We start from the raw sequence: 72,089 nt of genomic DNA, 5'->3' as shown, positions 1-72,089 counted from the left end.
TTTCCCAGTGAGTACCCGGATGTATAGCAGAAATCTAGACTAGTTCGCGACCTCTGCTGCGCCATTCGTAAGCGCATTAGTCACTTTTATGGATACCGGTAGTAATAAGGGCGTATGGTACATTGATCAACAAAATGAAATACAGTTTTCGAGATAATAAGGAAATGTAGGTATCTTTGTGGGTAGCATCGGTAATGGTAACGAAGTTTTGATAAGTCACTTGCTTGGTAATTTTGCGATTTTCGTTTACACTATTTTTACTTGCAACATAAAGTAAAGTATTTCACCTGAGCATTGCTTTTTTTATAGTGTGTATATTATTTTACTGTCAAAATGTGTAACATATTTATTAAACGTCTAAATATTCAGTTATTTTACAAATTGACTGGAAAACATTTCCATCTGTATTATTATGATAACGAATTCCAAACATTTTGATGTTTAATGTCATCACCAAGCGACTGAAAATGTTACGTTGAAAAGTACATTTCTATGTTGTTTGGCTTCTAATCCTACATAATAATATAATCTGTTGTGATGTTTGTAGGCCCTTTTGATAGTCTTAATCAATCGGGACAGATTTTTTAGTCAAAATGACTGACTGACTGATATAGAAGATTTAACGTGCGCTTTCCGACTGTAGCGTATTTCGCACACGGCCCTGGACGGACCATGTAGTGTATTCCGAAAAGGGTGAAAGTGGTGTGTGTGCAACCCGAGAGGGGGCTTTTAGGGGTTGCTTGTATTGAATTTTTGGAATTTTTAAATTTGGAATAAAGGACTGAAATATTTACACATTTTATAAATTGCCTGAGAGAATCACATTTTACAAATTGACGGTAATATATACACGCTTACAAAGGAAAAGACCTGTGAAAACAACGTCTATCCCGCATTGAAGAATTTCCCAACCAAGACGTAGAGCAACAAGAACGAATTATCGGTTCAAATGAAGGAAAACAAAATGCAAATACCATAATTACAACCTACCAAATTTATTTGTATAAATTTTAGGCAGCTTCCTTGTTCGAGGAATGTATCCGTGAATATCCACACAAAGGAACAATATCCCACTCGTCTGCAGCTGTACAAAGAAACTTATTCGATGTCACGTGCCTCTGTAACAATCAAATATTTTAAAAGATATATATCGTTTAGGGATATTATAACCCGTGTTCGTTTCTCAACTGATCACTTGAATTGTTTCAGGTGTTTCACATAGGTGTCAAGTCTCAAGGGTCGGCTGAGAAAGCCCACGTGACAACTATTTTCACAACGTCCACGGTTCCTAAAACATCCATTGAGTGATAGATAACAATGATCAATCAATCAACGTATTATCAGTTAACCCTTTGAACAAAGTATGTTGTTTTTACATGGGCACTTCACGCCATGATATGAGTGTATTCCCTTTGTTTTAGTAAACCTAGACATGTAAACACTCACTTTTGACATATCCACTGTGCAAGATAACAGTGATTAATCAATCAACGTATTTTCTGTTAATCCTTTGATGACTAGGAACGATCCGTTGATATACAAAAAAAAGTAAATCAACTGATCATTCATCTCTTGCTGGGCTGCCACGTGCATATTACATAACACACATTTCACCTCACTTCAAACCTGGATTTAGATTGAATAATTACCCTAGACACAATAAATGCCAAATGGGAACCTTTGTCAGGTAATCTAAGTGATGCTACCACTAATTGTACCTTTAAAAAATTCATTAACTGAGCATCAAGTGAATGACGACAAATACACTAGTGTAGGGGTTATACGAGAAAACGTGGATGACAAGGGAGTAGTAATCGTATTATCGACGCAATCCGAAATCCGAAAATGCATGGATACTTTTTTTAGTATAAACTATAACCATCTGGGGTATTTCCAAATGACGACATCCGATGAGCTCCGCCGTTCTTTTTGTCTGTTTGTTTGGGCTGAAGAAATTATTTAACATGCGCCCTTTGTCGAAATCTTTATAGATCACAGTTAACAAATCAGTGTTTATGCAAAAATGCGTAAAACAAATATTGCCTCCAGCCTCCAAGTTTATTTAACTGTCCTTGCAGACGGTAGCCCAGTCTCTGGTCACGCTCAGTTGCGTTGCGTATCATCCGGGTACTCACGGGGGAAAAAACAATAACAAAGGCAACAACCAGTCCGGGGAATTGCGTTAGATCAGTGCCCCTTTAACACTTTATAATGATTACCGGTACCGTAGCCATGATTAATAGCACGAAAAATGATAACACCTTTTTCACGAGAAATGAACCTGTAATGACCCTGTAATGACCATATATGCACCCTGTAACTGTTCACAGACACGTTGAACTTATACCAGTTGGTGAGGTGAAATTGGGTTTAACGTCGTGTCCAAGATTATTGTACTTGTAAAGTGACGTGCATGCATATATAAACTATATACTTGGTTTATAGTGCCAGCCCACTGAGACACCATACCGCAGTTAAACATTAATACTCCACTTAGACACAGTATACTGACTCTAAGCCGACAAGTCCTTGTTTTAGCCCCTTAATGCCAAGCGTGGGACATGGCAACAAGAGATACCATATTTTATGGTCTTACAGTGTGACACGGCCGGGCATCGAACTAACGATCTTCCGCACTCCGGGCAAATGCTCTAGCCATTCGATCACAGAGGCGGAAACTTAAAATCGACAATGATACAGACGACATTTGTACGTGCGAAGTCCGTTTGTTGGGAATGATCCTCTTCAGTGATGATTGAACTGTTGCTCTTGACGGATCTAAATGCGTCGAGCCAATCGCTTTGAGGTGGTAGTGTTAAGATCTAGGGTGAAATAGGGCCACAAAAAAATCACATTACTGTAATATGTACGATTCTGACCACTTCATACGCTTGTGTTTATGAATCGGTATCAGTGTTGATAACAGGTCTTCACAAAACGTTGAGCGTATCCTGGCTCACCGGTGACACCCGTCACAAGCACAAAACTTCAAGTCCCGACCATTTGATATGCTGGTCTGAATGATCAGCTACAGCTACAGAACCAGATATTTTTATATTTATAACTTTGAACCTGAAATTGTTTTTTAGAAAATACACCTTACGACAATGTTATTTTTGTGGAAGGCAATTTGTTTCACCGTCTGAAGCATGATTATATTTAACATCCAAAACTGGCCACCACAGGAGATATTGCATGGGTGAGATATAGAGAATACTACACTCATTCTCGTTAGGTACAATAGAAAGTTCACGAGTTTCGTAAAAATGGTATCTGACGAGAATAAGTGTGGTATTATATTTATTACACATGTCAAAATATGTATTTAAGTGTAAATACCTAAAAACATTCTTTCGTTGACAGATGAAACTGAAACCGGTTGCAAATCTGGTTGCAAATGAATATTGATATTTGCCCAAATTTGGGCATTGTTGACATTTCTATGCATACGAATTAACAACATGTCCCTGCTGTTGTGTGTGCAAACATGACGGCATCAACGCTCAATATATTTTAAAGATTTTATTCAACTTATGGCAATTCAAGCGCATTGTTGGTAGTACGCACGACACCTATCAGAAAATCTAAAGAGTCAATTAGCGCCGCGCTTTGAATATCGGGCAAACAGTTCGTCAATGGTACTGTCGGAGTTCCAGGCTGTGCAATCAAAATTTTGCGGTTTCCTTGATCTATCAGCTGAATTTATATCCTGTCCGTACCATTTTGGGAGAGAGAAATCAGAGTGCTCGCCGAAGACATTCGTGTTAACTGTACGACCCGATACTGAAGACGTTAAAATCAACAAACAAATAGGTATCCTCGATCTATCGATCGGTAGCTGTATACATTGCAAGCCCCATGCATTTCACTACCCAAGAATGGGTATAAAAACATGTGCGTTAACTTGATTCCATATGCATTGTTTAGCATCGTGCTGACAACAACCACTCAGAAAAACAACAAAATTACGAAAATATTTATCATTACGAAATGCCACGCCTGTCCGAAAATGAGTGTCTGCGAGCTATTGGTATGCTTGAAGCAGGATCGAATCAACGTGATGTTGCAAGACAATTTAACGTCCACAGAAACACCATTTGGTGTTTATGGCAACGTTGGAAACAAACGAATACAGCCAGAGACTTTCCTCGGAGTGGCAGGCCACGCGTAACCAATAATCGACAAGACAACTGGATTCGAACAACACACCTACGAAATCGATTCCAGCCAGAAACAGTGACTGCAAGAAGCCTTCGACGAATATCTTCACAAACCGTACGTCGTCGGCTCAGATGTGCAGGGATTGTCGCCAGAAGACCCGCCAGACGTCCCATTTTGACAGGAGACCATCGCCAAGCACGTCTACAGTGGTGCAGACAGCGTCTACGCTGGACGGCCATGCAGTGGGGACAAGTTCTATTCACTGACGAGTCTCGTTTTCACCTCAGCCACAGCGATGGACGGATTCGAGTGTACCGACGTCGATGTGAACGTTACGTCAATCATTGTGTCATGGAAGAAGATCGGTGGGGGGCGGCAGCGTTATGGTAAGGGGTGGGATTACAGCAAGACAGAGGACCTGTTTGATAGTGGTAAAGGGAAATATCAATGGACAGCGCTACCGCAACGAAATCATCGGCCCTGTTGTTCTACCGTTTTTGCGTCGTCATGGCCAAGGTATTACCTTTCAACATGACACCGCCCGGCCTCCTATTACTGGACTTGTTCAGGATTCTCTTCAACAATACAACGTGAATGTCATCCCCTGGCCGGTTCGCTCCCCTGATCTCCACCAATCGAGCTCATGTGGGATGAGATGGATCGGCGCCTTCGACGTAAACCACGTGTTCCACAGACACTCCAGGAACTTCGAAACATGCTCGACCATGAGACGAAGATGTGTTGCTTGCATCGCAACCAGAGGTGGACACACACGCTATTGATTTGTAAGTTGACATTTTGGCATGGTCATGTTTTTTTTATGAAATCACGTGTCAGTATGGTAAATTAAACCATTTGAACACTTACGGGAATCTTTTATCTGTTGCAAACCGAAATTGTTTCAGATTTGATAAAAAACATATCTTTGCATTAAATCTTATTCAATGTCACGGGAACTTTTGTTGTTCAGTATATGATATCGTGATCGCATGCATTCCATTTATAAGATGATTGTGTTTGTTGTTTTACGCCGCAATCAGCAATATTCCTGCTATATGACGGCGGTCTGTAAATAATCTAGTCTGGGCCCGACAATCCAGTGACTGACATAATGAGCATCGATCCACGCAATTGGGACCGATGACATGCATCAACCAAGTCAGCGAGCCTGACCACCCGATCCCGTTAGTCGCCATTTACGACAAGCATAGTCGCCTTTTACGGGAAGCATGGGTTGCTGAAGAAGGGGGAAACCTTATTTCGCGTGGTGTCAAGACATTCTGCCCAAAGAATTATAACATAGCCATTAAACTCGGTGCAAACCAAGGCATCGAGGCTGGCAGCAGTACAGTATGAAGAATTCTATTCACTCTGTCTTCAACATCTTATTGACGTCGCACCATCATCAGAACAAGGAATCGTGTACATTATGTCAGATATATGTGTTTGCTTTTGTAACCTACAATGTGCATATAAAGCGACAAGACCCTTTCCATATTCACAAGAAATCTGTGCCCAAAACAACGAATCCGTGTTGACCCTATCAGAACACGCCAGTTCAATTACAAGATATGGTAATCTCAAGGTATTTGGTATCTGTGGTAACCGTATCTCTGTGTAGCTCTCTATGAAAGGTTTGGACATTGCTACACAGAGCTACGGACCCACAGTGTTTTCCTGCGAGATCCCTGATCCAAATCTCCATCGCATTTTATAAACTTCAGCAAAGCGAATGCGTCGTGATCTAGCGTCACATGCAACAGATTCATTTCCAAAAACACTTGCCTTCACATACGATTACTTATATGTTAGATTTTTAGATTAATGCAACAGTATACTTATCGTGTTTGAAACGGACAGGTAAATATTTTTTATCCGCCATTGCGCTTGTCGATGGCTGCCATACATCCGTACCCTCTCGATGATTCTAACCTGACAAGTACACAGAATCATTGACAATATAAGTACACATATTTAAAGGCAACTGTTGTAGGAAGCGAATCGTGTTGCATGGAATGGATTTATCAACAATGTACCCATATTGAGAATTGAATTGAATTCAACAACTCAACCTCATAGCCCAACTGTACTCCCTCAACTGTATAATTGTTAATTACATGTCATTGAACTCCTGTAAACTGGATCAGTGCCGAAACTATCAATCTGAAAATCTTTCCTTTTGCTCCACTTCAATTCATTTATGAAATAATAATTGCTTCTCACTTTTCAATGGATAATAAAATGATGGTACCTTTTTTTAAACTTCAGCAACTATGGTCAGCAGCTACTTCTTCGCTGTCGATGGTTCTGTTGCAAAACAGGGACGATAACTGGTCTTCTGGGTCGGATTCCAGCCTTGCGAAGATGCTTCCTGACAGTCTGGTCCGATATTCTCCTCAAACCAGGGATGCGTCCTGCAGTTCCGGTAGCTGTGGCATTGCGATGACAGGTGGAGCAGTCGAATGTAGCGATCCTGTGCAGGGGTGGTAACTCTTGGTCGGACGGTCTGCAGTGGAATTGAACTATGTGTACGTTGAAGTGGCGTGCAACAGAAGACTGCGATTCCCCTCTTTGGATACGTCCTATTGCGAGGTTCCGATCGGCAGCGCTGAGTCTCGGCATTCCGAACTTGAAACATGTTGACAACTGAATGACAAATTATTGGCTTATGCTTGCCTTTTTATACCCTCTACCACGAGTTACGAATGACATGAATTACTTGCAGGTACATTTTGCTTTACTGTTTTCCTCCATGACATTTTTGAACAAGTGTGACAACAATGCCGTTTAAGACATTGCAAATCGACAATGGCTGTGTTTTGAAGCACCGTTTGTCGAATATCAGGCCACTAACATTTCCCAGTAATATATATCCAATTTATATCCCGAATTTTTTGTGAAGTCAGGTTGAATGAACTGCATACCACCTGTGCGTTTCTCTTTTTGAAGAGTGTTTATGTACACGTTAGAAGAGCAAGAGTAATACGATAACGAAAGGTGGAAACTTAACAAAGGAAGCCAACAGACAATTGGCACTGATAGGCGATTAGCAATAGACAACACTGTACAGTAATTAGCGATGATAGTTATGGACAACAGGACTTAATTATCACTGATAGGTTAATGGCTATGGACAATGGGCAAACGACCGCGTCCTACCAAAAGACGTTGTGACCCTGACTGGCGCTCGTCATTAGGGGGCTTAAACAAGGACTGGTCGATCTGTACGGAGTCAGAATGCTGTGTCTGAGTGGGATATTGATGTTCAACTGCGGAATGGCATCTCAGTGGGATAGCATGATAAAAAATGACATTGGTCTGGAATGACACACACACACACACACACACACACACACACACACACACACACCTTATCTCACATCTAGCCCTAAAATACAGGTCGCCCACACACTTTAATATCGCAGCAGGCAGCGGACTTGCCTGGATGAACCGACTGTATGACTTCACTTTTCCAACAGACAACTTCCCCTTAACGTCGAGCAATATTAGAGCAGCTCCAGCCTTTGGTGTCTACTTTTACGCAACTTTAGAGGTACATTCGAGCATACATTTTCCGAGAGGATTCCAAATAAGGCATGCCACACTTGCTCAGAAGTTGTTCGATCAGGGTTACAACAATCAAGGCCTTCGTAATTATTTCAAAACATGCCTACGTCAAAAGTAGACATGGAGGTCATTAAACAAATTGACGCATCAGTGATAAAAATCATGACATATGTAAATCCCTATTTGCATCGTGTTATATTTCACCGTGTCTTTTCGGCTGAACTAGTGACTTGCCGATCGAGTTTCTGCCTCAACAAAATTCCATAGGGCTTAAAACGCAAGGTAGCGGTAACAAACACATGAATGGATCACTGAAAATCAGTGATGACAGTGGGTTTAACATGTAACATGCTTATGATATAGGCAGAATCGAACAATGGACTCCACTTTTGGGGCATTCGTGACCAACTCGTGTTATTCCGGGACAAGCCGAATAGAGACTCGTGCCCTTCTCATTTGCGACCAGGATCCTTCTTAGCGCAAACGCAAACTGAAAATATAAATTTCAGACAAAGTATAAATTTTTTTTCGATGAAGTCTATCTAAAACACATAACCGAAATACAATAGTGTATGTAGAAAATGTTAATCGTCTGTTTCATGTTTGCGAGATAACACGTGAAAAAGTGAAAAACACGTGCACCACGGACAACTGCAAATTCACGTGCGCGTAAGGGTATAAAACGATTGCAACGGCAAGTCAGACATCCACAGTGATAAAAAAACACAAAAGAAATGCCACGACTCACAGTCGAACACCGTAAACGAGCCTTGGGTATGGTACAGATGGGAGCCACTCACGCCCATATTGCACGAACCTTCGGTTGCTCCCGTGTTGCCGTCACCAACTTGATGCAACGTTACAGACAGACAGGGCGGACCGCTGACAGGCCAAGAACAGGCAGACCCAGGGTGACCGTGCCCCATGATGACCGGTACTTGCGTACCTTGCACCTCCGAAATCGCTTCCTGACAGTGACGTCATCGGCGACAAATGCCTTAGGTCACAGGGTTAGTCGACAGACACTGGCCAGGAGACTCAGAGCTCATTGAATCAGGGCTTTTAGACCATACAGAGGACACTTATTGACAGCGCAACATCGTCGTCTGCGATTGAGATGGGCCCGGACTGTACGACGTTGGCAACGACGTGACTGGCAGAGGGTTGTCTTCACTGACGAAAGTCGATTCTGTATGTTTAGGGCTGATGGAAGACAACGTGTTTACCGCCGAAGGGCCGAACGGCGGCGTGTTGCGTGCAGGGAGTGTCATGGTGTGGGGAGGGATCTGTGGGCAGGAGAGGACACCGCTGGTCATCGTTGACGGAAACTTGACAGCTCAGCGTTACATGGATAACATTCTTCGTCCAGTTGTCCTACAATTTCTCCAACAGCAGCCACGTGGTGTCATTTATCAGCAGGACAACGCTAGAGCCCATACAGCCAGAATTGTCACTAACTTCCTCGCAGCCAACAACGTCAACGCCCTGTCGTGGCCTGCACGCTCACCCGACATGTCCCCCATAGAACACCTCTGGGATTTGATGGATCTTCGTGTTCGACAACGACCACACTCTCCAGCAAACCAGCAAGAACTGATCTTGGCCCTCCAAGAAGAATGGCGTCAAATCTTACGTGACCTCATCAGACGACTGACTTTTTCTGTGGGTCGAAGAGTTTTTGCTTGTATTGAGGCATTTGGTGGTCACCCACGCTACTAATGAGTTGTTATTGAACGTGAGCGATTGTTTATGTACTCTGCCTATTGTCCATGATTCTGAAAGCTCGAGTTTTGTACCACACCCAACTTTGGGGGGGCTCTGACGTCATTCTCGGTCGCGGTATGATTGTCATTTTCCGTGTTAATTATATTGATATATTGATTTTCTCAATATACTTTACTTCATGCATGTATGTTTTGTTGTTTTTTTACAAAGAGTGATTTCAAACTCTGGTAAAGTTTCTTTTGGACGTCAGTTTATATTTCAGATGCAAGTTAAAGCACATCGGGACATGCGGAATTATACAGTATGATTGAACACATTTAATTGTGTCTTGGGTATATTTTTAGATGCAAGACATATATAAAATAAAAAAAACTATTTCTGAGGGATTCTTTGACGAAGAACTTGAACTCATACACGAATTATGATTGGTTTGTCGTATTTTCGCACATAACATTCATCGAGAGGGGGAAGAGTCTTCTTGCGGGTTACGGAAAGGGGCGAGTGGTGGCAAATGCTTTTGGGGGAGATGTCTAATGAACATGGAAAGGGTTTTGTCGCATTTATTTTCATTTTGATTTTTTTGTCACTTATAATCATCTTGAGATGTAGACAGCAAACTCTTTAATTTATATATATTTATCCAGGGGTTTGCAAAAATATCCATGGAAAGTGTACGTATATCCAACCCTCCTCGTTGTCTCTTCTTATATCGTATATATGGTGACAAACACCTTTTAACTCCAGGGTAATTCTCATATCTAATACTCAATAAATATTTTGGTTTGGTGGGGCATTTTCTAAACAAAGATATATTCTCAAAAAAGGACAGTGATCATCATCTTACTCATCATATTACCTCTCTTATTGTTTGAAGGTATTTCATTTGTCAAACTAAAAGTTTACTTTAAGGCTAAAAATACAGTTAAAAAACTCCCTTGAAATTTCTGTGCTCTTTACATTAATTATTGTGTGTGTTTTAGTCAGACAAAATTCTTGGTCAAGGTGTTGTCGCAAAAGAATAAGTATCCTAACCTGTGGAGCTGCTATAAAAACTGCTTTGGCGTGTCTGGTGTTTGTGTTGACTTTGTTAGAGATTGCCACAGTCTAATTCCAATCTGAGCGTTATCTGCATTCTTCTTTCGAGTTTTATTGTTGACTCTGCCAACATTTCGTGCAGCTATCATTAAAACTTAATTTTGTTTAAGTGAATGCGAAATGGAAGAGCTACTGATGCCAAATAATAATCACAATAGCGCAATATACGTTTTGTTTATAGTGTATAATGTAATGTTAAATTTGGGAACTTCAGACTCTTGACGGTTACCGAAAATATTTGTTCAAGAATGGTTTCTTTCTTTGCTGACAATATGTTTATTATCATCATAAACTTTTTTTTTACTGTGGAAAACAATATCATGGCGGAACAAAGTGTGTTTTGTATGGAAAGACAATGCTGTAATTCCGGGAGGAAGGGGGTTTGTTGTTATTTGTTTGTTTTTCCTTTGTTTTTTATTGTTGTTTTTTATTTTTTTTCCGGGGGGGGGGGGGTTTCATGAAGTTGCCGTTCATGTGTAATCAGTATCGCATTTATAGAATATGGCATCTTGATATTAGGTTTGATCGACCTGTGGATTGCTTAGAAGACGCCATAACGTTTGCGGTATTTCCTCTCTATGCCAAGGATATGACATTCGGCTTCCTGTCTGACTTCGGGCGTAAATCAGGCAAATGTTATGAAGTGGTGGCACGTGGTCATGTATACAACGCACGTGTCACAAATCTGACGTTTAGCATCGAGACATGCTGTGGTGTCACATCATCAACATTGGCCCTGTGTCTCAGGGTCCAACTCCAAGATAGATCCGAAACTGATTTTGTCTGAAGTCTACTGTCCTGTCAGCCTCCTATTTCCCTGTCCGGTGAGGATCAAGAACTGTTCCAAATATCTGTGATATCCAGACTATATGATATTTGCAACTTCTAAAGTGACCCTTTATCCACGTAAAATCTCTCCTTTTCCCTGTTAACTTATAACATGTTTTGTACTCTCCTTTCGTCACAAAAAGGAACTCTTTGCTAGTCACGGATCTGCCAGCTTTGCAATGCCCTTGACAAGTGCCGTCTTCAACTTTGTTAAGGGTCAAGGCCAATCTACTGAAGGGGCGGTAGGGTTGAATACCTGCTACACGAAGACGTATCACAGTGCGTCGATTGATGTGGTGTCGTGAAGCTGTTTTGTGTCATTTCCGTCCCTGTGCACAAGCTTGGATCGTCCTGTGGCGTCGTTATCCTCTTGCGTCGATATTTGAACCTTATCAATGAAATAAATGTGCGTAGTATTCTTGTCAAATAAATATGTAAATGTTTACTGAAACGACAGTGCGACGGCAGATATGGCATTCAATTGAAACATGTTTATGAATTTGTCCAACTGTGTTTGTTTGTTTGTTGTTTAACGACGCACTCGGCAATATTCCAGCTATATGACGGCGGTCTGTAAATAATCTGGACCAGGCAATCCAGTGATCGATATTATAAGCATCAATCCCCTCAAATGAGATATGATGACATGCATGAAGCAAGTCAGTGAGCCTGTTCACCCTGCAGAGGGAACATTGAAGCCAGCTAGGTAGGTAGCTTGACGAACCAGCCCACCATTCCAACCCCTATGATGGTACCGAAAAGTAGGCGACACATTCACCACCATAGTCCACCAGAACGACCCCAAAGAGCTCCCTAAACATCTCAACGCCCAGAATCAGAGAATCCAGTTCACCATGGAGACCGAAACTAATTAACACCTTCCTTTCCTTGACGTGTCCATCCAAACCACAGATGATGGACTAAGAACATCAGTGTACCGCAAGCCTCCACACACAGACCAGAACATCCTCTACAACTCCTGCCACCATCCCCAGATAAAACAAGCCCTCATCGCCACCCTCACCCAACGTGCCAAATCAATTTGCCATCCTGATACCCTGTGCAGTGAACTGGACCATCTCAAGGAACACTTCACTTCCCTCAACAGCTATCCTGCCCACCTTGTCTCAAAACCCACCCGCAAGACCCTCAAGAACTCCGACTCCAGGCCCAAACCAGAACCATTCCCTACCAAGGCCCCGTCACTCATCAGATTTCCCGCCTTATCATGAACAAACCCAACATAGATGTCTCCTTCACTATAGCGGCAAGTTCATCAAGACCCATCTACAAGCAAATGGCAGAGGCACAAGCAGCCCAAGTCCCAACCCCCGAGGATGTATATACCAGATACCCTGCAACTGAGGCCACCAGTTCATTGGAGAAACCCTTAGACCCCTCAACACAAGTCTCAAAGAACATCGGACCAAGAACGAACTCGACCTGAAAATCCGCTATTTCCGAACACATCCTGAAGAACGAAAACAATAACATCATGTCCATTCTTTTACCTATCAGTGCTAATTACCTTGTATGCCCAGTGTCCATTACCAGTTACTTAGCTATGATAACTTAAGTGTTGTCTTCCATTGTCTATTGCTAGTCACCTATCAGCGCCAATCATCTGTTGGCTTCCTTTGTTAGCTTCACTCTTTGTTATTTTCCACCTTTTGTTATCTTTTAATTGTGTTGTCGTTTTATATATATATATATATATATATAATAAAATAATAAAGTCCACGTTAGTCCATCTTCTTTATATCAGTTTCATACATAGTACTTTCGCTGTCTCATGACAGCTCTTCAGTGTACACTGAGTGACATTTTGTATATATATATATGTTCTCTGCCTCATGGCATTCATTCACCTGATGAAGGAGTAAGCATATACTCCGAAACGTTGTGTTCCTAATAATAAAGAAGTTGACATCCATATATTCTCTTCCTTATGTGTATCACTTCTAAATGCCTTTCAAAGACCCTGTGGAGAGAGGTTTGAATTTGTGGGCATATATCTAAAGAAACGAATTTAAAACGTGCTATACCACATGCATTAAACAAAGATATCACTCTGTAAATACCAAATCACTGCGAGTGTGGTGTCACAGGACCCTAGTGGGTATAGCCAGGTTCGATATCTGGATCAATTCCCGCCTCCTAGTACTTGTCATCTCGTTTTGACAGAAGCGCTTAAATAAACCTTAGTCACTTTATCCTCCGATTAGGTTAAGCAGGTACCCCTTTGATTAAAAACCTAAACCTTTTAGTCATACAAGGCATCCAGAGTCAATTAATCAGTGTTTGCTTTATTCACAGAGACCAGCACAGAAAGTCTATTCAAGCCTTTGTTCTGCAGATACAGAGCCGTGCTCTTCAGTGAACACACAATGAATCACTATTAATAGTGTTGGTAACAGGTCTTTTTGAAACGTTGAGCGTATCCTGCCACACCGGTTGCACTCGTCACAAACACAAAGCTTTAGGAACCGACCATTGACATTCCGGTGGGGACCTGGGATTTTGTATTGAGATTAGATATTTGTTCAGCTACAGTTACAAAACCAGATTTATTTTTTTTATTTAAAACTTTGAGCATGAATCTTTTTTTTAAGAAAAACACCTTGAAACAATAGTATTTTGGGGGCAGGCAATTTCTTTTTGTCACAGCCTGAAGCATGATTACATTTTTCGAGAATTTTCGGGGACAATATATTTTGGTCGAAAAAATCCCAGGCCCCGGAGAATATCAAAATGGTCGGTTTCGTACTGAGGCCATAAATGTTGCAACGTTGGTCAAACAACTTTTGATCAAGTCTTATGACGCTCGTAGGAAGAGCGTGTTCGATTGTACGGTGTAATACACTTGTAGGTGTTGACGAAGAGAGTAAAAGTGAGCAGATCCGAAGCTATTTTTTTAAAAATACCTTTTGATGATTTCAAGTAAAACATTATCAATTTGTGGTAAGAAATAAAAAAAAGGTTCACATAACATTTATCTGTTAATGTCTAGCATACATGTATATCATTACAGGTGTCCATTATCGGATATGTTTAGAACAGAACGCAGTTTTTAGGAGTAAATATGTTCTAATCATAGCCTCCCTCTCTCTCTCTCTCTCTCTCTCTCTCTCTCTCTCTCTCTCTCTCTCTCTCTCTCTCTCTCTCAATATATATATATATTTATTTATATTTATTAACATATTCGTATGGCCGGTGCAGCCACATAACTTTACGCACAAGCGCGCGGCCTGCTGCTATATTAGTGTCTGTCCGACCAGTAATGGTGGGGCAGAAGCATGCGTGGCACAGTCACTAAGAACAATCAACTCCTATCCATTGACTGACATTATATTTCACTGTCAGCAGCATTGAACAACATCCACACACTGACTCATGTTTCTATACGTATACCCAGAACAAAGCAACAAAACCCGCTGATGTCACTGAAGCTGAACCCATGGCAACAGCTCAACAACAGATGTATTCACGCTTTGATTTTGTGTCGCTAACCTCACACTGTTCAGATCTAATTCAAAGCTTCTCGCCACACACTGACTGGCAACTATTTGAGATGGACGTAATGATTCTGAAGCTAATTGTCCTTTGCTTAGTGCATTATACTCCTGCTATGATAAGGACGGGATCTGGAGTTAAATGGAAAGATTTTGACAATGTTCTTGTGTCAACAAGCGTCACGTCTGAAATTTCAAATATTTACAGTGGTAAACTATGTTTACTTCTGTGTCTCCAAAATGAAGCTTGTGTGTCTGTGTTTTACATACAGAAACACCGACGGTGTCAGTTCCATGACGTGTTGTTCATGTCACCCGGGGACGGAGACCAAGAGGAAGGCACCGAGTACTACAGCTTAACGACAGGTGAGGGTTGATATTGTTCATAGAACGTGAAAGAAGTACTCTGAGTACACAAAACATATTTATTTTTGGGAGCGGTGGGGTAGCCTTGTGGTTAAAGCTTTCGCTCGTCACGTCGGTGACCCGAGTTCGGTTCCCCACACAATGGGTACAATGTGTGAAGCCCATTTACGTTGCTGGAATAATACCATACTCACTCTCTCACTATTTATCTTGGACATACACGTTTTCACGAACACCTCATCACCAAGTGACAGTGATTCCTAAACACATGCTAATAATATAATATGTTAATATATTACTAGAATGCATATTTAAATAAATAAATGCAGCAAAGAAGATCTGGGTGACCCTGGCACAGTCAGGCTGGTTAGGCTCGTCATCAGCTCAGGGTCCTTACCCCCTCTACACGCAGCCTAGACAGCGAATGGGACTTCTCCCAGGAAGGGCTGCCTTGTCAAAACAACCCAGAACATTTTAGAGAATGTGCAGACTCCCCATCACTGCAGCCTCCTGCATTACCCAGATTGCCAGAAGGGTTGTATTAATTATAATTTCCTGGTATTGAAGACGACGCGAAAGCCTTTCTGTTCTTCAGCCAATATCGCATTAGAGTCAAAACGGAGATTCATTAAATCAGAATATAGTTTATATGGAATAGATATCAATGATATACCACGATAACCCAAAGGATTTCTTACGTTAGTATCGGGCTTTCTGATGAGAGAAATTGAACTATCACGACACTTTTCTGGACAGATGTTATTATTAAATCAATATGTAAAATGTTGAACTTTAAAGTAACAAAATAATTGTTTTTTCAGAGCTTCAGCAGGAATACGATCTAAACCCAAGCTTTACCGCGTTTAGGCCCGGTAGATAACAGTCATAACATGAAACGGGTTATCGGTGCATTGAGGCAACTGATGTCATTAATATCGGATTTGACAGAAAACGTATTACCTTCTTCCGTAATATTCTCAAGGAATTGTTCCTCAAACAAACCAGCAGGGGCGGTATTGTACAGTGAAAAATAGTCTGATTGCCATTTCTCCAGGACAACATACTTGTCAGTTGCAATCACGCCATCCGTAATTACCTCCCATGGTATAGAACCACGTCGATCATTGGCAATACCAAATTTAACAATTGCTTTCCAAGACTCACGAGAATCTTTATGCTGGTATTTGTCTAAAAGGCGCTGTTGTTCTTACGTTTGATAAGAGCGTTTTGACTTTCTCCAGAGCTTATCCCAAAACTTTCTTTCAAAAACATACTTTTGCTTTTTTTTTACTGAGAGGAGAATTACATTTTAACCACTTCCGTTTGCACTCAGTAACCACATCCCAGAGGGACTGCAGTGCATCATTCGAATAAGGCTTTTAACAAATACTTACCGCTGGAAGTTCTAGGTTTTTCTGGCAAACTACCAACCTTATCTAATTCCATATATACAACAATGACAAGAATTAACCAAAAACAGCAATACTATTATGTTGAACAGAGATGTGTAACAGAGAGGTGGAACATCACATTTCCTAGTTGTGATTTCTCAAGTTGTTTAACTTTATCTGTAAGCATCATTGTTTGTGCCTTGAATTTCTTCTATATTTTCTGTCTCTTGTTTCAGCACAGCGGTCAAAATCTTAGTCATTCTCGCTTCTTTCGCACTAAATTGTTTGTTGAAAAACAGTTTATTCTGTCCATTGCAGCCAGAATCTCAGCATTACCAATAGATTGTTTTTTATTCTTGCATTGTTGTAACAAACACAGCTATTATCAAGTTGACGTTCACTCCATTCCAGTGGGTACATAACACTATATTTCAAAAGAAAGATGGATTAATAGTACATGGGAGTAAGTGATAAAATACATATAGTCTCAGCTAATTGTAGAGGCCTAGCCACAAAGACCAAACGAAAAGAAGTCATGAATTTATATTGAAAAAAGAAATGATCTATCATTTGTTTGCAAGATTTTCATAATTCCAAAGATAATAAAAATCTCGTGAAAAATTAATGGGGTCTTGAAAGTGTTATCGAACCATACAAGTCAAATGCACGAGGTGTAGCAATCCTCTTCAACAACAATTTTTATTATAAAATACACAAGGCTTGTGTTGACGATAATGGTAATTATATTATTTTAGACATTACGGTTGACGGTATAAAGTTTGCACTCACCACAGTGTATCACAACTCCGATCACCCTTTATTTTACAAAACATTATTCGAAAATTTGATGATATGGGTTATGACTCTTTAGTGAGTGAGTGAGTGAGTTAATATTTAACGTCACATCGGCAGTATTTCAGCCATATCGTGACGAGAACTGATATAAAATACAAAGATTTGAATGGATTAAATATCTGTCATCGAAGGACAGTAAAAATAACTAGAGTATCACAGTTTGGATTTTAAAACTAGTTGAGAACATTTAAAAGAATACATTTTCAATCAACAATACAATATAAAAATGGGCTATAGATCACCAGCAACCAAAGTTAGGCCACCTTACTGGGGACCGTGGGGACTTACAATACTTTTGCTACCTGCACGACTCCCCAGCAGGATTTACACCATCCCTTCAGCCGCTGGTGATTATATGCAATTTAGCCAACACTTAAAATAAACAAATATTCTACGTCTAAAACTGTGGCAAGAATAAATGTACTTTGAATGATGTGGTCTTACATATCCTCTCAGGGGGACAATAATTTTACGTTACTTCAACCCCCTTCAAGGATACAGCCAGTCAGTCATCTCAGTCATCAAATTTATTTTACCAAGTATAAAAACTATATTATATACAAAACATATCAATCAAAATTTATGTAACAATTCAATTTCTTTTAAAAAGGCAATAATTAAACGAGCATTGATACTAAAAAGATCCTTTAAGGATGAAACTTTGAAATATTTATCCCTTGTGATGGAAAAATCAACACAATCAAGCAGGACATGCTTGACGGTGATTCTCTCATCACAAGGGATACAAAATGGAGGATCCTCACCTTTTAATAAAAATTCAGTTGTATACCTGCTATGGCCAATACGACATCGTCGTATTATGACCTCCTCAAATCTGGACTGACAACCCAAGTAGGTGTAACCGATATTTGGTTTAATTGCATGTAATTTATTGATACCGACTTGGGTGTCCCACTTTTTTTGCATCCGATCACGGATGTAAGATCTAATGATAGGTTTATAATCACTATAGGGGATGAGAAGTGGTGTCACAGATTTGGTGAGTGCTGCTTTAGCAGCAGCATCAGCCATTGTGTTACCAGTGATACCAACATGGCTTGGTAACCAACAAAAGACGATGTCGTATTGGCCAGTAGCAAGATCATTATGTAGTTCTATAATTTCACGTAAAAGTGGATGTTTACAAGATATATTCTTAATTGCCTGAAGACAGGAAAGTGAATCAGAAAAGATAATGAACCGTTTATGTTTAGATTTATTATTGATATATTTGAGAGCAGTTAATATTGCATCCGATTCTGCTGTAAAAATGGAACTGTCATTCGGTAATCTAGTTGATATGGTTCTGGATCCAATGACAGTGGCGCTGGCAACAGCGTCACCATCCTTGGATCCATCTGTAAATATGGAATTGTAAGTATCATAAGTGCTCCTTAATTCATTATATTGTTGTTGATAAATTAGTTGATTTGTTTCAGATTTTTTTAATTTGGTTAATGTGAGATCAACTACTGGCCTTACCATTTGCCAAGGAGGTGATGAAAACAGTTGAAAGGGAGCTATATATTGCAGTTTAATATTAGCGGCAGACATGGCAGACTGGATTCTGATTCCAAGTGGTGGAACAAGAGACGTTTTTTTATTATAAATATCTTGGTAAAGAGGATTAAAGATGCAATTAAAAGCTGGATTTGACTGATTTGAATATAATTTAGTGACATATTGTAATGCTAATTTCAGACGGCGTTGTTTAAGAGAAGGTTCATCCGCTTCTACATATAGACTGTGAATTGGTGACGTCCTAAAGGCTCCAAGGCAAAGCCTTAGGCCCTGATGATGGATAGTATCGAGTTTTTTTAAGTTACTTTTGCAGGCTCCACCGTAGACGATGGAGCCATAATCGAGTTTTGAACGGATCAATGACCTGTACAAGTGTAGGAGGGTTGTTTGATCACCTCCCCACTTAGAATTTGAAACTACTTTCAACAAATCGAGTGCCTTCAGGCATTTAGCTTTAAGGTAATTAATATGCGGAAGGAAAGTTAAATGACTATCAAAAATAAGGCCCAAGAACTTGGCCTCTTTAACAATTTTGATATGGGTGCCATCTAAATAGAGCTCAGGGTCCTTATGCGGCTTATATTTTCTGCAGAAATGTATACAATTAGTTTTTGATTTCGAAAATTTAAACCCGTTTTCGAGGGACCATTTATGAATTTTATTGAGACAGATTTGTAACTGCCTCTCTATTGTATGCATATTTTTTCCTCGACAAGAAACATTTAAATCATCCACGAAAAGTGATCCATCTACTGAATCACTTAAAACCTTTGAAAGACTATTTATTTTTATACTAAATAAAGTGACAGACAAAATACTGCCTTGTGGGACACCCTGATCCTGATGATAATGATCAGACAGGGTGGAGCCCACGCGGATCTGAAATTGTCTGCCAGTTAAAAACTTGGATATAAATTCAGGCAAACGGCCTCTCAATCCAAAATCATGTAAATCCTTTAAAATCCCGTGTTTCCACGTTGTGTCATACGCTTTTTCTAGATCGAAAAAGATAGACACTGCATGCTGGTTAGTAATGATTGCATTTTTCACAAATGATTCTAACCGTACTAAATGGTCAACGGTACTTCGATTCTTTCGAAAGCCACACTGAATATTTGTAATTAAATTATTTGATTCCAAGTACCATGTTAATCTATTGTTGACCATGCGTTCCATGGTTTTGCAAACGCAACTGGTCAATGAAATGGGTCTATAATTTGAGGGATCACTGTGATCCCGTCCAGGTTTCGGTATGGGTATTACTATGGCATCACGCCAGGAAGAAGGAAACTTACCTGTTGTCCATATATCATCAAAAATCAACAAAAGGGTTTCTAAACACGGTTCTGGCAAGTGCTTCAGGAGTTGGTAGTGTACATTATCAGCTCCTGTAGCAGTATCATGAGCTTGTCCAAGAGCAGTATGAAGTTCATGGATCGAAAATATTTCATTATAATCTTCCCCATTATCAGATTTAAAAGTTATAGTTTTCTTTTCCTGCTGTTTTTGAAATTTTTGGAATTGAGGGACATAATTTGAGGAAGAAGAATGTTTTGCTAACGTTTCACCGAGTTTATTAGCAATATCCGATTTATTTGTTATAAGGTCATCCCCAGACTTAAGATGGTGGACACTACTTTTAGAACCCTTACCTTTAATTTTCTGTATCATGTTCCATACCTTGGACATGGGCGTTCGTGAGTTTATTTTGGAAACATAATGTTGCCAAGATTGCCGTTTATTTTGTTTAAACGTACGCCTGGCTTTAGCATTTAAGATTTTATATTTATTCAAATTATGGACCATTGGATGGCGACGGAAATAGTGTTCAGCCTTTTTCCGTGCCTTCCTAGCTTGTTTGCAGTCATTGTTGAACCATGGTTTACGGATGTGTGGATTTGTAGAGGACTTAGGAATACATTCATCAGCGATTTTGTTTAATTCATCAGAAAATAATTGCACAGGATCAGTCACGTCAATAAATAGGTCAGTCTTCAATTTTTTGGATGCGAGCATTTCAAATAAAGGCCAGTTGGCCTTAGTGAAGTTCCATCTTGTTGAAGGTGGAACATCTGAAGGTAAGACAGGTTTTAAAATGGTAGGGAAATGATCACTGCCACAGAGGTCGTCGTGGACGGACCATTCAAATTCGTTTAATAAATCAGAGTGAGTGAGTGATAAATCAAGAGCAGAGTAGGTACCTGTACCGGGATGAAGATATGTGTTTGAACCATCATTATGTATACACAAGTCGTTGTTTGAAATGAAATCTTCCAAAAGTTTACCCTTGTTATTTGTCTGAACACTACCCCAGAGTGGATTGTGCCCATTTAAATCACCCATAATAATACAGGGCTTGGGGAGTTGATCATAAAGAGCCTGAAGTTCAGACTGTCGAAGGGAAGAAGATGGTGGAATATAGAGCGAACACAAAGTAAAAACTATGTGTAAGGTTACACGGACGGCAATAGCTTGAAGAGGAGTAGCAAGTTGAACAGGGCTATGGATAACGCCGTTTTTCATGAATATTGAAGAACCTCCAGTGGCTTTTGCCCCTGGAGGTGAAAAGACATTGTAGGAGGTATAACCTCTTATATCGAATTGATCAGTGTCTTTGTAATATGTTTCTTGAAGACATATCGCCGATGGTTTGAAATCCTGAATTAAAAGTTGTAAATCATTATAATTAGTCTTAAGTCCTCTACAGTTCCATTGTATTAAATGTGATGATTGATTCACGGTGGCTCAATGGGAGATCTCTCACGTGAACGTGAGGAAGAAGAACTCCTTTCGCTACTGTCTGACGATGGAGTCACCTCCATGTCTAAAGCACTAAAGGAGTTGTGAGTAGTTACTTCCGAAGAAGAGGGGGTACTGGGTGATTGATTTCTATTTAACTTTTTTCTTTGTTTTTTAGATGATTTTCGTTCCAGAGAAGATGGTTCTTCAGGAGATGTTTCAGGCAATGCTGCAGGAGAAGTTTCAGTAGCAGCTTCAGGAGATGCTTCAGACGAAGTCTGAGTTTCAGCCTGAACACCATATGATATTGATGTGGAGTTACGTTCAGTGATAGCAGTGACAGAAGTACTTGGAACAGGTCGATTTGAATTGACCCATGTCAAATCAGTCTGACACAGTACAGATGAGAATTTTTTAGCAGATTTGGTCACTGCAGCAGAATAATTCAGAGTTGAAGGAGATGTTGATTGACTGGCAACAAGCTCCCTAGCCTCTGCAAAAGAGATGTTTTTTTCACATTTCAGTTTTAGTATTTGGGTTTCTGTTTGATATACAGGGCAGGATTTAGAAGAGGCCATGTGTTGGCCTGCACAGTTTGAACACTTTAGATCCTTAGTACAATCCATACTCTCATGGTTGCCACCACAACGATGACAAACCATGGGGCGTCTACATGTTTTCGAACCGTGACCAAACTTTTGACACTTGTAGCATCGGAGTGGATTGGGGACATACACATCCACTCCGATGTTGACATAACCTGCTTTTATTGATTGTGGAACCGATGGACGGGCAAAGGTGAACAAATAGGTGTTTGTTTGAATGATATTTGACTTGTCATCCTTACGGGTAAAACGTTTGACAGATAGTACTCCTTGATGTTTGAGTTCCGAAACAATCTCATCTTCAGACATGTCTGAAAGTGAACGTGTCCTGTCGCGAACAATGCCACGACAAGAGTTCAATGTTCTATGCTTAGAAACAGCAACCTCAACATTAGCAAAGTGTGTGATTGATAATAAATTTAGAGATTGCTGTTTCCTCAAGCATTCAACCAGAAGAGATCCAGTACGCAGTCGTGTGACATTTTTGACTTCTCCACAACATCCATGAATTGCTTTGGATACAGCAAAGGGATTTAGTTTTAGTGGTTCATGATCTGTGGCTTCGATCACAAGGAATCGAGCCCAGGAATCAGGAAGAGTATCAGCTTCATCAGAAGAACTAGAGTCCAAATGACGTCTTTTTGAACCAGAGTGTGAGTTAGCCATGATTATGTTGAAGTGATTCAGCAACCCTGCTCCCCACCCACCACGGAGTATCATAATAGACAGTGTTGCAAAGCACCGGATCTCCAAGATGCATACACCAGGGCTACAGGGTTGTTATACTCCAGAAAATATGACACAAACAGCAATATCTGTATACCAAAATAGATGCCAGGCTGGTTCTGCCCATGACAAGAAATTGGATACATACTGAGTTTGGAGGTCAACATTACCAGATTGGCCCATGAGCCACCGCCTTCAGGCATGGGACTCTAGGCAAATTTGTACATATAATTTTCAATGAAAACATTCATTTACAGTATTCAAAAATACAGAACATAATTAACATGAATGTGTACCATACACAGGGCATGGCATGACCAGCCGATTGATAGAACCGGGCCCATTCTACCACCCGTCTAGGTGAAGTTAGGGTCAAAGTGGTGTGTTGGGCAAAGGAACACTGTTCCTGGAACCAGTGCCCTCAACCACCAGAATCCCTTCCTCCACCGACACAGGGGCGCAACCCACGGCAAACAGGTTGCCCAATTTCGTCGCCTTGTACGACCAGCAATGGGGTGCTGTGGACAAATTCTACCCCGAGTCCACACGGGGGAAGAGCTATTAGCGCCACCCAGCACTCACCACGAGGAGGTTGCTCTTCACGAGTGCCTGACTCTTTAGTAATATGTAGAGATTGGAACTTTGTTCTTGATCATTCAATAGACTTACAAAACTATCATAATGCAAGAAAATTAGTCTTAGATAAAATTGAATCATTAAGCCTAATAGATGCATGGAGAGAACTAAAGACGAACATCAATACATTTACTTGAGGGTAAAACAACCCTCGTCAACAAGGAGACATTTTGGATGAAAGTAAGAGGAAAAACTACCTCATATTTTACACACGTGAATAACATAAATGAGAAAAAATACAAAGAAATAATAGAAAATGATATATTGTAATAAGAAACACGAGTAAGAAACGACTTTCAAAACGTTAGCGAAACATTGTTATCCAAACTATCAGAACGAAAATCAGAGCTCGAAACAATTAAAAAAGAAGAAATGAGAGGAATTCAAATCCATATTAGAATACAGAGGTATAATGAAGGAGAGAAACCAACTAATTACTTTTGCTAGTTAGAAAACAGGAGCTATACGAATAAACTCACCAAGACTATTATTACTGATAAAAGGTGAGGAAATAACAGATGGTTCTTTAATAATAAACGAACAGAAAAACCTTTAGGAAAAATTATGCAAGTCGATAGACGATATTGACGTTGAAGGTTTTGATTGTTTAAAAGAAATTACCACTCAAACTTTGATGAAGATACTAGATGAAGAAATAAGAAAAATTATTGTATGTTTTCAATGATGCGTTTTTTACATATACGAGAGGCTACTTATAAATCTATTAAGGGCCAAAGTCAAGTTCCGAAAGGGCCAAAGACACTTTGCTAGATTGTGGCCCTTTTAGCTCTCATTTCCGTGTGTGGTTAAGACTGGTTGTCTGAGAGAGATTTTGAAAGTTTGGACACCTTATTATTGTATTTCAACTATTTCAACAAAGTTGGCATAAGTTTAAATCATTTAAAAGTACTTCAATAGCATGTGGTTGTACTTTCAGTACATTATTACAAAACAAGATATCTATGTTGGAGGTACAAACAACTTCTTATTAAATCACTTACTGACATTAGGAAAACGACACATTTACGTACTACATATTAACGGAATAAAACCATGTTTTAAATCATATAGAAATATGCTTAAAGACATTTACCATGTCGATTTGTTCCTTGCAAAAACAAACGGAACAATAATTTCTTTCACTAAAAAATGGAGTTTAATGGGGAAAACCATAACGCAGGCGGATTAGCTTACTTAATCGATATATCTTATACTTACTACAATGTATTAAAGATGAACTTACTGTCAATCACATACTGTACACTTTTCTATTGATATTTACCATGTAGTTTGATGCCTCTTATGATACGGTGACTATGAACATAATGTTATATACCCTCTTGACTGAATAACAAAAATATTTAAAAAGTTCACTTTCACTCAACACATCTGATCTGTCTGTGTTGTTACATATTCATGTTCTTTACGCCGCTGACGGCGAGCTCATTACACTCTGCGACCATGGGCTGCGACATAACAGCTTCTACAAATGATCCTACAAATAAAATTTCATATATATCATGTTCAAATGTTACAGAGCATTTTGTCAGCACATATATTTATAATATCAGATAATATTACCGGTAAACGGAGATTGCTTTTTATTTTTCTGGTGAATTCGAGAGACCATCCAAGGGCAGGTAACTGTTGACATTTGAGAGAGAGGTTCTACTAATTGCCATACCGCAGTAAGAGACGTGTAGACGTGAGCGCGGGGTTGTGTACAAGATGGCGGTTGCATAATGGCTGCCAGAAGTAAAAATAGAACTTTGACTGTGTCAGTTAAAAGGGATAAAATAGTGCTGTTTTCACAGTTCCGTTGAATAAACTCAAGCGCTACTGTCAATATAGCATCTCCTCTATCCTTGATACATCATTGTGGTATATATATTCTTTTCAACGTACATTACTATTTTACTATCATGTATTGTAGGGTATTTGTCAGTTGTGTTGAGCTTACAAGCGATAATTATAATTAATGGCGACATGTACACATAACACGTCTCATGTAAAGCATGTGGTAAAATAAGATTGTAATTAGTAATTTTCAAATCGTTTTAAAATACAAAACTGATTAAATAAGAGGAGAAGTTTGTAATTGTATACATCATCTAAATATGACAAATATACGTTAATGTTACGACAACTATACCCATGAATTATTCAAAAATAGGCCGAAGGAGATGAAGGCTAAAGATATAAATACCATCAGGAACAATCCATGTGGCCATTATTGCTTCATTTAATTGAGAAGGATACCCCGAAAAACTAATCATTCACCCAGTAGAGTAAGAGATGGGCAAATGAATATATATCTACCAATACGCTGGAACCCATTGACAAAACAATTGAGCGAATGTTATCCTCACTATTTGTGATATCATAATCTACTTTTGATTTTTCAAAAATCACAATTTTTATCGTGATACATTATTTGATATAAAAGATTCTTTCACTGATATGGAAAAATCGATATTTTGCGATAACAATAAATATTTCATGATATCATAAAATGAAATATCTGATATAAATTCATTCTTTGGAATCAATAAATGAATTACTGATATCATAAAATAAGGAATAAATAGTTAAAAACGGCGCCTTATATGTTTGTATTGAGTAACGCAATTGCATCGCGGTTATAGTGTTGATTGCTAGTCTGTTTCTTTCATATTATGAAAAACTGTTTTAAAAATGTCATCTTATAATTAAATATTAACTGAAAACAAGGAAATAATATTTAACCGATCTGCGTTTATTTGTCTCTCTAGCGTCATCATAGTTAACACCTGGTTATTTTTAAGTGTATATATCTAACACCCAATCTGTGCAACTGCCCATTGCGTGCATTCGGCAATGCACGCAATGTGCTAATAATTATCTTCTCACGGATCAGTGCAAGGAATGGGCAATAGTTGTGAATAAAAAATAATTCTCCAAATATTTCACAATATGGGCAAACAGCTTGCTCATTTCACGCAATTAGCAGGTGATTGTCCTTCCCAAAGAACGCAATTGAAATTGGTATTGTTTCGTATGCTTTGTGTTTAATAAAGTAAACTCTATTTTTAAGTGAATAAATATGTGATCTTAAGAAACTTAATTTTCTATTTTCTAAGCAGCGTTATCTGCATATTAAGAATCTCTGAATCACATCACCGCTCAGTTCAGCCACAGTTTGCACAGGAGTTGTGGCTATGTCATGCACTATTGCATCTCAACCCCGATTTAAAACAGGAGTACCTGTTTGTCAAGCAGTTGCTACTACATTGACACCTGCGGTAACCCTGTCCGCCATAAACACTCTGTGGTCTCTCGGTTTCACGTACAGATAAAGTTGATAAATGATTTATTGTTGATGCATCCGTGTGCGAAAACAATTCAGTGAACAGATCTTTGCTTGCATGTCGAGCAATATTCCAGCAGCTCCAGCCGTTGGTGTTTATATTTCGAAACTTTTGAGATACAATCGAGCATGCTCTCTCTATCAAGATTTCAAAGAGCGTCTTACGGCTCTTGCTCAGACGTTGTTTGATCAAGGTTACAACGTTCAAGGCCTCAGTAAAGCTTTCAAAAAGATTTATGGTAGACATGTGGAGGACATTTCCAAATTTGTCCGATGCAAATCCCTATTTTGACTTGTAACAAGCGACTTGCCTTTTCATGTGTTTGTGACGGGTGCCACTGGTGTGGCAGGAAACGCTCACCTTTTCGCGAACATCTGGCATTAGAACTATTTGATAGAGATTCATAAACACATGCTCATGATAAAGTCGGATACGTACTATTGACTCTGATTTATGTAGAGATTTCTAGTGGATATGAAAAGGGTTTTGTCGCTTTAAAAACATATACTTGAACATCGTACTGATTACGGAATGGCAGTCAGTCAGTCAGTTTCTTATGCATACTTGTGTAATAATAACATTTTTCAAGGATCCTAATTACATATTATGCAAGAAGTATTTATGTTACAGCTTTATGTCGTCAAGATCCCACAGGATAACCATATCACCTGTGGTTTTCGTCAATTCCCTAGTCATCAGTGTATTGTTTAAACGTGCAATTAGTGGTATCAAGCCTGTGTCCCTGCCTTCAATGTGTGTTCGGACGATGTGGTCTGCCATATAAAGCAACCAGTGGTTCTCATTTGGTGTTTTCTTTTCTCTGAGTTAATTATTTCAGCAACGACTGTCACAAGCATTGCAGGAAAAGTGGGTAAACATTCCCCAGGCCACAACTTGGGATCTCATCGCCTCCATGTGACGACGTGACCATACAAGATATTGAGAACAGATGACCTGTGGGCCATATGGAACCTGGATCAATGAGAATTATGTGTGCCAATATTGAACGATCGATTATCATCTGTTGATTATTTATATTATATACAAAATACACATCTAACATCAATTTTGCGTTTCTTTTTTGCATGCAGAGTATAGTTCATTCCATTGTTCTTCGATTTGTCAGAAACAGTGTGTAGGTTTGTTTCTTAATCTTACAGGATTATGTTTCCAGGATTTATGTACCCTATTCTTGCTTGAGGTTTTACCGAATTGGTAAACGTCTTAGACCCGCATCACTTTGGTCTGTCGTCCCTCAACAAGCTGACACGCCGTCATATACCGGAATACTGTTCAAAGTGACGACAAACCTAACTCACTCACTCACTCATTTTCTAAACTATAGATGATAACTGTTCTTGTCTACCTCAGGTGCTTGTCCATCTGGCTACGTCCACAACCGCCTCCTCAATTTCTGCTATCAGCTTCATCCCGACAAGCTCCCGTACGACGTTGGTCTTGCTGACTGTACGTCCAGAGGAGAACACTTTGTTGCTATTGACAGTGCGGACAAGCAGAACCACGTGGTCAAGCAGATCATGTCGTCATCAGGTTTGTAAAGATGCCTACACATTCACCTATATCTGCCCAAAGCAAAACATTCATTACAATTTACACAAACAAATGTACAAAGAAAAGTGACAAGACCATTTCCATAATCACAAGAAATCTCTGCCAAATATAGCGAATCAGTGTTAGCCCTTTCAGAACAAACCAGTTCCATTACAAGATATGGTTATGTCTCGGGGTATTTGATAGCTGCGGTAACCGTTGCTTCCTATCAACGATTTTGACTTTGTTACTGACTGTCGAACATGTTTTCCTACAAGATTCCCGATCCAAATCTGCAACGGACTTTAAAAGCGTTAAAAAAGCGTCTGAGTCGTGCGCTATCGTTAAATGCAACATGATTCTCTAGTTCCTAAAGCACTTGCCTTCACATACGAGTACATGTATTTAGATATATAGATTAGTGCAAAAATGTATTAAGTCATCGAGTTGGAAACCGGACAAGTAAAGATTTTCTCCGCAATTGCGCGATGGAGGAAAAAAATCAGTACCCTCTCGATGATTCTAACCTCACATGTATACAGAAACATCGGCAATATAAGTACACGTATTTGAAGGAGGGGGCACGGGTGGCCATGTCGTCTAAGGCGCCGCGATTCACTGTGCGTCCCTTTGGCACGCCAGAAACCTATTATGTGGGTTCGAATCCCGGTTCGCCCCAATTTTGTTTTAAGGTTTGTCAGCACCACATCCGTACTCGTGGGTTTCACAGAAGTGGTAAACGTCTGAGACCTGCATCACTTCAGGCTTTCTCCCACATTAAGCTTGCACGCCGTGATATAACTTGAAAATTGATAAAAGCGGCGCTAAACCAAACTCACTCACTCACTCACTCAATATTTGAAGGCAAGTGGTATAGGAAGCGAATCGTGTTGCAGTTTTCATTATTCATGTACACTGTGGCAGGGTGTGGTGTGTTTCGAATCGGGCATCTATCTGGAAACCATCCTATAACAGACCGTATCTATGTGTATGATCATATGCCACATTCGAGCAATATCACTGTGTGAGACAACAAGAATGGATATCTCACAATATACCCTTATTGGGAATCGAAGCCGCATTTCAACAACCCAAACTCATAGCCCAACAATCTTCCCTTAACATATAATAGTTAATAAATTTGCATTGAAATCCTGCAAACTGGATCAGTGCCGACACTATCAATCATATAATCTTCCCTTTTGCTCCACTTCAATTTATTTATCAATAATAATTGCTTCTCACTTTTCAATGGATAACAAAATGATGGTTCCTTTATTAAACTTTCAGCAACTATGACCAGTAGCTACTATTTCGATGGTTCAGATGCGGCAAATGAAGGAGAGTGGGTTTTCCATGATGGCCGACCCATGACCTATTTTGCCTGGATTCCAGGCCGCCCGGCTAATGAAAAGGCTGAGCATGATTACATCGTAGCCAACAAAGGTAGCAATGCATTTACTTGGAAAGACAGGGAGAAGGGAGAAACAAAGTACTACATCTGCCAAAAAGACCTTTGAAATCAGCAGTCAGCAAATATTTTCTTTTGCTAAAGATTAAAACAGGCAACACAAGAGATCCCCTCGTTCTTTGTTGGATACATCCACATTGGAACTATATATGTGCGCGTGACTATCTCATGCTAAAGCATCACTTATCGGTAGTCTCCTGTGCATGAGCCAGCATGTTATACGAACTTTATGCGGCGGTATATGCCCCTATATGGATTAAAATCATATAATAGCAACTTTTTCGGTGCTGCCATAGGTATAACGTATGCGTGTACACTATGTAGTGGAATAAACTATGATGATCCGAGTTCAGAATGTGAACAGTATTGCATGTAGACTCGTGTTGACCCGTGTTGATATGACACAAATATGAGTGAGTGAGTGAGTTGGGTTTAACGCCGCTTTGAACAGTATTCCAGTTATATCGCGGCGTGTCAGCTTAATGTGGGAGGAAAGCCCGAAGTGATGCAGGTCTCAGACGTTTACCACTTCGGTGAAACCCACGAGCACGGGTATGGTGCTGACAAACCTAGAAACATAATCGGGGCGAACCGGGATTCGAACCCCTGATCATAGGTTTCTGGCGTGCCCAAGGGACGCAACTCTGCACAGCGAATCGCGGCGCCTTAGACGCTTGAATTTGGCCAGTTATGTTTTTTATGTCTTACCAATTTATCAATTCGAATTATTGCGGCCAGTGTCATAAAAGACCAAAGGTCAACACCCCGAGAGGCAAAACTCAGAAGAAGATGTGTCGTTACATTTTCTCAAAACGTTTTCACACATTTATTATTCAACTTTATGTATTTCTTCTGCAGGGTGGCTTATCAAAGGTTTGGTGACGATTAGACAAATGTCAATGTTATAATTCAATAACACTGACCAGATGCACGGAAATTTGAATTCCTAAATAGGGTTATAAAATCTGGTTGATTCTTGACAACACGGATGAACATACATGGGTAGCTGTCATCTAATTGCGTTGATTGATGTTCATGATGTCAATCACCTGATTGTCTGGTCCAGACTCGACTCTTTACAGACCACCGTCATATAGCTGGAATATTGTTGACCTTCGGCGTGACACAAGAAACAAAGAAACAAACATTTCATATTCAGAAGCCATTGTTACCAGCTAACCGTAACATAACACAATATGTTCCCCGTTACCCAAATGTGTCGAATGAACATCAAAGCAAACAAACATGGATCGCAATTTGTTTTCACATGGATTTGGGTTCATATGATCAAATCAGTCTTACCATGGATTTGGGTTTATATGATTAAATCATTCTGTTGGAGACGAGATATATTTTATTAGGTTATTTTTTACCATGACTAAAAATGTATTTTGTTAAAACTGAAGGCCATCACTTAATAATAGTACTGAATACGATACCCACAGAGAATATGATAAGGTTGAATCTGAAAGATATCTGAACGTTGTCAATTAAAGACACGTGTCAAGTATAAAATTATGATGTAAATTAACATTTTAACCACAGTGCGAAGACATATAGCCCTTTTCATGAACTTTATGTTGTTTGTAATATATCAGATGGAGTTAATATCATCCTGTGCTCATTGGCAACTTTTATAATAAACTGTGTCAATCTTATTTACCAGCATTCTACTGGAAATTTCTGCATATCAGGATGATTAAATATAATGACAAAAACCATTCCGTAATCAAAAGAGATCTCTATCTAGAGTAGTCCATTGTACGATTCTGACAATATCATAAGCATGCGTCTTCGCGAACACCTTGCGTCTTCAATGATTTTTTACATTCATCTATTTTTCACCGCTATTTTGCATTATAAGCCCCATTGAACCTGTTTCTGCAGATCGGCAGATAACGCGACTAATTTTTGTCTACTGTTGACGTTATATACTAAAGAAGCAATATGAGTGATTGTGAGTGAGTGAGTTGGGTTTAACGCCGCTTTTAACAGTCAGTGTTCCAGTTATATCGCGGCGTGTCAGCTCGGGAGGAAAGCCCGAAGTGTTACAGGTCTCAGACGTTTACCACTTCGGTGAAACCCACGAGCATGGGTACGGTGCTGAAAAACCTAGAAACATAATCGGGGATACCTGGATTCGAACCCGCAAACACAGGCTTCTAACGTGTCAAAGGGATGCAACTTAGTCGCCTTAGACGACTGGATCACCCTTTTGAACCTCTCCTAAACACTCGATTCTCATGTCAATCGGATTATGTGACAGCTAGTGGAATTGGGGACATATTATGCCGCAGAATATCTCCGGGGAATAGACAATAAGAAAGAGTTCGTGGCATGTAGGTGCGAAGTATTCTTGTCAAATAAATATGTAATAGTTTACTTTTACGACAGTGCGAAGGCAAATGAGTTTGAATCATGTTTATGAATTTGTCCAGCTCTGTTTGTTTGTTTGTAAATAAACGACGCACTCGGCAATATTCCAGCTTTTTGACGGCGGTCTGTAACCAATCTGGACCAGACATTTTAGTAATCGATATCATTAGCATCGATCCACTCAACTGGGATACGATGACATGCATGAACCAAGTGAGCGAGCCTGTTCACCCGATCATAGTTAGTCGCCTTTTACGGCAAGCATGGGTTGCTGAAGACCTATTCTAACCCGGATCTTCACGGGTAGCATTTGTCCTGGTTGTAATATCAAACTCAAAAGAGGTTAAAGCACACTCAATCTTTTTTTCATATGCCCGTGGTTAATCTGTCATGGCTGGTAAGTACTGCAACACATGTACACAGCCTTCCAACTGTGGGTATTTTCACCACTTTTGATCGGATGGAATGAATTGTTTATAGCTTCTTAACCAGACTTCTATTGTGAATTTACGAGTACATATAAATTAGGGCGTTTGCTGTGTGTACGTGATGATCAAGGCGATTAAACAAAGGCGACCAAAACAAATGCTATAATCATAAGAAATCTATACCAAACGTAGTGACAATTAAACGATTCCGACTTTGTCATGAGCATGCGTTTTCGCGATCACCTTGTTTCAATACTGATTTTCAGTGATATATGTATACAGTTTCCACCGTTATTCATTGCCTCTTAAGTACAATGTAATCTTGCGTTAATGTTTTATATTTATGGATAACTATATAATAGTGACCATGACATGTGTTTGCGAAAAGGTGAAGTATCCCTCCCCAAGGGACACCTGTCAAAAACATAAACAAAGGCAAGTCAAGTGTCACCTGAAAAACAACGGGAATATACGGTACATGTCAAAATATAGAATTGCAAGGACATCATTTTTGTCCCTGAAACTTTACATTTGTACATGTCCTCCACATGTTCACCATAAAATATTTTTAAAGCTATGTTGTAACCATATTTAAATAAAAGCGACAAAGTCCTTACCATTTTCAGAAGAAATCGTTAATATAAGCTGACAAGATTCTACCATAGCATGAGCAAGTGTTTATGAATTACTATCAAATTGTGAAGATACCTGGTATTCGCGAAAAAGTGAGCGTATCCTGCCCCACACGTCACAAACACAAACTATTTGAAAGCTTTACAGAGAACACCAGAAGCTGGAGCTGCGACAATAGTGTTCCCCTAAGAAAACATGGGAACATATCGTACAAGTCAAAATAGGGAACTGTATCGGACAAACATTTGTCACTTATGCGCCGAATTTGGAATGATTTCCATTACATATCTGAAAGCTTTGCTGGGGCCTTTCGAGCAAAAGTCGTATGACAACTCCCTTTAAAATCTTCGAAGAAAGTTGACTTTTTGACAGTTGAAATCATTTCACTTGTCAAACAGTCTTGGGTCAATCTCCGCCTCCTAGTACTTGTCATCTCGTATGGACAGAAGCGCTTAAACAATCCTCAGTCACTTAATGGTTTGACGACAGATGTTGACAGAGTAATTTTACTTCTTTATGCCATTGCAAAGATGCCTTTCCTCCGATTGGGTTAAGTAAGTACTAATTTGTTGTGTGACACCAAGTCGACCAGTCCTTGTTTTAATGCCGAACGCAGGGTAACTGCAAGTACCATCTTTAACGTCTTTTGGCATGACTCGGCCAAGCATCGAACCCACGACCTTCCGCTCTCCGGGCAGACGCTCTATCAACTAGGCCAGTAAGGGAGCATCTATTTGATTGTCGGGCGGGGGGAGGGGCCAAATCATTACAAAGAAATAGTCAAACCCCTGTTTTGCCAGGAAAACTTGCATGTGACCTGCATTAAAGGAAACAAATAATGTGAATAAATGATTGAGCTCAAACACGTCATTTAGACGTGGATTTAGTTCACTTATAAACCGTTATATGATTTGTTTGTATTTGAGCCAGGAACAAAACGTTTATGTAAAAGCTCGAAAAGAAACGCAAGAAACAAATTACGTTGGTATTGCATTTCCTTTGCAAGAAATGACGAATATTCAAAAAGCTTCAAAAGCTATTTTTAAAGGCCAATATATCCAATTGCTAAGCAATTTCAGGAAGTTCAGAAAAAAACATTTTTGAACATTTTGATGAGGTTTCACATCCCATGCCTAATTCAGAATGATAAATGGTCAAATCAGCATCCACTATGCGGCACTTATGGCGATGTTATGAACACTAGAAACACATCAGAGAAACACTTCATAGTGTTCGCCCACCCGTGACAAGCCCTCGTCAAGATGTATGGATTCGAACTACGCATCTTCTACACAGGTTCAAGGTATCAACTCTCACAGCCCGTACAATTCCTGGCGACATAGGCGTATCTGCGAGGACTGTCCAAAGACGTGTGCGGCACCCGGGCGTGGCGCCCAACCAGAAAGCTCATCCTGACGGCGGAAACTTTAAGGTCGACGTCTACAGTGATGCAGACAACGCTTGCGGTTGGCAGCATGTCAGTTGGGAATGGTCCTCTTCAGTTAACACACAATGCCATTTAGTAAGTGGTCAAATGTTCAATCCGGGATTCGAACCCACGCTCCCAGAATGAGGCACCTAATCGCCAGTACACTGTGGGAGTGTGGGTTTGAATCCTGGATGGGACCTAACCCACAAAAGTATTAGAATACTTTTACTTAGAAAGTGTTATCTCAAATATTACATGTGTTACATCCGACCATTTGCTAAATTGCACTGTGTATTGTGTACTTTACTAAGAAAATGTTAATCCAAATAAAACATTTGTTACATTGGGTCCTCTTCAGTGTTGAGGGAAATTGTGCTCTTTACGCATCCCCATCAACATGCGTCGAAGGCAAACGCTATTAAAGTGGTAGTGTTATGATCTTGGGTGAAATTAGGGCAACGAAAAGGACGCAAATAAGTGCCGATTGTACGATTCCGACCACATCATACGTTTGTGTTTATGAATCACTATCAATAGTGTTGATAACAGGTCTTCACGAAACTTTGAGCGTATCCTGCCTCCACGGTTGCACCCATCACGAACACAAACACAAAACTCTAGGCCCAGACTATTGCGTGGTTCTTTGGAAAGTTTTAATAACAGTTGAAAACAAGTCATTTCAGGTTCACAAAAACAATTTATATGGCTCAAATCTGGTTCACTTGAGATCAGGATCAACACATGTGTTTTACATAGTGGATCTAGTCAAAAGTAGAATTAAACATAAAATGGATTTAGAATGGGTTGATACTTAAACAATGAATAGCATGAATAAGTAATTGAAGCCCAGGTAAAATATCTCCAAACTGCCCATGGAGGCCACATAAACAGCTATCACTTAAAAACAGCCTAAATAAACTAAATAAAGATCATGTCAATGTTTCACAATAAATCAAATTTCAAGATTTCCCCAACCTGAAAGAAACACATTTGAAACAAAACATGGAATCAATGGATGTCAAAATGTTAATAATGTCATTAATTGTCAATTGGTCCAGGCAGATTGTCTTATTCAGTCATATTTTGGCAACTTGATCAATTTCGACACTGGTCGAAACTAGTCATTGTCATTGGTCTTCACTATTGTTGATCGTACTCTACCGTCGGACCCTGCATAGGCCTCTATCACTTGTCCAATCTTCCACTCACTGCGAGTGTGAAGAGGGTCAATGATTAGCACAGCATCGTCAGTTTGTACGTTACGTCATTCGTCAGTCCATTTTACACGTGGCTGGAGATTTGGCAAGTACTGCTTGAAGAATTTCCTCCAGAAGTGATCGTCTAGTAGTTGACTTTGACGAAATCGTTTCTTTGTTAGTCTGTCTTCATTCAGGTAGACAACCTGAGGAAGTGCTGGGTCTGATCTCCCGATCAGCAAGGTGTACGGAGTTACAGGATCGGTATCGGAGATGTCACATGAGGTGTGTCCCAGAGGTTTGGAGTTCAGGATAGATTCTACCTCTGTCAAGACAGTTCTCAGGACAGATTCACTGACGGATTCAGTTCCTCGTATACTGCGAAGGCTATACTTGATAAATCGAATTTCACATTCCCACAATCCACCAAAGTGAGGGACCACTGGCAGATTGAAATGGAATCGGATATGGCTTTTTGCGAGTTTTTCTTTCAGTTCAGAGTTCATAGAATCAAAAGCTTAGCACAATTCATTTTCGCCACCTTTGAAGTATGTGCCACAGTCTGACAACAGTACATAGGGACAACCCCTCCTGGAGACGAATCTGCGAAGGGCTTTTCGGAATGCGCCGGGACCAGACTGTCAAGAATATCAATGTGGACGGCTTGGGTTGTCATGCATTTAAAGATGATTCCAAACCTTTTCTCTTTGCGTCTGCCAATCTTTATATACAATAGACAGACAGACAGACAGACAGTTTATTCAGTAAGGTCATAGCCCCATAATACAGACAATGGTTGATTGCATGAACTATGCATGCCAAGGAAGTAGTCGATTTAAGTTTCTCTTAACCGTTGGACTTTATATAGATATAAACATGTGTTATATACAACATCAAAGTTTTCTGATGAAATAATTTCAGTAAAAGATGTTACAGTTTGAAACTTGATATACTGTTTAAGATACATATTTCATAGGGCTGAATAACGCTTACATACAAGTAAAACAAGATATACCATTTTCTATACAATATTTACATAATCGTTCAGTGTATGGGACATTTGTGTATCTCCCCAAGTCAATTGCAAGTTTAAACTTGCTACATCTGAAACGAGTCATACATATTCTCAGATGTACTGGTATGGGGAGTGTAAGATATTTTTCTACATTTAACAGGGATTTAAAATGTTTATAATAAAAGGTATTAGATATACTATTGATAGAACTACACCATGATTGTTGAAAGTTATCAAATAATCTTTGCTTAAAAAGATGAATAAATACCTTCACATTGCCAACATCTTGTGTTAACCATACATATCCAAAACCTAATTTAAACAAAATATTCTTAATGTGAGTAACCCATGTGGTGCGACCAGAATGGTCCAGTGATTTGAGCATTAAATAACATTGGCGAGGCAGTCTGTGCTCGTCCAAACGCAGTAGCCTGCACCAATACTTGATGGCCCTTGTGGTATACACAAGTTGGAGAGGGGCTCTTCCGCACTCTCCTAAAACCATTGCATTGTTTGTTGTTTTACCTGTATTTAGAAACCATTTACACATTTTGTTCTGTACATCTTCAATAATTTTACAATATGAGATGCCCCATATTTCTGCGCCGTGACAGACAATAGGCACAATCATAGCATCAAATATCTTAAATAAATCTTGACAGGGTATATTACCAACTTTCTTTTGATATCTATATAATGTCATAATGGCCTTGTTACTCTGTGCAGCAAGAGTATTTAGTGACTTAGTCCAAACAAGTTTGGGCGTGAACACAATACCCAAATATCTATAAAACGACACGGTTTCAATATATACACTATTAAATTTCCATTTTTCATAATGTCTAAGGGGTCCGCCATTTCTGAATACCATAACTTTAGTTTTCTTCAAGTTTACCTACATGCCTGTGGTATTGCAAAAATGTTCCAAAGCATTGATCTTCTTTTGTAAATTTAAAGGTGTATCAGCAATAGATGACACGTCATCAGCAAACATAAGTGTATATATTGCTGGGCAGTCTTTAGTAATAAAGACGGTTTGTCCTCCATAATTTTCCATAAAATTAACAAGTTCATTTATGAATATTAAAAACATCTGAGGGCTGAGGATGCATCCTTGACGGGTACCTATATTACACTTAAAGTATTTGGATAACCCAGTAGGTGTTCTAACACAGGCACACAGTTTATCGTACATTGATGTAATAATAGACAAAAACTTTCCGCAAACACCAATATCAGCCAAACTCTGTAACAACATATTGGGACACATTATCAAAAGCTTTTGAGAAATCTACAAATAAGCAGTAGAACCTTCCTTTCTTTTTACATGCATACTTTTGGATAATGGCCTGTAGTGAAAATATATGATCTGTCGTGAAATAGTTGGGTCTAAATCAAGCTTGAAATTCGTCAATGATATTGTTATCATCACACCACCTCTGTAGTCTGGCATTAAGAATAGATGTGAATACTTTGCATATGGTATCAATGAGTGATATGCCTCTATAATTGTTGGCATCATTCATATCACCAGACTTGAACAGAGGACAGATGATACTTTTCCCCCACACATCTGGAAAGTTACCACTCTCAAAGATTTTGTTAAATGTGCTAGAATAGGAATGTTAATTGTTAGATCATTATTGTCAGGGATATGGTACATACTGCTATCAAGTGCAAGATCCTGCCTAAAAAGAAGAGACATAAAATGGTTAGTCCATTGCTCAGTATTAATTGATTGAGTGACTGCATTAAATGGTTTACTATCCTTGAGCAGTTTCCAGAACAACTTTGGGTTGTCTCTTGCAGCTATATCAGTTTTTCTCTCTGTGCTTCAAGAAATGAGTTTTTTTTCTACTAAAAGCATTTAAAAAATTTATCTTAAGTGAAAAAATCTTCCCCATGATCTCTGTGAGCTCTCAGGGCTTTGTATTTGTCATATTTAATTAATTCAAGTTCATCATCCCACCAGGGAGGCTGCTGATTTCTCCTGAAGTTAGAATTTAAACCATATGTTCTTTTGGTGTGTTCTGCAGCTTCTTGATAATAACTGACTATACAAGATACTGCTGTATTACAATTATTATTAGCTAGTTGTAAGATATAATCATAATGCTCTACTAATATACCCTCAAGCTTGTGCAAGAAGGTTTCTTTAGCACCTATATACAATAGGCACAAAGCAATCTATTCCTGTCGAATAGAAGGGTGGTTCGAACAATCTTAACCGAGCCTTGTGTAGGTTGGCCATCAAAGGGATCTCTGGATTTGCTCTCCATTTCTGGCAATCATGGTATTGTCTCTGGTGTTTTGTAACAGCTTCACTGCCTCGACGAATCCAGAATTTCCTTCTGATGTCCCCGTGAAGTCTTTCAGCACCATAGTGATGGAGGTCAGAGTCATATTTCTTTATGAGGAGCTTTGTAACATTATGACTTGGATCTTGCACGATGGGATGTTTAACATCGATTGACAGTTCATCCATCACATCTCAGTCTACCACCAACACGTATGACGTGATGATCTTTATCATACTCTGGACTGAGTTGCGAGAGCTTGCTGTTAGATACTATTTTCATACCTTTGGATAATGCTTTCATTTCATCTGGAAAGCATTCTTCCTGAACTTGGCGATACAGTTGTAGTTCAACTTTCTCAACATCGGTAACATTGATGGAGGCCGCCCCATTGGGATCCTCGATAGTATTGATTGTGGCATCAAGGAGTTTTTTCCACGATTGATGTAGAGATGTATCAGTTTTGGGTTGAACTGTGATGTGACTGCAAAAATCTTTCGGTCTCAGTTTCAGGTTTCGGTTTTGCATCACCGAGAGGCCATTTGGTTCCTGATATGTTTAGAAATGCTGGGCCATTTCTCCATCTTGTCTCTGCACACAAGTACTGCAGTGTCTTTCCTCTGATGATATCATCAGCTGGGTTTTCCTCCGATGGGAGATATTTCCAGTCATGATGCTAAGTAAGTGTTTGAATTTCAGCTACTCGAGTTCCCACAAACACTTTGTAGCGACATGATTGGGACGTCAACCATGCTAGGACAGTCACTCAACAAGATCACTTTGTGAATGTCAATGTTCATTTCACTGGTGAGCGTGTTGGCAAGCTGGGCTCATGTTAGAGCAGCTAACAGTTCAAGGCGGGGCATTGAGAGGGCTTTCTGAGGAGCTACTCTGCTTCATGCTGCAACAATCCATCTTTTGTCTCTGACTTGAGGTATACGACAGAACCATATTCCCTTTTTGATGCATCACAGAAAATATGTAACTGTATCTGATTGACTGGTTCAGGTGGATCAATGCATCTTGGAAGTGAGACTTGGTTCATAAGTTTCAATTCAGATTCCCACAGATGCCATTCTGGAAGTGGTCCTTCCGATTGAGGTTTCTGATGCCACAGTTGCTGAACGATGACTTTTTGCTCAGTTCAAGGCGGGGCATTGATTCGTGCTGCAACAAAGGAGACATGAGATGATCTCTGACTTGAGGTATGCAACAGAACCATATACCTTTTTTGTCCTCAAGGGTTGTGAAGGCAAAATGGTTTAGCTTGGATTGAGTCCAGGACAGACAGGATATGTGTAGTTGGATAGGTTCATTTGTTCACAGGTGAACACATTATTGATTTCATACTTTGTATCTGGATCAAAGGGTGATGAAATAGAGAGGTCCACTCTATGACCATCACAAGGAAAAGGTTAAGATCGGATCGTTGTCAATAATATGGAGTCAGGTTTTATTGACAGTTCAAGGTCATTAACCGCAGATGACAATATCATGCTTCGCATGGACCCATCATCCAGCAAGGCAAAAGTTTCAATGTCACATTTGCCATGTAATGTTACAGGAACAATTTTCAACATCACATTGTTAGGATGGTCTAGATAGAATGAAGTTGTCTTCTTCACGGTGTTATTGTTCAGTTCATGGATAGCATGAAGTATGGTTAGATGTTGACCTTTGCACTTTCGGCATGGTTTCTTAAGGTTGCAGTATTGCTCTTTATGATTCCTGCCACAACGGGTGCACCTGTTTTTGTCCTTTATCCATTGAAGTACATCCTTTGTTCCAACTTGTTGAAACTTTCACATGCATTCACGTGATGGTCCTTGCTGTTACAATAAGCACAGTAAGATTGGTAAGACGTAATTGTTTTTTCAATCTGACTTAGTTGTGTTTGTCTTGTCAGCAACTGCATGTGCTGCTATCCTTCTTGCCCTTGACTTGACATTCAACCACTGTGAAAAGGACACAAGATCATAGTATTTGGTATTACTGATCACCCCTTTATTCAAACAGTACTTGACAAAGTTGGCACGTAAGGAGCCTGGCAACTCCTTAAGAAGCGTATCAACATGTGAGGCCGTTTTCAGTGCATAGAAGTCATTACCATCTACAGATGTCAACAATCGGACAAGGGACTGAATTGATAAAAAAGCTTCGTAATCACCAGGTTTGACAGTGGGGAGAGTTAATATGCGATAGATCTCACCTCTAGCTAGGTTATGATCTTGCCCATAATTCTCCTTCAACGCTTCAACAGCCTTGGTGTAAGGTGTGGGAAAACGGAGAAAGCTTGTAGCGAGGGTGAGTGGTTTACCTCCTGAACGGTCTGAGAGCACTCAATATCTATACCTTTCACTGAGCGGTGAGTGAATATCAAGGAGACTTTCAAGTGCCATCTGCAAAACAGCAAAGTCTTTCTCTTTACCACTGATAAACATGGGTAATCTTGGTTTTTGCACCATATGCTGATAGAAGTGGTTCATAATTTGGTGCATTTGCGATAGGATGCTGTTGTTGTGGATAGTAAGTACAGGCTTGTGGCATGACATTTGATTGAGGTGTTATTTGTGGAATGCTTGGCATTGGATTAATACCACTGGTGTATGTTAGATATGTATGAAATGTAGACATCCCTGTCTGATATGGAGGCACAATTGGGTCATATTGTGAAAACACTGGCTTGTAGGGTGAGACATTTGGAAAGTCTAGACTAGTCACGTGACCTGGATATGTGACATTTGACACACGTTGGGGCTTTGCATGTTTATGTTCATATTTCTGTTTCATGATAACCTGAGGTTTCTTTGGAATGGCACCACTTGAATTGTGAGATGAAAATACCCCCGACTTTACAGAGATTGGCTCTGCAAATGTGAACACAGATGTGGTTGGCTCAGTTGTCCTGGTACTAGGACAGGACGCTGTCCCTGAGGTTTGAGATGTTGAGACTGTTGTCATGGTAACAGGCATAGTTGACACTTTGGAAAGCTGTAACATTTGAGTTCAAACTCAAAGAAGTAATGTTGGGTAATGAAAATTCAACATTCTGAGAAGAAATTGGCACTTAAAAATGTAAGTTGAATTCTTTGGCATCGGCATTGAGACTTGATACCAGGTGAAACACTGGCATTGATACTGTATGTGATGTGTGTAGCACCGGTGACCTTTGACACTTCAGACACAAATACATCAACATTGAATTTATCATCAATGTCAGTTTCAGTTTTAATTGGTAAAACAATGTCTTCATGATTTTCAGAAACCATACCATGAATAACGATGCCATTTCTAATTCGGCTTCTACTTGCCTCATTTGACGATGTCTTTGCAGGGATGATTGAATTCTCTGCTTTTCTCTCAAGCATTCATTACGTATCTTTCATTTTATCATGAAGAATTTCTTAGTGTTGTTTCTGCAGGTAACGTAATTTCTGTGCTTTTCTGAATCTCAGCTTGTTGTTTTTCTGACAAATGTTAGGAAGCTGTAGATGAAAAATCAGAAAAACATGAGCGGGAAGGAATAACAGAAGTCACTGACCTCACACCATCCTGAATATGTTCACTTGGATCAGGTTCACTTTGAAGATAGTCCTGCAAATGTTGAGGAATTCGAAGCTGTCTCTTACTTCGTCGAGTGTCGCTTATTTTTAACTATTATTTGACTCGCGGGACCATCTGTTCCGTGGTTCTCTGGAACGTTTTAATAACAGTTGAAAACGAGTCATTTCAGGTTCACAAAAACAATTTATATGGCTAAAATCTGGTTCACTTGGATCAGGATCAACACATGTGTTTTACATATTGAATCTAGTCAAAAGTAGAATTAAATATAAAATGGATTTAGAATGAGTTGAAACGACAACAATGACTAGCATGAATTAGTAATTGAAGCCCAGGTAAAATATCTCCAAACTGCTCATAGAGGCCACATAAACAGCTGTCACTTAAAACACCGACCATTGATATTTTGGATATTGTATCGAGATTAGAAATTTGTTCAACAACAGCTACCAAACCAGATTTATTTTTTTATTCAAAACGTTGGGCATGAATCATTTTGGAAGAAAAACACATTGAAACAGTGTTATTTTTGTGGCAGGCAATTTCTTTTTTTCACAGTCCGAAGCATGATTACATTTTTCAAGATTTTTCGGGGACAATTTATTTTTGTCGATAAAATCCCAGGCCCCAGGAGAATATCAAATGGTCGGTTTCGTACTGTGGCCTTAAATGTTGCAACGTTGGTCAAACAACTTTTGAGCAAGTCTTATGACGCTCGTAGAAATCTTCGTAGAAACAGTGTGGTCGATTGTACGGTGCAATAGGTTTTGACGAATAGGAGAGTAATAGTGAGCAGATCCGAAGCTAGTTTTTTTTACATACAACTTTTTGATGATTCCAAGTAAAACATTATCAATTTGGTGAGAAATAAAACCATATATCGTTTATTTGTTAATGTCTACCATTATCATTACAGGTGTCCATTATCGGATATATTCAGAACAGAATGCAGTTTTTTAGGAGTAAATATGTTCTTATCATAACCAATTATTCTCTCTCTCAACAATCAACTCCTATCAATTGGCTGACATTTTATTTTACTGTCAGCAGCTATGAAGAGCACCCACACACTGACTCATGGTTCTATACGTATACCCAGAACAAGGCAACAAAACCCACTCATGTCACTGAAGCTGAACCCATGGCAACAGCTCAACAACAGATGTATTCACGCTTTGATTTTGTGTCGCTAGCCTCACAGTGCACTGTTCAGACATAATTCAAAGCTTCTCGCCACACACTGACTGGCAACTAGTTGAGAAGGACGTAATGCTTCTGAAGCTAATTGTCCTTTGCTTAGTGCATTATGCTCCTGCTATGATAAGGACGGGATCTGGAGTTAAATGGAAAGAATTTGACAATGTTCTTGTGTCAACAAGCGTCACGTCTGAAATTTCAAATATTTACAGTGGTAAACTATGTTTACTTCTGTGTCTCCACAATGAAGCTTGTGTGTCTGTGTTTTACATACAGAAACACCGACGGTGTCAGTTCCATGACGTGTTGTTCATGTCACCCGGGGACGGAGACCAAGAGGAAGGCACCGAGTACTACAGCTTAACGACAGGTGAGAGTTGATATTGATATTGTTCATAGAACGTGAAGGAAGTATTCTGAGTACACAAACATATTATCGAGGGGAGCGGTGGAGTAGCCTTGTGGTTAAAGTGTTCGCTCGTCACGTCGAAGACCAGGGTTCGATTCCCCCCATTGGTATAATGTGTGAAGCCCATTTAAGTCTCCTGCCGTGATATTTCTGGAATATTACAGCAGCTGCAGCCTTCTGCATTACCCAGATTGTCAGAAGGGCTCTATTAATTTCCTGTTATTGAAGCCTTTTTTTCAGCCAATAAGAGTCGAAACGTGAGTGAGTGAGTTAATATTAAAAGTCAGATCGGCAATATTTCAACCATATCGTGACTTGAACAAGTAATAGCATATATAAAAACTGTCGTCAAAGGGCACTACAACAACTAGCAATATATCACAGATTTTAGAACTTTAAAGCTAGTTTTGGATCAATAAAATAAACATTAAATCACCACAGACGACACATTATAAAAACAGGCTATTGATCGCCAACAACTAAAGTTAGGCCACCATAATAGGTACCACGGGGACTTACAGTACCTTTGCTACCTACATGATTCCCCAACAGGATTTACACCATTCCTTTAGTGATTGGCGAATGTTGACCAGATTAGCCGTAAATTAAAAATACAAATATACTGCGGTTAAAACAGTGGCAGATAATTTACTTTCAATGAAGGTGGTCTTACATACCCTCTCAGGGGGGCACATTTTGTCCGTCAAAAGCATTGACGTGGATCAATAATATGTCATACATTTGCGCATAGTTGTTAATCAAAACGTTTTAGACTCTGACATCGGCCTGCATTTAAACTCATAACCCATCCCATTATTGGTAATCCTCATTGAGGAGCTATGAAATCAGAAGCCACAACAATGCATTTTATCATTTAAACTTTTAATGGGCATGTTAGGCATAGAAGGGACATTGTCGCGTTGTCGCATTGTCGTCCTCACAAAAACATGCAAAACGCGTGAAAATTAACCAACGACAACTCGACATTTGTCAAAAAAATGGCGATAAGTTAAGTTAATGTTACAGTTAGGAAGCAGTAACCAAGTTATACCTGTCATAGTAATTCCAACCGATACGTCCTGAAAACACAAGTCCGACTGCGGAGCCATAACGTTTTAACGTGACATTATATACATTGGTGAGAGATCAGGGGAGCGAACCGGCCAGGGGATGACATTCACGTTGTTTTGTTGAAGAGAATCCTGAACAAGTCGAGCAATATGAGGCCGGGCGTTGTCATTTTGAAAGGTAAATCCTGGGCCATGACGACGCAAAAACGGTAGAACAACAGGGTCGATGATCTCGTCGCGGTAGCGCTGTCCATTGAGATTTCCCTCTACCACTATCAAACGGGTCCTCTGTCTTGCTGTAATCCCACCCAATACCATAACGTAGCCGCCCCCGAACCGATCTTCTTCCATGGCACAATGATTGACGTCGCGTTCACCTCGACGTCGGTACACTCGATTCCGTTCATCGCTGTGGCTGAGGTCAAAATGAGACTCGTCAGTGAATAGAACTTGTCGCTGTCTGCACCACTATAGACGTGCTTGATTTGTGGTTTCCTGTCAAAATGGGGCGCCTGGCGGGTCTTCTGGCGATAATCCCTGCACATCTGAGGCGACGACGGACGGTTTGTGAAGACATTCGTCGAAGGCCAGGGATGTTTTTTGCAGTCACTGTTGCTGGCTGGAATCGATTTCACAGGTGTGTTGTTCCAATCCAGTTGTCCTGTCGATTATTGGTTATGCGTGGATTGCCACTCCGAGGATGGTCTCTGACTGCATTCGTCTGTTGCCAACGTTGCCATAAACACCAAATGGTGTTTCTGTGGACGTTAAATTGTCTTGCAACATCACGTTGACTCGATCCTGCTTCAAGCATACCTATGGCTCGCAGACCCTCATTTTCGGACAGGCGTGGCATTTCGTAATGTTGAATAATTGCGTAATTTTGTTGTATTTCTGAGTGGTTGTTGTCAGCACGATGCTAAACAATGCATATGGAATCCCGTTAACGCATATGTTTTTATACCCATTCTTGGCTAATGAAATGCATGGAGCGTGCATTGAAGTCAATTTTTTGCATGGAATGCATGCTTTTCTGTTGCAGTTGCGTTTTTGTGCCTTGATTCCATACATGTACAACAATATAGAAAACCAAACTACACTAAATACATTGGTGTCACAGGAACTTTTGTTGTTGAGTATATTTGATAGTGATTTATAAACACATGCTCATGATAAAGTCGGAATCGTACTATCGACTCTGATTTATGTAGAGATTTCTATTGAATATGAAAAGGGCTCTGTCGTTTTATATACACACCTCGTCATAAATAAAGCACCACTCACTTTTCTTCACTAAGTAAAACTGAATCTTCAACCTCATAAAAATGGTGCTTAGAAAAGCTCATTAAACTGTTTATATTGCCTCATGTGAGCGTTCAGTCAGAAAATTGACAACACAAGACCGAATTTGAGTCCTAACTGAGGGTTTAATTGTAGCAAACTAAAGTTCACTAAGATCATCGTGAAATAAGGTGAAATACGTATGGCTGCCTAAGTCGTTACAACAGACACACGACGCAGTTCACATTTCATTAATATCAAACACACTAGTAGTACTGGCTAACTCAGTATCTTGTGCAACCTCCTCGCGCTTGGATAACATGTAACATGTCTGGTCACCAGACGTCTGAATCTCTGATGGGGGGATCTGCTGCCACTCATCATGCAATGCATGGGTCAATTCCTGAAGGTTCTGAACTGGGGGATCCCTTGCTCTCACCCTACGTCCCAAAATGTCCCACAAATGCTTTGTAGGATTAATGTCTGGACTTCTGGCAGGCCAGGGTAGTGTCTCAATGGTGTTGTGTTGGAGATGCTGAACAACAGCTCGAGCACGATGTGGTCTGGCATTATCGTCCATGAAGACTGGACGTGTGGCGAAAGCATGGTTATCGAAATGAGGTACAACAGCACCGTCCTGGATCAAGTTCTGGTACCTCTGTCCATTCAGTGTTCCGGGAACTGTGATGAGGTCAAGTTTACAATCGTAGGGACAATAACCCAACACCATGACGGATCCACCCCCAAATGGAACATCAGCTTGAATGTTCCTCTGATCATATGCTGTACCTCTCTGCCTCCAAACTCGTGCCCTCCCGTCTGTATGATGCAGTAAAAATCTGCTTTCATCGGACCAGTGGATCCTTCTCCATGTCCTCAAGTTCCAGCGAGCTAAACGGGCATGGAGGTGCTGATTTGTGAGGAGTGGACGTCTGATTGGTCGTCTTGCTCTCAATCCTGCAGAATTTAGGCGTCGTCTGGTGGTGCTGATGGACACTCTGTTGTATGGATGCCATCCATGTCGCAGCTGTGTACAAGTAGACTTTGGGCTTCGTCTGGTTTTGCATACGAGAGCACGATCTTCCCTGTCATTGGTTTTTTCTTGGACGTCCAGACCTCGGTGCATCCTTTACTTCACCAAAGCAGTATGCTTACGTATTAGCCTGCTGATGACAGTGTGATTGATGTTCAGTTGTGCTCCAATAGCACGACATGACATGCCAGTCTGGTGCACACCAATAGTTTGCCATCTTTGGTTCAGAGGCACTAGACGCTTGGGCTTTTCACAGGTTGGTCAAAATAAAGCTTAATTTATGCCTAAAACCAAATTTTAGCTGTGTCTGCCAACATAACATACGCCAAAAGAGGCTATGTGCATACTGCAATGGTTCTCATTGGGTTGGTTTTTTTTCTCTGAGTTACTTATTTCATCAACGACTGTCACAGGCATTGCAGGAAGAGTGGATGAACATTCCCCAGGCCACAATTCAGGATCTGATCGTCTCCATTGGACGACGTGACCACAGAAGATATTGAGAACAGATGACCTGTGGGCCATATGGAACCTGGGTCAATGAGAATTATCGATTATCATCTGTTGCTTATTTATATTATATACAACATATACATCTAAAATCAATTTTGCGTTTCTTTTCTGCAGTGTATAGTTCATTCAATTGTTCTTCGATTTGTCAGAAACAGTGTGTAGGTTTGTATCTTTATCTTATAGGATTATGTTTCCAGGATTTATGTACCATATTCTTGCTTGAGGTTTTACCGAATTGGTCAACGTCTTAGACCCGCATCACTTTGGTCTGTCGTCCCTCAACAAGCTGACACGCCGTGATATATCGGAATATTGTTCAAAGTGGCGTCAAACCTAACTCACTCACTCACTCATTTTCTAAAATATAGATGATAACTGTTCTGGTCTACCGCAGGTGCTTGTCCATCTGGCTACGTCCATAACCGCCGCCTCAACTTCTGCTACAAGCTTCATCACGACAAGCTCCCGTACGACGATGGTCTTGCTGACTGTACGTCCAGAGGAGAACACTTTGTTGTTATTGACAGTTCGGACAAACAGAGCCATGTGGTCAAGCAGATCACATCGTCATCAGGTTTGTATAGATGCCTACACATTCACCTATATCTGCCCAAAGCAAAACATTCATTACAATTTACACAAACAAATGTACAAAGAAAAGTGACAAGACCATTTCCATAATCACAAGAAATATCTGCCAAATACAGCGAATCAGTGTTGGCCCCTTCAGAACACCCCAGTTCAATTACAAGATATGGTTATCTATCGGGGTATTTGATAGCTGCGGTAACCGTTGCTTCCTATAAGCGATTTTGACTTTGTTACTGACTGTCGAACATGTTTTTCTACAAGATCCCCGATCCAAATCTGCATCGGACTTTAAAAGCGTTAACAAAGCGTCTGAGTCGTGCACTATCGTTAAATGCAACATGATTCTCTTCCTAAAACACTTGCCTTCACATACGAATATTTATATTTAGATATACTGAACAACAAAAATCCCTGTGACATTGAATAAGATTTAATGCAAAGTTATGTTGTTTACCAAATCTGAAACAATTTCGGTTTGCAAAAGATAACAGACTCCTGTAAGTGTTCAAATGGTTCAATTTGCCATTCTGACTTCAGAAAATGCGTGATTTCTTAAAAATAAACCATGAACATGCCACAATCAATAGCGTGTGTGGCCACCTCTGGTTGCGATGCAAGCAACACATCTTCGTCTCATGGACTGGACCAGGCGTCGCACAAAGTCCTGTGGGATATCTGTCCATATCTGCTGGAGCATGTTTCGAAGTTCCTGGAGTGTCTGTGGAACACGTGGTTGACGTCGAAGGCGCCGATCCATCTCATCCCACATGTGCTCGATTGGTGAGAGCTCAGGGGAGCGAGCCAGCCAGGGGATGACATGCATGGTTTGTTTTAAGAGAATCCTGAACAAGTCGAGCAATATGAGGCCGGGCGTTGTCATGTTGAAAGGTAATGCCTGGGCCATGACGACGCAAAAACGGTAGAACAACAGGGCCGATGATCTCGTCGCGGTAGCGCTGTCCATTGAGATTTCCCTCTACCACTATCAAACGGGTCCTCTGTCCCACCCCATACCATAACGCTGCCGCCCCCGAACTGATCTTCGTCAATGACACAATGATTGACGTAGCGTTCACCTCGACGTCGGTACACTCGAACCCGTCCATCCATGTGGCTGAGGTCAAAACGATACTCGTCAGTGAATAGAACTTGTCCCCTATGCATGGCCGTGCAGCGTAGACGCTGTCTGCACCACTGTAGACGTGCTTGACGGTGGTTTCCTGTCAAAATGGGACGCCTGGCGGGTATTTTGGCGACAATCCCTGCACATCTGAGGCGGCGACGTACGGTTTGTGAAGATATTCGTCAGGGGCCAGGGATGCTTCTTGCAGTCACTGTTGCTGGCTGGAATCGATTTCGCAGGTGTGTTGTTCCAATGCAGTTGTCTTGTCGATTATTGGTTACGCGTGGCCTGCCAATCCGAGGATGGTCTCTGCATTCGTCTGTTGCCAATGTTGCCATAAACACCAAATGGTGTTTCTGTGGACGTTAAATTGTCTTGCAACATCACGTTGACTCGATCCTGCTTCAATCATACCAATGGCTCGCAGACGCTCATTTTCGGACAGGCGTGGCATTTCGTAATGTTGAATAATTGCGTAATTGTTTCGTTTTCCTGAGTGGTTGTTGTCAGCACGATGCTAAACAATGCATATGGAATCCACTCTTTCATGTTTTTACACCCATTCCTGGGTAGTGAAATGCATGGGGCTTGCACAAAAGTCAACTTTTGCATGGAATACATGCTTTTCTGTAACAGTTGCGTTCTTGTGACTTGATTCCATACATGTACTACAATATTGAAAACCAAACTTTATTTGTTTGAAAAATACACTAAAATAATGGTGTCACAGGAACTTTTGTTGCTGAGTATATTTAGATACTTATCGAGTTGGAAACCGGACAAGTAAAGACTCTCTCCGCCATTGCGCTTGGCGATGGCGGCAAAACATCAGTACCCTCTCGGTAATTCTAACCTCACAAGTACACAGAAACATCGACAATATCAGTACACGTATTTGAAGGAGGGGGCACGGGTGGCCCAGTCGTCTAAGGCGTCGCGATTCGCTGTGCAGAGTTGCGTCCCTTTGGCACGCCAGAAACCTTTTATGTGGGTTCGAATCCCGGTTCGCCCCGATTATGTTTTTAGGTTTGTCAACACCAAATCCGTGCTCGTGGGTTTCAGCGAAGTGGTAAACGTCTGAGACCTGTATCACTTCAGGCTTTCCTCCCACATTAAGCTTGCACGCCGTGATATAATTGGAAAATTGATAAAAGCGGCGCTAAACCCAACTCACTCACTTTTTGAAGGCAAGTGGTGTAGGAAGCGAATCGTGTTGCAGTTTTCATTACCCAGGTACACTGTGGCAGGGATGTTAGTGTGGTGTGTTTCGAATCGGGCATCTATCTGGAAACCATCCTATAACAGACCATATCTATGTGCATCATACGCCACACTCGAGCAATATCACTGTGTGAAACAACAAGAATGGATATCTCACAATATACCCTTATTGGGAATCGAAGCTGCATTTCAACAACAAAACCCCATAGCCCAACCATGCTCCCTTAACCATATAAAAGTTAATAAATTGTCATTGAACTCCTGCAAACTGGATCAGTGCCGACACTATCAATCATATAATCTTCCATTTTGCTCACTTCAATTCATTTATCAGTAATAAATGCTTCTCGCTTTTCAATGGATAACAAAATGATGGTTCCTTTATTAAACTTTCAGCAACTATGACCAGTAGCTACTATTTCGATGGTTCAGATGCGGCAAATGAAGGACAATGGGTTTTCCATGATGGCCGGCCCATGACTTATTTTGCCTGGAGTCCAGGCCACCCGGCTAATGCAACGGCTCGGCATGATTACATCGTAGCCAGCAAAGTTAGCAATGCATTTACGTGGCAAGACAGGCGGAGGGGAGAAGCAAAGTACTACATCTGCCAAAAAGACCTTTGAAATCATTGAATGCGATGTGAAAATACTTACAGTCTGCTGAACCGGAACCACAAGAGATCATCTCGGCATTTATTGGACAGATACATATTGGAACGACCTCTGTACACGTTGGGCGTTCCACGTTTTTGGCGTTAACGTTTTATGTCACACGAAGAAGCAAATAAACCTTTACATACATGTACGTCAAAAAGACCTTTTTCGGTACTGCCAAGGGTGTTATGTATGTGTGTACACTATGTAGTGGAATAAACTATGGTGATCTGAGTTCAGAATGTGAACAGTATTGCCTGTGGAACGGTGCGCTTTATAGTGAAGCCTATGACATTTTGACTGGACTATTGAATACGCAAACAAGCAATCTTGAGTTTGTCAAGCATACTTGTTGCCCACCATCAACAACGGTGGAATTGTTTCAGAATCACTCATCTTGTCCTGGTCACGAAATGTTCCATTTTCGGATTGAAGTAGTAAACTGCACAACGAAAGGTTATTTTGTTTGTTGGCTTGCTTGTTCTTTATCACGGCATATCCCAGCTAAACAACAGCGCGTACATAATCGAGTCTGGCCCCGATAATCCAGTGATCGATATTATAAGCAACGATCCACATCGGCGGGGTAGGACAAAACAAGTATCTGAGTCTTACCAACCATAGGTTTCTGGGGACCAATTCTAACACGGATTCCATACGAGAGCTTGAGAAATAAGAAACTCTTGTTGATGAGTGTTCATGTAACACAAATATGAAACGCTGGAATTTGGCCAGTAATGTTTCCAATGTCTTACGGAGCGTTCGGGTAGCCTGGTGGTTAAAGCGTTCGATCGTCACGCCGAAGACCCGGGTTCGCTTCCCGACATGGGTACAATGTGTGAAGCCCATTTCTGGTGTCCCCCGCCGTGCTATTGCTTGAATATTGCTAAAAGCGACGTAAAACCGTACTCACTCACTCACTCCAATGTCTTACCAATTTATCCTTTCGAATTATTACGGTCAGTGTCATAAAAGACAAAAGGCCAACATCCGAAGACAGACAAAACTCACAATGAAGGTTTAATTTGTCGTTACACTTTCTCAAGGGGCGGTCAGGTAGCCTAGTAGTTAAAGCGTTCGATCGTCACGCCGACGACCCGGGTTCGAATCCCGACATTGGTACAATGTGTGAAGCCCATTTCTTGTGTCCCCCGCCGTGATATTGCTGGAATATTGCTAAAAGCGGCGTAAAACAAAACTTACTCACTACACTTTCTCAAAACGTTTTTATGCATTTATTTTTCAACTTTATGTATATCTTCTGCAGGGTGGCTTATCAAAGGTTTGGTGACGATTAGCCAAATGTCAATGTTATAATTCAATAACACTGACCAGATGCACGGAAATATATATGAATTCCTAAATAGGGTTATAAAATCGGGTTGTGTCTTGACAACACGGATTATTATACATTGGTACATGTAGCTGTCATCGTATCCCCCTAATTGCGTTGATTGATGTTCATGATGTCAGTCACCTGATTGCCTGGTGCAGACTTGACTCTTTACAGACCACCATCATATTTCTTGATTATTGTTGAGTTTCGGCGTGAAACAAGAAACATGGAAACAAACATTTCATATTCAGAAGCCATTATTACCAGCTAACCGTAACATAACACAATATGTTCCCCGTTACCCATGGGTGAGAAGCCATTTTTACCAGCTAACCGTAACATTGCACGATATGTTCCCCGTTACCCATGGGTGAGAAGCCATTATTACCAGCTAACCGTAACATAACACAATATGTTCCCCGTTACCCATGGGTGAGAAGCCATTATTACCAGCTAACTGTAACATAACACAATATGTTCCCCGTTACCCATGGGTGAGAAGCCATTATTACCAGCTAACTGTAACATAACACAATATGTTCCCCGTTACCCATGGGTGAGAAGCCATTATTACCAGCTAACTGTAACATAACACAATATGTTCCCCGTTACCCAAATGTGTCGAATGAACAACAAAACAAACAAACATGGATCGCATTTGTTTTCATGTGGATTTAGGTTCATATGATCAAATCAATCTTCACATGGATTTGGGTTAATATGATTAAATCAATCTGTTGGAGACGATATATATTTTATTAGATTATTTTCAACCATGACTCTAAAATGTATTTTGTAAAAACTGAAGGCCATCATTTAATAATAGTACTGAATAGATACCCACAGAGAATATGATAAGGTTGAATCTGAAAGATATCTGAACGTTGTCAATGAAAGACACGTGTCAGGTATAAAATTAAGATGTAATTTATTAATTTAACCACAGTGCGAAGAAAGATAGCTATCATTTGAATCTTTTCATGAATTTTTTGTTGTTTGTAATATATCAGATGGAATAAATGTCATATTGTGCTCATTTGCAACGTTTATAATAAACTGTGTAAAGTTTATTTACCAGAATTCTACTGGACATTTCCGACGACATATAACTTGAAGAGTTTGCTGTGTGCATATGAGGATGACTAAATATAATGACAACACACATTACGTTATCAAAAGATATCTCTACCAAAAGTAGTTCGAATTCATTGTAAGATTCTGACTATATCATAAGCATGCGTTTTCGCGAACACCTTGCGTCATCAATGATTTTTACATTCTTATATTTTTCACCGCTTGTTTTCATTTTTAGCCCCATTGAACCTGTTTCTGCAGATCGACAGATAACGCGACTAATTATGGGCTACCGTTGACGTTATATACTGAAGAAGCACTATGAGTGATTGAGTGAGTGAGTGATATGGGTTTAACGCCGCTTTTAACAGTATTCCAGTTATATCGCGGCATGTCAGCTTAATGTGGGAGGAAATCCCGAAGTGATGTAGGTGCGTAGTATTCTTCTCAAATAAATATGTAATAGTTTACTAAAACGACAGTGCGAAGGCAGATGTGGCATTCAATTGAATCATGTTTATGAATTTGTCCAGCTTTGTTACATTGTAGTTTGTTTGTTGTTTAACGACGCACTCGGCAATTATTCCAGCTATATGACGGCGGTCTGTAAATAATCTGGACCAGACAATCCAGTGATCGATATCATGAGCATCGATCCACTCAATTGCGATACGATGACATGCATGAACCAAGTCAGCGAGCCTGTTCACCCGATCCTGTTAGTCGCCTCTTACGACAAGCATAGTCGCCTTTTACGGCAAGTATGGGTTGCTGAAGACCTATTCTAATCCGGATCTTCACGGGTAGCATTTGTCCTGGTTGTAATACCCGACACAAAAGAGTTTAAAACACACCCATTTTTTCATATGCCTGTAGTTAATCTGTCATGCCTGGTGAGTATTGCAACACACAATCTTCCAATTGTAGGTATTTTTCACCACTTTTGATCGGATGGAATGAATTGTTTATAGCTTATTTACCAGACTTCTATTGTGAATTTACGAGTACATACAAATTAGGGCGTTTGCTGTGTGTACGTAATGATCAAGTCGATTAAACAAAGGCGACCAAAAAATGCCATACTCATAAGAAATCGATACCAAAAGTAGTGACAATTATACGATTCCGACTTTGTCAGAAGCATGTGTTTTCGCGATCACCTGGTTTCAATACTGATTTTAAGTGATATATGTTTATAGTTTCCAACGTTTTTTATTGACTCTTAAGTACAATGTAATCTGGCGTTGATATTTTATTTTTATGAATTACTATATAATAGTGACCATGTCATGTGTTCGCGAAAAGGTGAACGTATCCTTCCCCTAGGGGCACCTGTCACAAACACATACAAAGGCAAGTCAATTGTTAGCTGAAAAACAACGGGAACATACGGTACATGACAAAATATAGAATTGCAAGGACATCGTTTTTGTCACTAAAACGTCAAATTTGTACATGTCCTCCACATGTTCACCATAAATTATTTTGCAGAGTTTATTGTACGATAGCATGAGCAAGTCTTTATGAATAACTATCAAATTGTGAAGATATCTTGTCTCCGCGAATACGTGAGCTTATCCTGCCCCACCCGTCACAAACACAAACTATTTGAAAGCTTTACAGAGAACACCAGAAGCTGGAGCTGCGATAATAGTGTTCCCCTAAGAATACATTGGAACATATCGTACAAGTCAGAATAGGGAACTGTATCGGACAAACGCCGAATTTGGAAATGATTTCCATACCATATTTTGAAAGCTTTGCTGAGGCCTTTCGATCAATAGTCGCATGACAACTCTCTTTAAAATCTACGAAGAAAGAATAAAGTTGACTTTTTGACAGTTGAAATCATTTCTCTTGTCAAACAGTCTTGTGGAGAGAGGTTTGAATTTGTGTGTATATATGTAAAGTAACGAATGTAAAATGTGCTATACCACATGCATTTAACAAAGATTTTATTGTGTAAATACCATTTAATATGTGTCAAATAATAGAATTGTATCTTTGGTCTGACCTGTTCAACAAAACCCTATGAGTGTCGTGTGGTGTCACAGGGCCCAAGTTCCAGGTTCGATATATGGATCAATTTCCGCCTCCTAGTACTTGTCATCTCATATGGACAAAAGCGCATATATAATCCCAAGTCACTTAATGGTTTGACGACAGATGTTGACAGAGTCATTTTGCTTCTTTTTGCCATTGCAAAGATGCCTTTCCTCCGATTAGGTGAAGTAGGTACGCCTTTGTTTATAAACCTAAACCTTTAAGCACATGTAAAGCATCCAGAGCCAATTAATCAGTTTTTGCCTTGCTCACAGAGACCAGCACAGAAAGTCTATTCAAGCCTTTGTTCTGCAGATACAGAGCCGGCTACATTAATGAGACAACGTGACAATATGTCAGGATAAATAAATATTTGGCACAGGTATGCTAAGTGCAGATAACACAGTTCGAAATTTGTTTTTCATTGTCCACATTCGCTGTTTATAACCGTATTTGCCATTTCCTCAAATGTATTAAACCCACCTGAAGTCCTGATTGTTGAAGTTAATACTGAATAATGATTACCAGTATTCTCTGTTTCTCTCTGTGTGTGTGTGTGTGTGTGTGTGTGTGTGTGTGTGTGTGTGTGTGTGTGTGTGTGTGTGTGTGTGTGTGCGCGCGTGTATGTGTTTGTGTGACACCGAGTCGACCTGTCCTTGTTTTAGCCTCTTAATGCCGAACGCTATGCAGGGTAACAACAAGTACCATATTTAACGTCTTTTGGCTTGACTCGGCTGAGCATCGAACCAGCGACCTTCCATTCTCCAGGCAGACGCTCTATCAACCAGACCAGTAGGGGAGCATCTATTTGATTGTCGGGTGGGGGGAGGGGCCGAATCGTTACGCAATGAATAGAAACGCAAGAAACAAATTACGCTGGTATTGCATTACTTTTGAAAGAAATAACGAATATTCAAAAAGCTTCAAAAGCTATTTTTAAAGGCCAATATATCATTTCGTTCATTTTTGAACATTTTGATGAGGTTTCACATCCCATGCCTGATGATAGATGGTAAGCTGGGAACACGCGAATCTGGTACTCCGCAGTAGCACGTCAAATCAGCATCCACCATGCGGCACTTATGGCAGTGTTATGAACACTCGAAACACACGAGAGAAACACTTCATAGTGTTCGCCCACCCGTGACAAGCCCTCGCCAAAATGTATGGATTCGAACTACGCATCTTCTACACAGGTTCAAGGTAGCAATCTCAAAGCCCGTACAATCCCTGGCGACACAGGCCTATCTGCGAGGACTGTCCAAAGGCGTGTGCGGCACCCGTGCGTGGCGCCCAACCAGAAAGCCCATCCCGACGGCGGAAACTTTAAGGTCGACGTCTACAGTGATGCAGACAACGCTTGCGGTGGGCAGCATGTCAGTTGGGAATGGTCCTCTTCAGTTAACACACAATGCCATTGAGTATGTGGTCAAATGTAACAAATGATTTTTAAACTTATCTTATCTCACACTTTGCATTTCTCTTTCTTCTTTCGATTCTGAGTGGAAACGTGTCTGAAATATAAGTTCCCAGTTTCTAAAGTTAATTAACCCTGTCATACCTCACATCGCGACGGTCACCTCCCAGATCTGGGTCATGCGCGCTATGCATGCTGGTTGACCTTCTTGCGCTGATCACTCCTTTGGTCCTTTGGTCCTCTGGACATGGAGGTAACTCCATCTCCACATGAAACTGATAGGAGAACTACAAAGTCTTCCTCACGTTCGCCTGACATCTCACTTGTAGAAGCCCCACCATGAATCATTATACAATTGAATTGCAGAGGTCTTAAGAAGAATTTTAATGAAACACAATTTTTAATCCAAGATTTTAAACCGCGAGCATTTTGTCTCCAAGAAACATAATTAAAAAACACAGATCTATTTGATATCCGTCAGTACAGATCTTACCACTCGTTTTCCCCTCCTGGTGATAAAGCTGCAGGAGGTTCTTCTCTCCGGGTAAAACAGGGCACAATCCATAGCCCTGTTCCACTCATCACTACTCTAGAAGCTGTTGCTGTCCGTGTTACTTTGAACATAGTGTTTACACTGTGTTCACTGTATCTTCCACCTTCCTCAACTATCTGTCAATCAGATCTTAAGACTTTGTACGATCAGCTCCCGAAGCCCTGTATCATCATGGGCGATTTAAATCCCCTGTGGGAGAGTATTGATACAAATAATAAGGGAAAAGTTCTTGAAGAATTTATCGTAAATAATGATCTATGCATCTTCAATGATGGTAATAACATATATCTTCATCCTGCAACTGGCACATACTCTGCCCTTGACCTTTCACTGACAGATTCAAATATTTTCAATAAATTCGAATGGTCGGTCCATGATGACCTTTGTGGAAGTGACCATATTCCAACAATACTTACAACTATTAATCCGTCTGATGAACCACCTTCAACAAGGTGGAACTTTACAAAGGCCAATCGGTCTTTATTCCAAAACTAAAACCTGAAAGTTTCAGGAATGTTCCTGATCCTATACAACCTTTATCAGATATATTAAATGATATTGGAGACGAAAGCATTCCTAAGTCCTCTGCAAACCCTCATATCCGTAAACCATGGTTTGATTATGATTGTAAGCAAGCTTGAAAAAATAGGAAGAAAGCTGAGAAATATTTCCACCGACATCCCACTGTCCACAAAAAAATACGTTAAATTCACGGGCGCCAAAGCGAGACGTACCTTTAAACAGAATAAACGTCAATCCTGGAGGAACTTTGTATCAAAAATTAATTCCCACAGACCCATGTCCAGTGTGTGAACATGATTAAAAAATTAAGGGCAAAGGATCCAAATCTGGTAATGTATCTGGTAAGGATCCAAAGATGGTAATGCACTTTGAACTACTAAATCTGAAATTGCCAACAAAACTTGGTGACACTTTGGCAAACCATTCCTCATCAACAAACTATAACCCTCAATTTCAGAGGTTTCAAAAACAGCAGGGAAAGAAGAAAGCCAATTTTAGCTCTGATAATGGTGAGGACTATAGCGAAACATTTTCACTCCATGAATTATATACTGCCCTAGGGCAATCTCATGACACTGCAGCAGAAGACGACAACATCCACTATCAGGAGGAAATGAGTAAAAGTTTCGAGAGAAAACTTCTTGAACAAGAACTGCATTCTCGTAAATGCAACCTGTTGTTATACGGTATTCCGGACAATGAGAACCCGGAGACGGCAACACGAGCCCTCTTGGAAGAGTTGGAGATACCCGGGGCACAGACAATGCATTTTGACGCGATACACAGGTTACCCTCGCTGACAGGCCCAAGCCGATTGTTGCGAAGTTTGTTTTGATGACGTATAGACAAATGGTGCGTGAGGCAAGTTTTAAGATGGCAGCTTTATTAAGCAGAAAGAAGGTCTTCATTCGCACAGACCTACCAGTTTTGTTAAAAAAACAGAGACACGTCCTTGCCAATAGGGCGTATGAAATCAGACAGACCCATCGCTACCAGATCCGGATCCTTGAACGGGGGATAGTATTGACACTACAGTACAGAAGAAATTCAAGTGCAGAGTGGATCAGCATTGGACCAGATGATACGGTGCATTAACTAGTTTCAGGACCATGGGTGTGTTTACACATGTGTAAACACTTGTTACGGTTTGGACAGTGTTAGCTTAAGACAGTGTTCAAGGACTGTATGTCCATCTTTCCTTCATTGAAAAAGGACCGATTATTCTCCAGTTTTATTTTCGGGACACATAGCGATCTCATGTTATCTGCCAAAAGTGTGAGGTGGCTGGTGTGTAAAATAACAGGTAGTTGTAATTTGTGTTTTTCATGGAATTTCACGGAATAAGGATTATAAAGGAATTCCTAAAGGCAAGTAGTTTATTACTTTCACTCTTCCTTAGATGTCAGATATAAAGGATTTTTTACATATAAATATCGCCTCAAATGCTTATTGTGTCAGAATTTTATTCTGCCTTCCCAGATATTGAATTTACAGTGATAATTAATGTATTGTTAAACTATTAAGAAAACTGTTCGTATCACTCGTATTTGATTCATGAGGAACTAGGATTTATTACTTTATTTTAGCAAGAAGAACATTTGATCGCATTATTTTACGATTTTAAAAACTAAACGAGTTCTTCTGCTAAAAGTACTAACTTGTAGACCTACCCACGTGGACCGCCCAAATATAGAACATCACGTGATGAACACGTTACTTTTTATTCACGCTTTAATTCATTCATGTGAAACTATCGTAAGGTGTATGAACATCATTTCTAATATAGTTCCATAGAATTAAGTCCTCGGAAAGGATATAGTGATAGTTAAGTTTCGAAGAAGCGAATGAGATCCTTATTTATCCACGTACAATTGGTGCACGTTGGAACATGATAAATAGCTCTAGTGCTGTGTTTGACTTGGTGTGGTGTAGAAAGTACCTTACTATAAATAGACTTACGTGATTAATCATGTGACTAGCTAGACTAACATTTAGTCTCTGAAATCTTATATTACACAATATCCTTCTTGACTCTCAAAATAAAAATAAAATTCCCTATGCTGATTTCAGAGACTAAACATTTTCAGAGCCTCCTATCAGGGCAATCTTGAAATGTAAATTGGACACATGTAAGTGTCCAAATATATTTTCTAAAGCACATTCTCTGACCACCTTATCAACTGATCTGTCCACAGCACCCGCCACATGGATTCCATCCCTGTATTTATACCCCCCCTGGACATCAGTCTTGGTTTGGGGCAGGGGGGAGGGAGAGGGCAGGGCATGGTGGTATCAGATGTCACTGACACACAAAGAACACCAACATGGTTCCTTTGAGTGACTTTACTGCTATTGGTTTTGGAGCTGTGCTGTTATATTCATCTGGCTTATTCTACTATTCAGTAACATGTCCTGATGGCCTTTACCCCACAATATTCAGGAACTCCAACCAAACTTTCTAAAACTGTGAATATTTCACCCAAGACTAAAACTACTGTTTGCCTTGTGTGTGGGAATGATGTCAAGGATGTGAATTACAGGAGGAGATTATTCAGAGGCGACACAAAAACGGACATTTGTTTACTATTTGAGAAGTATCTTGAAGCAAATATTTCAATTGAGTGTTCAACTAATTTTGTTTGTGAAAAATGTCAGTTACACTTGACGAGAGTCAGGGATATCATTGACAAACTTGGAACCTCATACCGTCAAACTGTGTCCCGTTTCTGTGAAACCCATGGATCAGAGACTAAGAAACGCTTGCTAAACGAAGATTGCGAACAGAAACCGGCCAGGAGGAAAACATTATTTCCAACAGGATCAGATTTATCTGGAGCATCCTGTTTTGGGAAGAAGGAGACCAGTGACATTACGGTGAGTACATCTTATTTGATACAAACAATTATACTGTTTATAATATCATGACTTGTCCCAAAGATGGAAGAGTTCCACAACCAAGCTGAATTTCTAAAGGTATATATAATAACTTCATTTTCTGTAATTGTGATTTAACAACAGAAGGACAGCTAATGTGTGGTTTATAAATTGGTTTATTGTTTTGTTGCCAAAGTAACGGACTGGTCTTTGTGTAATACCTGACTACCTGATACTAATGAACACATTTGTTTTTCAGGTTATATGGAAACACTTGTAGTCGTCCTCCTCGAACAAGTCTGTTGGTACTCTACTCGTCCTCCTCGAACAAGTCTGTTGGTACTCTGCATGCTGCAAGGAGCACAATAAATGCGGTGAATGTTACTCAGGATCCTCATGACAACTTTTACCCATGCTCTGAATTCATGGACATGGTCAACACCGCCTACATCGTAACTGGGGGATTACATCACTTCCAAATGGAACACCTCACTTCTGTCCCAACGCCAAGTTACAAGGGTGCTGTTGGCAATCCATATGAAACGATTGACTATTTTCTAGGTCATGCAAAACAGTTTGTAGACAAGCACGTCTAACCGGAGGTTCCTCAACTGCCAGCTCATGGTCTCAAATCAAACACACTAGCCTGCAGGTACTGTGGAAAACTGTACCAGAGACCAAAAGCTCTCCGCAAACACGAGGCACGTTTGCATGGACATTCTGATCCGGAATATAATGCTGAAAACAATCAGGATTCCACATCTTCAGCAGAATCAAGATCATCTGTGTATCAGTACACCCGTCTGTCTCTCATGCTTGGGCTTCTTCGAATGAATCACAACGATTCCATTCACATGGGAGATGGTGGCAGAATGATGAGACTAGTAAAGTGGTTCTGTTTACATGTATACTACAAGGCAAGCAAATGTCCAAAGTATGCATATGGTCTCCTTGAAACACAGGCAAAGGCATATGCTCTCCTATCTGAACGGCAGGCTTATAGATTGATATGGAACCGCACAGTCAACCATCAAGGCAGAGTCGACACCAATCATCCCAACGACCTTGACTTGGAGCATTGCAACAGGGCTTTCAAAGATGGTGTACACACATACAAGGGAAGGTACGCAGATAAGACAATTCTCAGAGTCAGCAGAAGTGCGCTGTCAATGGCAGAATTATGCAAAAAATAGCCAATGCAGTCACAGACACACTTGCAAGATATGGCACAGTTGTCACAGCACTTATGCAAAGGTTGAATTTGTTGAGGGTACTGGTCAAATGACTTCAGTAGCTCAACTCGTCGACGTACGTTGGTTCTGACATACTGTTTCATTTCATCCGAAGTATTCCGCCTGCCACTGAGACACTGTCTAAATTTCATGAGAAGAGCATGTGCCTGCTTTTCTGGATCCCTGGCTGCTCGTCCTGTCTCTTGAATATAATCCTCAACATTATTGGCTGGACCATAGTGGATGACGGTTTCCACACTTTGTAAGTCAAGTCCCATGCTGAATAGTGATGAGCAATGGACTATCTATCCTCTTCAAACCATTTGGATCCATGAAGGACTGGGACACATATTTCTTCACTTCCCTGTTTGTCTTGCTGTGGAACATGTCAAATAGACGATTCTTATGACTGTTAACTCCGTCTTCACTATTGTTTATGAACTCATCATGGACTTGCAAATATTATGTCAATGTCACCAGATTTATTATCCTGAATTGATATTTGGTCCATTACATGTACAAGATCATCCTCATCCTCAGGAGAAGGGTCATGTTGACCCTTCAAATAAACAGATTTCAATCCAATAGATGAACACTTATCTGTTTGTTTTGTCATTAGTGCCACCAAAGGTGAAATAACAATCACAGAAGCATGTTTGGAGTTATTAAGTTTCTTAAACACGAGTGGTGCTATTTCAAAAGTAAGTGATTTTCCTGTTCCTGTTGGAGAACAAAAAAGGACATCCCTTCCTCTGAGGTAACTTACAATCACTTGTCTTTGATGATTCCTGAAGTGATCAATATGTAGCTGTTGCTTTCCAAACGATACAGCTTCGTCAATAGCATTACCTTCCATACTAACAGTTATACTTGTAGTTAAATAGAGGGTATGCAGCAAACGCTTACAGAAAGCAGCCCACACTTAAAACATAACATCAGTCCTTCGTTCAGTTCGGCAGTGTGTCAGATGCATGATGACCACATGTGTGGAGATCAGCCATCCCAGGTCACCCTGGTAATCCCCTCAGTAACCACCACCACCCCCCACCACCCCATTTACGCCTCTCCCCCAGCTGTATTTTTTTTCAGTAAACCTAGATGGGAGCACTACCAGTGCTAGGCTGTCATCTGAACAAGATTCTCTGATATGATAAGGAAGGGACTTAATTACCGTTCGCTATTTCGAACGGTCCTCTCCCCAAAATGACATGACTGTGGAATAGAGCTAGCTTGAGCTGGCTAGACTTGCTTTAGTATGCATTTCTAGATTATGTTTTTTTCAAAAAATAAATATATTCCACGGTCATGGTGGAGGACTAGTGACTAGCATGTGTACCTTTTTACTGTCTGGTTTCAACTTTTATTTTATTTGATGAGTGAAACTCTCAACAAAGACATTATAATAGATCTAAACATTATATACATGTATGGGAAGTAAGAATATGAAGCCAGCTACAGTTTTATATTGGTCCCGGGCAATTTTGCACTAATGAGTGTAAGAGATATCCAGTGACCAAGTAGATTTGATGGAATTAGATCAAGATATCTGTTTATCACGACACTGCAAAAATACGTGACTTACATAGAGAATTTACGTCGTCGTGTAGATTTATTTTATGATAGGGAAAGGTACCTGTCTACCAATATTTTTATTTCCAAATTTGACTTTGATAATTGTTTAGACAAACTTCCAAACTGACTTGATATCGAATTTAACTAGGACTTTGAACAAGTCTTGAAGGTTTACATTATTAACTTTAGGGGAGAAGGGAGACTACATCCTTTGAGGTTGATGCTATGTTGTTTTATTTTGATTCCATGAGGCGTGTTGGTACCTTTTAATATTTATGAAAAAGTATGGGTTTTGTTTGAGTGTGGGAAACGCTATATGATGGAAAACCGGTTATGTCATTTTCATGTTTATATTGTATATTTTCTTGATGTAAAATTTGAATTTTATGAATGCAATGTGTACCTTTTCACTTTTATCTCTCCCTTAGGGAAATACATTGTTATATTGTTATATCATAAAATTATATCTTATAATTGTAGTGGCCTAAATAATCCATTAAAGAGGGAAAAGGTATTTAGGTTCTTGCGAAAGCGTAAAGCACAAATATATTGTCTGCGAGAGGAGCACTTTACCGCAGAGCAGGAACAATTAATAAAGCAGCAATGGGGATACTGGGAATGTTACTTTAGTCCTTACAAAAGTAATGCAAGAGGCAGCTATCTTATTTAACAATAATTTTGAATTAGGATTAGGATACAAGACATTGTTTATACTATTGTTAATATATATGGCCCGAATCAAGATAAGCCTGAATTGTATGCCAAACTAAGAGATGTTATTACAGAACTAGATGGAAATAAACTTATTTTGTGCGGGGACTGGAATTTGACTATGGCTATGAATATGGATACGTTTAAGCATTTAAACAATCCCAAAGCAAGGAACGAGGTATTAGATATTATTGAAACTTTTGATTTGAAAAAATGTTTGGCGAGATTCAAATCCGTTTGAAAGGCGCTTCACCTTGCGACAGCCTAATCCTATTAAGCAAGCTAGATTAGATTGGGTTTTTTTTGTATCCCACAATATTGTCCACTCGATAAGTGAATGTGATCATGATATCCACCCAGGGCTGGACTCTGATCATTCTCTGGTTTGTCTCTCATTAGATATACACGAAACTGAAAGAGGAAAAGGCTTCTGGAAATTCAATAATTCTCTATTATGTGATAAAGAATATCTTGGGAAAATTAAAAAAAGAATTAAAGATACATTAAATCAGTATGAGGACAAAAATAATGATAATAATAGAAATTATGTGTTAAACGATCAGTTGCTATTGGAAATAATACTTTTAGCTATAAGGGATGAAACAATATACTTTTCTTCAACTAAAAAAAAGATTACAGGGGCAAGGGAAAAACAGATTGAAAAGGATTTACTCAATTTTGAAAAAAATATTTAGATAGAGCAGAAGTGTTAATAGAAAAGAAAAATATATTAAAGAAAATAGGGGAAATTAAAAATGAAATTGGGGAAATACATAACCAAAAAACACGAGGAGCTTTTAAAAGATCAAAGGCTAAATGGATTAAACATGGAGAAAAACCTAGTAAATATTTTCTACACCTTGAACATAGGATTTTTTTAAATAATTCAATTTGTGAATTACAGTAAACAGATGGCAATATAATAAAAAATCAGAAGGAAATTCTAGGCGAAACAAAAAGATTTTATAAAAAAAATGTTCACAAGTGAAGATTGTACACAAATAGATTTAGATAAATTATTTGAGGGATAGAATGTGCCAAAATTACCAGAATGTATTTCCCTACAATTAGAGGGTGAAATAACTTATGAAGAAGCCCTGAAAGCACTGAAAGGAATGAAAAATGAGAAAAGTCCTGGCCCCGATGGTTTCACAACAGAATTTTTAAAGTTTTTTTGGAATGATATTGGACATTTTTGGCTGAAGTCTGTTAATCATGCATATAGAAACGAATCTTTATCAGTAACACAAAACAGGGATTAATAACATGTATTCCTAAAGAAAATAAGTCGAAACATTTCCTAAAAAAAGGCGCCCAATCTCTCTCTTGAATACCTCGTATTAACTAGCGTCAGGAATAATCGCAAATAGAATTAAAGGAGTTTTAAGTATAATTATTAGTGAAGATCAGAAAGGTTTTGTCACGGGAAGATATATTGGGGAAGTTACAAGATTAATATATGACTTGATGGAATATCTCGAATCATATCAAATACCTGGACGACTTTGAAAAAGCTTTTGACGCTGTTGATAGACATTTTATTTTGAATCAATTTAAATTTTTCAACTTAGGTCCAAGTATAGTAAAATGGATATCAACATTTTTCAGCGATATTGAATCAAGTGTATTAGTCAATGGTCTTGCTAGCCCCTATTTTAAGATAACAAGAGGTTGTCGTCAGGGAGATCCAGTGTCGCCATATATATTAATTATTATATGTGCAGAGATACTTGAAATAATGATCAGAAAAAAACAAAAATATTAAGGGAATGAAGACTGGCAGTATTGAACATTTCCTTACACAATTTGCAGATGATACGACTTTGATGTTACATGGATCTGAAAAAGGCCTCTACAATGTGTTAAATACACTCGACTTTTTGCTAGGTTTTCAGGATTAAAAGTTAACACTGACAAAACCAAATTGATATGGTTTGGTTCAAAAAAGAGATCACGATATAAGCTCTGTAAAGAGTCGAATCTTGACTGGACTCCTATAACGTTTAAATTTTTGGGAATTAATTTTTCTATTGATTTGGAAGAAATTATTGACTTAAAGTATAGAGATAAACTTGAAAAAACTGAAAGGGAAATGAACGTATGGAAAGCAAGATTATTGACCCCAATAGGTAGAAATACTGTTTTAAAATCACTCAAAATTAAATAATTTGTGTACATCTATACCTAGCCCCAATGATGAAGTAATAGACAACTTTCAAAAAAAATGTTTTTCTTTTGTGTGGAAAGGAAAGCCAAACAAGGTTAAAAGAAATGTAATGTCACAGCCATATCAGTTTGGGGGGATCAAAGTACCTATTATAAAAGATGTGATAGATTCACAAAAACTGTCCTGGGTGAAAAAAATTACCAAAATGGGTATTACTTTCATTGAATTCTATCCCAAACATTAACAGATTATGGATGGCAGACGCTAAATATGTCATTGGAAAAATTATTTCTGCTGTAGACAACTTCTTTTGGAAAGATGTATTACAAGCCTGGAGCAATTATTTATCAAGGAGTAATATTAGTGGTAGTATTGACATTGTAAACTAGACTTTATGGTTTACTTACAACATTCAGATAGGAGGAAAGTCCATCTTTTATCCGACTTGGTATTGTAAGGGAGGTTCATTTGTTGGTGATCTTTTTGATGGAACGGGTGAAATATATTCTAATGAATCTTTTATTGAAAGATATGGAATTATAACAGATTTCCTAACATATCAGGGCATAGTTCAATCAATAATGCAGCTTGCCAGAAAAAACAATTGTAACATTAATTAAGAGTATGCCTAGAATCTCCTTTCAACCTATTTTGCCATACAATGTTTCACTACTCACAAGGTGTAATAAAGGCAGTAAACTCTTCTCTAACACACTCTTACAACCAGCTTTCATAAAATGTCAGGGAATACTTAATTGGGAAGAAACTTTACAGAAAGTGTTTACCGATGAACAGTGGGTGGGATTTAATTTGATGGCAACAAGATGTACCCAGAGTGTAGAACTGAGATGGTTTCAGTTAAGGATTATCCACTACATATTACCTTTAAATAATTACTTACATTGTATTGGTTATAAAGATTTACCAAGTTGCAATTTCTGTGGTATATATAGTGAAACTATTGTACATGCATTTTATGATTGTGAAAATGTTGCTCACATGTGGGAGCTTATTCAACGTGAAGTTATTAGATACTACAATATGACCAAGTTAATTGCATTCTCAAATTGCAATTATACAGCTTTCTTCCAGTTCTGGTCTTCCTTCCACAGACTTTTCAATCCTAGCAAAGAATCCTAGTACGATATGATATTATATGATTGTCTATATTTGCAAAAGGTTTTGAAGATTGATGTTAAGGGATTGGTTTTTGAATAATTTATAATTGATGAAATGCTACACATTGTATTTTATTTGAAATGTAAATATATAGATTTCTTTAAAAAAACAAAAAAACATCCACTATAAGCTCCTGAAACACTTGCCCGATTCATGTTTGGAAACCATTACTTAATATATTTGAAGAAATATGGACAACCGGAAATTTCCCTTCTTCGTGACAAAATGCTGTTATTATTCCAAAGCCTGGACGGGATCATACAGATCCATCCAATTACCGTCCGATATCATTAACTAGCTGTGTTTGTAAAACCATGGAGCGCATGGTCAACAATCGATTAGTCTGGTACTTGGGGACCAATAACCTCCTGAGTGACATCCAGTGAGGTTTCAGAGAAACCAGAAGTACCTTTGACCATTTGGTGCGTTTAGAATCGTTTATCAAAAATTCCATTGTCAACAAGCAACATACTGTATCAATCCTTTTCGATCTAGAGAAGGTATATGACTCAACGTGGAAACATGGTATTTTAAAAGATTTGCATGAATTTGATTTGAGGGGCAGATTACCTCAGTTCATATCTCAATTTCAAGTACTGACAATTTCAAGTACTAGTGAGCTCTACCCTGTCTGATCATTTCGATCAAGATCAGGGCGTTCCTCAAGGCAGTATACTATCAGTCACACGTTTCAGCATCAAAATTAAAGTCTCACTAAAGTATTAAACAATAGCGTTGATGGTTCACTATTTGTGGACGATTTCAACATTTCTTTTCGTGGTAAGAATATGGATACGACACAGCTTCAGCTTTGTCTTTACAAAATTCAAAAATGGGCGAACGAAACGGCATCAAATTTTCAAAATCCAAAACAAGCTGTATTCACTTTTGTCGTAAATATAAACCTCACAAGGACCCAGATTTAATTTTAGATGGTATTCCTATCAAGGTAGTGTAGGAGGCCAAATTCCTGGTCCTTATATTGACGGTCATCTGACATTCTTACCACACATCAAATATTTAAAGGCAAAATGCTGAAGGCTCTCGACTTGTTAAAAGTCGTTTCAAATTCCGAGTGGGGAGGGGATAAGACCACCCTCCTTCACTTGTACAGATCGTTAATACGCTCCAAACTAGACTATTGTTCCATTGTCTATGGTGGAGCCTGCAAAAGCAATTTAGAAAAATTGGACACAATACACCATCAGGGCCTAAGGCTCTGTCTTGGAGCTTTTACGACCTCTCCCGTGGACTGTTAGTATGTTGAGGCCAATGAACCTTCACTCGAACTGCGCCACATTAACTTTCACTGCAATACATCATTTGCTCTCAAATAAATCAAATCCAGCAAACAATTGTGTTTTCCACCCTCAGAAAGAAAATCTGTTCCAATATCTATCAAACGCCTATCTACCCCACTTGGAATCAGAATTCAACCACACATCACCGCAGCTGAAATTGATCTGAATATAATATCAACTTACCGTCTTCTGTCTTTTCCTCCCTGGCAGATGATGAAGCCAGAGGTAGACCTCACTCTTACACAACTTAAAAAATCCGAAACAAATCATTTGGTTTATCAACAAGCGTACAACCAAGTGTGAACTCATTATAATTCTCACAGGTCCATTTTTACAGACGGATCCAAGGATGTTGGCAAAGTTGCTAGTGCCACCGTCATTGGATCAAGAGCTGTCTCCTCAAGAATCCCAGATTATAGTTCTAACTTTACTGCTGAGGCCAAAGCTATACTAACAGCTTTGACCTATATCAAACATCAAAACAAATCTTAAAATTTCATCATCTTCTCTGATTCGTTGTCTGGCCTTCAGGCACTTCAAAGTGTCTCATCATATGACCCTATTATTCAAGACATTTTAGAACTTTTCAATGATCTTTTTACTGGCCAGTGTGACATCGTCTTTTGCTGGTTGCCACGTCATCTTGGCATAATAGGTAACTCAAAAGCCAACGCTGCAGCAAAGGCAGCCCCTGACAAACCGCTATCTTCACTACTTTTCCCGTATAGTGATTTCAAACCAACTATTAAAAGTTATACTCTGGATCTCATGCAAAAGAGGTGGGACACCCAGGTAGGAAGCAATAAACTTCACGAATTAAAACAAACAATCGGTCATACCTACTTGCAATTGGGTTGTCAGTCAAGACATGACGAGGTCGTTTTACGACGATGTCGTATTGGCCACAGTCGGTTTACACACGAATATCTGCTTAAGACAAATGAGGACGAGCCTCTTAAGTGTATCCCTCGTGATGAAAGGTTCACCGTCAAGCATATATTGCTTGACTGTGTGGACTTTGCAATCGCAAGGGATTCACATTATCAAAGCGTGAATCTGAAAGATCTCAGCTGGCATTTTATTTTCAGCTATTTGAAAGAAATTGGTCGGTATAATAAATTTTAAATATGTAAGTGAATAATTAAATGCTTGTTTTTATATTTGGTGTGATGCTGTTATCAGCTGACATTATTGAAGGCTCTGTCAAGGAGGGTAACATGGCGTAAAGGTATTGTCCCCCTGTGTGACATGTAATCCTATCATAATCGATGTAACTATCATCAACCAGTGTTTTTAAGCCAACTCATTGCTGAGTATTTTGGCTAGCAATTTGCACAACCACCAGTGGCTAAAGTGATGACGTAAATCCTGCTGGGGCATCATGCAGGAAGCAGAGGTACTGTAAGTCCCCATGATCCCCACTGTGGTGGCCTAGCTGTATAACTCTATGCATTGTATTGTTATGCTCAAATATGTTTCATGAATTTATTTCTAAATATAGTATGCTCAAATATGTTTCATAAGTTGTTTTTAATATAAATAAAATTAAATTGTAAACATTTTAACTTGGTCTTGTCGTGATATGGCTGGAAAAATGCTGATGTGATGATTAATTTTAACTCACTCACTCACTCTGGGAGTTTGGATTCGAATCCCGCACGGAAGTCAACCCCAGAAAGTACTAGAATCTGTACTTTACTGAGAAAATGTTATTCATTAGACATTGGGTCCTCTTCAGTGTTGAGGGAAATTTTGCTCTTTACGGATCCCCGTCCAAATGCGTCGAGGTGATGTGTTTTGAAGGCAATCACTTAAATGTGGTAGCGTTAAGATCTGGGGTGAAATAAGGGCTACGATAAGGACTCGAATTAGTACCCATTGTACGATTGCGGCCACAGTATACGTTTGTGTTTATGATTCACTATCAATAGTGTTGATAACAGGTCTTCACGAAACGTTGAGCGTATCCTGCCTCCACGG

The 72,089-nt window shown here is 39.6% G+C and overlaps 3 protein-coding genes across 3 annotated transcripts; all 3 read left to right on the top strand.

Annotated features, from left to right (window-relative positions):
• Positions 1-15,142: 15,142 nt before the first annotated feature.
• LOC124133141 (C-type lectin domain family 17, member A-like) lies at positions 15,143-30,437 on the top strand. Its single transcript, XM_046497399.2, has 3 exons — positions 15,143-15,254; positions 28,446-28,625; positions 29,916-30,437. The coding sequence occupies exons 1-3, from the start codon at positions 15,197-15,199 to the stop codon at positions 30,143-30,145; spliced, it is 468 nt and encodes a 155-aa protein (XP_046353355.2). The 5' UTR covers positions 15,143-15,196; the 3' UTR covers positions 30,146-30,437.
• A 13,827-nt stretch (positions 30,438-44,264) lies between these two features.
• On the top strand, positions 44,265-52,542 carry LOC124133140 (perlucin-like). Its single transcript, XM_046497398.2, has 3 exons — positions 44,265-44,601; positions 48,932-49,111; positions 51,869-52,542. The coding sequence occupies exons 1-3, from the start codon at positions 44,304-44,306 to the stop codon at positions 52,096-52,098; spliced, it is 708 nt and encodes a 235-aa protein (XP_046353354.1). The 5' UTR covers positions 44,265-44,303; the 3' UTR covers positions 52,099-52,542.
• A 9,446-nt stretch (positions 52,543-61,988) lies between these two features.
• On the top strand, positions 61,989-62,842 carry LOC125383463. The gene is made up of 3 exons (XM_048401610.1): positions 61,989-62,046; positions 62,207-62,224; positions 62,259-62,842. The coding sequence occupies exons 1-3, from the start codon at positions 62,011-62,013 to the stop codon at positions 62,541-62,543; spliced, it is 339 nt and encodes a 112-aa protein (XP_048257567.1). The 5' UTR covers positions 61,989-62,010; the 3' UTR covers positions 62,544-62,842.
• The last annotated feature ends 9,247 nt before the right edge of the window (positions 62,843-72,089 follow it).

Source organism: Haliotis rufescens, unplaced genomic scaffold (assembly GCF_023055435.1).
Source record: "Haliotis rufescens isolate VD_foot unplaced genomic scaffold, xgHalRufe1.0.p SCAF_23, whole genome shotgun sequence".
In the NCBI taxonomy this organism is placed as follows: domain Eukaryota; kingdom Metazoa; phylum Mollusca; class Gastropoda; order Lepetellida; family Haliotidae; genus Haliotis; species Haliotis rufescens.
The sequence above is the reverse complement of the archived record's forward strand: the minus strand, read 5'-3'. Positions and strand labels throughout refer to the sequence as shown.

Excerpts from the sequence above, each read along its gene's own strand:
- LOC124133141 (XM_046497399.2), top strand. The coding sequence starts at position 15,197 with ATGTCACCCGGGGACGGAGACCAAGAGGAAGGCACCGAGTACTACAGC. Across the intron at positions 15,255-28,445 it reads GTACTACAGCTTAACGACAG|GTGCTTGTCCATCTGGCTAC; the intron begins GTGAGGGTTGAT and ends TGTCTACCTCAG. Across the intron at positions 28,626-29,915 it reads GCAGATCATGTCGTCATCAG|CAACTATGACCAGTAGCTAC; the intron begins GTTTGTAAAGAT and ends TTAAACTTTCAG.
- LOC125383463 (XM_048401610.1), top strand. The coding sequence starts at position 62,011 with ATGGAAGAGTTCCACAACCAAGCTGAATTTCTAAAG.
- LOC124133140 (XM_046497398.2), top strand. The coding sequence starts at position 44,304 with ATGCTTCTGAAGCTAATTGTCCTTTGCTTAGTGCATTATGCTCCTGCT. Across the intron at positions 44,602-48,931 it reads GTACTACAGCTTAACGACAG|GTGCTTGTCCATCTGGCTAC; the intron begins GTGAGAGTTGAT and ends GGTCTACCGCAG. Across the intron at positions 49,112-51,868 it reads GCAGATCACATCGTCATCAG|CAACTATGACCAGTAGCTAC; the intron begins GTTTGTATAGAT and ends TTAAACTTTCAG.